This window comes from Typha latifolia, chromosome 12, assembly GCF_019914945.1.
Source record: "Typha latifolia isolate L0001 chromosome 12, TyphaL0001v2, whole genome shotgun sequence".
In the NCBI taxonomy this organism is placed as follows: domain Eukaryota; kingdom Viridiplantae; phylum Streptophyta; class Magnoliopsida; order Poales; family Typhaceae; genus Typha; species Typha latifolia.
In genome coordinates this window covers 1,141,802-1,192,715 of record NC_133097.1, presented here as the reverse complement: position 1 = coordinate 1,192,715, position 50,914 = coordinate 1,141,802, and the positions used below count along the sequence as shown (strand labels likewise).

Below are 50,914 nucleotides of genomic sequence, written 5' to 3'. Positions count from 1 at the left end.
CACTAGAATAGTAACAGTTACAAGACTGACTCACAAAACAACCCGTCGATCCCCACGACTTTGTTTCTCTCAGTCTTGCTCGCTAGAACTCACGATTCACCGCTTCTCGTGATTGATATCCAACCTCAATAGCCATCGAGATTGATCCTTCGTCTAGAAAGCCCTGAAGACGAAAGTTTAATGCCTTGAAGAAGAGACGGACCTTGTTGGTTGAAGAAACAATGTAGCCTCAAGAATTCTCCTTTAATTTGCCTTCACCAACCACCCTAGAGTTAGGGCATCACAATGCTTATATATGTATTTAAGATAGAGCCAAATCCAAGTCATATCCAAACTCACGAAAATCTAAAATTTGCACATTACGTAGGTGCGTTCGAATGTGACCCGAATGTATTTGAACGGCCTAACTTGTTCTCAAGTACGTTCGAACGAGCCCAAATGCATTCGAACGCGGTGGCTTGATTTTCACAGATTGCGTTCGAATGCGCAAAAACACTCCTCTGTATGTGTGAACGTGCTGTGAACGTATGCAGGATGCGTTCGAACGGCCCTTGACTGCATTCAAATGGAAGAAAAGCATTTTCTGTATGTGCGAACTCCTGCACACGCGTTCGAATGGCCCGAACACATTCTCTGTATGTGTGAACGCCTGTGCTTGCATTCGATCGACCCGAACACGTTCTCTATATGTGCGAACGCCTGTATTTGCATTCGAACGACCTGAATGCATTCTCTCTGTATATGTGAACTCCTAAGAGCACGTTCGAACGCGGTGTGAACGCGAAAACCTTTCTCCTTTGATCTTGTAATTCTCAATCCAAATACTTTCTAGACTTGTGCAAATGCTCATATACATGTATAAAAACACTTAGAATATTTTGTACACAATGCCAACACTAAAACCTAACATATGTGTAAAAGGTTTATAATTTGTAAGCATCATTGATTAGAAATCAAAATTCATGCATAAACTAATTTAATGATCTCTTTTAGTCAGTATATGAAGAATAAAGTTGAAAGTTTATTTTTGTCTTTTAGCCTTCTATGTGAAAATAATCACAACTTTTTTGCATAATCTTATTTGGTTAGATGATCATTAATTAAGAAGCTTCTTTCTAAGAATGAGAAGAAAGTATTTTTCCCAAATGCCATAGTTGATGGCCCTACAAAATATCAATCAGATTAGTATGTTATATATGTATATATCTATCTCTATTGATACAATCATACTCACGAAATAAAATAAAAGTCTGTAAGAGCTAACATCCGGAGTTAGAGATTTAAGAGCTTATCTATATTAAAATCATCAATTAGAAGAACCCATTTATAGCAAACGTGAGTATACCATTAACTTAACTCTTACGTTACGGATCACTACATAGATACATCAAGGTTACAAAGTCCCCAATCTAAATGCCGAAAATTGAATTTTGCACACGAGTACTCACTCTACTAGACGCCCAGCTTAGGATACCATACAACAAGACATTATAAAATAAGAACTTTAGCTATAGGGTTTTACTCAGATTCTACCGACAAATTCGTCTATTCCTTCGTCATGGATGGAAATCAAAGGACTTAAGATTATTAGACTAATTAGTTAAGACGAGAAATCACAGTCACCAGTATCACCCAAACCAATTGTCATAAAACCTATCCTGATAAAACCAAACTATACGCCTCTCTCACAGTCCAAAATGATCCAAACAATTTGCAACCTTGAGTCCATTTTGCAAGTTGATTATATCTAGTTGTATACCAACAATATTAATTTACCATTAACATGTTCTTAATAGTTTAAATCTTTCAAATAATGGTTTACTAGAGTTTCTATCAATAGAAGATTCATTCTTACTATCAACGAATTAAGGAAGGAGGCCACACATTTACAATAAAATGTTGACCTCACATTTATAACACCAATTACAGAAGTTCATTTCAATAACGACTTTCAAATAATTTGTATTGTCTACTCTTCAAAATTTTAGTTAATGTCTAGTAAGAATAAATTTGAAATACATATTATGTCATTACCATACTCATCTTTAGGTGATTCAAACTTGTATATATACATATTTCAATTGCTACATTATGGCAACTCTATTTGGTCAATAGCTAGCATCTTCTAATTAATAAAATAAATAGATAATAGTTAGCTCTTCACTAGGAGATGTTCAATTCATATTTCCGTGTATAATAGCAGGTCGAGGTTAACTTCAAATATATATACATATTCATGACCTTATTATTATATTAACAATAATTACTCACTAAAGGTTTAACTATGCACGTAATCCACTAAATTTGTTTTTCCCATTTTACTTCCTTGTAGTCTCTTACTTCAATTATTAGAAGAATAAAAGTACAATAATGTCGTGATGTACTTTAGAAATTTCACCCGGGGTAATGATTAGGATTTAAAATACTTAAAATACTCAGCCACAAGGAGGTTAATTTCATCCACAGATCTATATTAGTCGCGAGTATCATCGGTAGAATTATATAATCCCAATTTAATATTAGACATCTCGAAGACAACTCCTCTAACATTCTTATTAGTAAACAAAGGCAGGTAAATAAAATAAACTTAATTAACATCTAGACATTTTGACAACTAAGGTAATGAACACACACTCGTTAATAGATAGGTCACAGATACACAAGACATGCCTATGCCAAATGATGCGAACTGGATTAGATCGGATCGCTTCATGAAGATATTGGATTCGATGGATCGAGTCTAGTTATCTTATTAATTATGCTTATGTAGTTTAGTTAGAGTCTAAGTAGATTAGAGTTTATTTAATTAGCTAAGTTCGTTAACTTATGTGTAGTTTCAGGAAATTATTCTGTAGATATTCGTTAGTCAATCGAATATTATAAAACCAGTTGGAGAAGATCGAAGACGTCCCAATCTACAACTTTTGTATTCAATATTGCTTCATATTAGTACTCTGTCTGTGGCATAATGAAGAAACATTCTGAGAAGGATAAGTAAGGCTGATTTAGTTAAGTCATGTTTATCTCTAGGTCATGTTTATCTTTAATGTAAACCCTTAAGGCAATCCTAGTTAAGTCATTTAAGCCATTAAGGTAAATTCAATTAAGTCATATAAGCATCTAAGATAAGTTTAATTAAGTTATGTAAGCCTCTAAGACAAATCCTAGTTCGAGCCGTATAAGTTTTTAGGGCTAAATTCAAGTACGACTCATTGTACCCGACCTCTATATATAGAGGGGCTATGTTTTATCCATCCAAGCATCCAAGCATTGAGAATTAATTGAGTTTAGTTTTTTTTATTCTCGTATTTTACTATTTTTATTACAGCCGTTAGATCATCTTTATTTTTCTAAGAGTATATCTAAGTTAGAAACTCAAATTCTACTTCCAACTCATAGCCACCCTACCGTACGACAATCCACCACCACCATCACCCTTGGCCATCCGCCACCCTTCGACGATCGCCGCAATGTCAGATATTTACCATTTTGTCCCGTTCTGACCTTGCTCCACTATTTTAATTATATCTTTTCTTTCAGACATCTGATTGATGTGAAATCAGAGTCATTAGAATCTTATCTTGTGAGGCTAGCACCACTCAAATTTTCATAATTTTTTATGTCTAGACTAGTCCAGATCTGATCCATAATACCAAAATGATTACTAAACATTAATAACTTACTCATAGCCAACATCTAAGCTGATTTGGTAATCATGATGCATGCACTTAGTCACTTGTCATAAAAGCCTAATCCGTGAGAATACACAATATATTTTTTTGAAATAGAAATGAAAGAAAATAACATTGAGGTAGTCAGTCTACCATCTAATTTTCGCTCCGACCAACTCGGCTCACGGCGAATGACTTGCACAACTCCACAAATAAGATACTCACTAAACCTCCAAATAAAGAGCTAAACACATTGAGGTATAATAAGGGTCAATTACTAATGCTGACGAGGACAACTAACATCTCTAACATCAAAACTCAAGAATATGAGTACTAAACTACTCATTGTACCACAATCACTCACTATACTAATGCGAGATAATTTAGATTTGCTTAATTATTAGAATAAACTAAAAATAAAATAGGGTCTAGACCCCATCGAGAAACCCCTAATAATGACACGTATGAAGTTTAGAACATGCAACATTGTCATGCAACTTTGCCTCAATTTCTACATGAGCCATGACACGTGAGGGATAAAAATGTAAAATTTCAACTCTTACTTCCTAGCCCGGTTACACAAATGACTTTCCAAAGATAAAATAATTGGTCAACAATTTACCCAATTTAAATGGCCAACAACACATTACTTATTTACCAACACAATTTTCAGATTCTTATTCAATCAATTTATAGAAATCTTTTTTTTATAATAATTAAGTAATTTAATTTAATTAATTAATTTATTTATTTATTTATTTTTGAAACACAAACCTGAATGTCGCTAATGTCAAACACATCCCTCCATAGTCTCTAAGTTTTCCTACACATCACTTGCATGGATAGTATTTTAGAAAGCTTGCTGGATTATTTGGTAAAATTTGGGCTCTGATACCATATTGTAACACCCACCACCAAACACGTGCCTCTCACATGGGTAAAACTCCCGTGATTACCATGTAACCTGCTGGTCAATATTTTAACACAATATACAAGCGAAAAGATCACATTTTCACAAATAAAATAAATAAAGAAGCCCATAACACTAAGGTCATAACAAGTCTAAAATACATATAGGGCTATCAATTTAAACGATCGGCTCGGGCTTGACTCAGCTGAAGCTCGAGTTCAGCTCGGCTCGGTTAGAGATGAGTCGAGCTCGAGCCATCAAAGCCAGCTTGAAATTAATATCGAGCCAAGCTAGAGCTGGAGCCTGCTCACTCAGGCTCGACTCGATAGGCTCGATATAAAAGGGGTGAGAATTGAAAAACTTTAATCCCCAAATTAAAAGCCACATCCCTGAATCCTCCTCCTCCTTGGCAGTCGGCACTCGTGCTCGTCTCCTCGAGTTTGCTCTCAAAGCTCATTAGAGAGAAGAGCGGCACCATTTAAATCTACATCTTACTTTTGTAGGGGCATTAGCAAATCCTCATATTGTAGTAATGGATCGACAAGAGATGGCTCTTTCTCTTCATATTCGGCAACAAGGAGGAGGAGCGATCTCAACAGTCGGAGATAAATCGACAGCGGATGAGGAAACCTCCTCTTGGAAGCCATGGACTTCGGTGGAGTCGAAGGTGTTGGTGTAACACCCAAACCTTAAACACGTGCATGGCACGAGCCTACACGGCACGTGCATGACACCTGACCATTTAATTAGTTACTGAAAATCAAATAAACTTGTATCAACATCATAAGTTTATCCACAACATCTAAACTAAAATAACTCAAATCTGATTATCAACAGCATACAGATAACTCTATTTGGGCCCCACACAGGCCACAACACATAATTAAGAGCTTTTCATAACTATATATACACAATGAAGGTATATACATAATTATACAAGTACAAAGTCACCTGCTAGAGTATAAGACAAGGATAAAGACACACTTTGAAAGATGTCAACTGATACATCAGATAACATAACTCATCTAGCGCATAACACTAACCACACTCTAATCTTCACCCACTAGCAAAACCTCTAAGGGAGTATCCTGCTCCACTCATTTACCTAGGTTTTTGAAAAGGAGAAAACAAAGAAAGTCACGAGTTAAAGGCTTAGTGAATAGACCTTATTCCGAATCAGTGAAGCCAAATAAGGAGTAAATTAAGTACTGGATAATATGAATAAAAAAGGATCATTATGCTATGAATGAATATATGAATGTATTCTCAATAATATATAAATGAAAAGTAGATAACATGTCATAACTTATAAAAGTATAGAATCATCGACAATGAATAAATAAATCTCCATGTCATACTACCATCATAATTCTCTCTCAAATATGACACACATGATGTATGTCGATCATATCATGATGCCAAATGCAATGGTATATAAATTATGATAATTACTCAATAATCATATGAAATTCTCAGTATCACAATCATCACGGACATCTCGGTATAACACCATCACACTAGACCACTATGCATAGTCAACACCTAGTACCCGGTCTCAACATCATGTTCGAAGGCTCAGAGCATACTCCACCACTCGCAAAAGTATCTCAAATATAACCATACCCTGGCACCCGCTAGGGTATCAACATCCATCTAGACCGGGCACCCTCCTAGCTAATAGAAACCTCGTGAGGATAACTCGCCATATATGCCCTAGCAAACGACATGTGTCCAAATATCTGCTGCGCACACAGACTAACGACCTCGGACGTAAGGCCGACTATATCGAGCGATCAATCATCTCTAGGCATGCCCTAACCCTCGCGCCCACTAGGGTATCCCCATGCTTTCTATCAATTATCCTATCAATTACATTTCATGCTTTCTTTCTAAATGATAGATCATATGCATATATCCTGTACGATAACAAGTCAATGCATAACAAGAATTTAGGTAGAACAGAAAACAAGAGAAAAATAATGCAATGTAGTCTCCAACCAAATAGTCATCACATGCATACCCATGCTAATCTATTACATGCATACTCATGCTACAGATAAACTAGACATAAAATTATAGCAGTATAATCATCTCCAATCATATATCTATTTATCATCATCATATTTATATCCAAGATCAGCTTAATTACATGCATGATAAAAATATGCTCGACTGTAATCATCTCTAGATAAAGTCATATAATTATACTGGAGGCCAAAATATGCATGTACATAATATATAATATAACATAATTTGAGAAAGGCGTCTAGGGGATAAGACTACTTACCACCACTGTAATTACTAAAAACCACTCGTTCCCGCTGCTACGAAAACGATCAAGCCTCGATAGCTAAGTCCACGGGGTCTTAAATAGGGGGGTCGGAATCTGAAATTATTTATAACATATAACATCAGTCCTTCTATTAATTAAAATTAACCCAGCTAAAAGACAATATCTCGTTGTAATCATATACTCTTCATTTCTATATTTGTTTTGTTATTTATTAACCATAATTATAATATTTAATAGTGCATTTAAAACATAATTATCTGCCTATTATTCTCTATGATAATTAAGAAAAATAAGAATTAAGTTACTGTAAATAATTACGCAGGAATATACGTACATAACCCTAATAATTACTATTACCTATCTAGGATTAATATAGTAATTTATGTTGCATGTATTTTGCTAAACATGATATAATTAGATTTATTTACTAACTATGATATAATTAGATTTAATTCATATAAATTAAATACATTAGATTAACTAAACTAATTAAATAAAATTAGTAATCAATAATATGCATATATATATAAACTATACACAGTGTTGGGCTTAGCCTAGCACCCTTGCAGCGTAAGATGCTGGGCCGGCCCAACACCTCTTACATGGTGCAATCCGAGAGGAGGAAAGAAGGGAAGGAGGAGGAGGAGGAGGAGGAGGAGGAGAAGAAGAAGAAGAAGAAGAAGAAGAAGAAGAAGAAGAGGAAGGAGAAAAGGGTAAGAGGGTTGGATCGCAGGGGAGGGGTACGGCCGCTGGTAGCCACTCAGCGGCCGGCCTCTTGCCGGCGGCTCAAACCTCTAGCAGTCCCGAGAGGAAATCGAGAGAGAGAGAGAGAGAGAGAGAGAGAGAGAGAGGCTCACCAGTGGATAGAAGGGCCGACGGTGGCTCTTCCTGATGGTCAAACTAGAGGGGGAGAGAGAGAGAGAGATCGAGAGAATATGGGGAAGAGAGAGAAAGAAAAAAATATTAAAGAGAGAGAGAGAAAAGGTCACGTGGTGGCGGCGGAGTGGCTGGTGGGCTGGGTCCCACCTCCACGCCTCGTCGCGGGCATGGAGAAGAGTGGCTTAGTGGAGGTGCGTGGCACCCCCATCACTGCCATGGCATGCATGGCATGCTGGGCACGAGGGCGGCCACAGTGTGGCCAGTCGTGTCGTGCCCAACAAGTTTTTTTTTAATTTTTTTATCCTACTTGGGTTGTTACAGTCGGGCTAGGGAGAACCCTGTTCTATTACAAAGCCAAGCAGCCACCGCCGCCTCCTTCCATTTCTTCTTTCCTCACTCGTTATAATCACTCCTAGAGTTTTTCTTATATAGTGATGAGACAGAGTAGAGCTGAGTGCTAGAGGTGTATACAAGGTTGACTAGGAGGGAGAAGTTTCTGATGCTCGCCGATAGTGACATGTTGTGGAAGGAATGGCTAAAGGATGGGGATGTCGCCTCGTCCTCCTTCGCCAACCAACCGCCGCGGTGGTGGTCGTAGCATTTGGAGAAGGGGAAGAGGATAAATGGAGGAGGTTTGGGTTCTTCTTCTTCTTCTTGTGGGTTGGCTTGAGCTTGATCTGGATCGGCTTGAATGAGGCTTGATAATAGGCTCATTTTAGGCTCGAGCTCGGCTCGAGTTGAGCTGAGCCAAGCCTAAGCCCAATTTTAAGGGTCAAAATTAATTTCAAGCCGAGCCTGAGCTGGAGCCGGCTCGCTTAGGCTCGACTCATTTACACCCCTAAATACATATCCATAATAGAAATAAGACAAGACCCACGTAGGAGCTACAAGTTATTTAGCTTAATTTATTTGAATAAACTAAGAATAAGAATTAGAAGACTCAAAGTCAGTCTTCGCCAGATCCTCCACGGGCTCGGAGGTCATCTACTAATCTAAAAATAATTCCATCAAATAGTGGTGAGCATAAAGCCTAGCAAGTATTCACTGTTATAGTATAAAAATAATACGATAAAAGATGCAATAATAAGTAAATATGAATATGTGCATCATGATAAATTATAATGCATCAGTACCACATACTCGTCATGCTCATTCAATGCACACATATATTAGCAATCGATAACTTACCATGCATCATCCGGACTATCAAGTCTTCAAACTTGAGCTCACACCGAGCTTTGCCCAAAAGACATGTCAATATTACACCACGTAACGTGCATCCTCTTAGACTACCAAGTTTGTAACTTAGGCTCTTACAGATCTATGCCCATAGGCCACATCATCATCTCACACGCGACCACACACATAGCCTCAAGGGAGGGTAGATCCTAACGGTAGAATTGTCAACCCATCACCCGGCGAATAGCATGACCAATTATTCGCCATCGTAGATTAATAATCTCAGTTGTAAGCCTATCACATAAGTCAATATCGCACATCGATACTACCATCCGAGCCCTCAGCTCCACATCATTGCACCATTGTGCGGTAATTATGAGCCATCGCTCATGAACGTCCTTACCCTACATCATCGGGTACTGCTAAGTCTACGTCATCATACCCTTCTCTCTCTATCTTAAACACCGTAAAGGGTATGACTCTCGTTGATCAACAGTAAATCGCTCATCGCCCAACAATATGGCTACCTGATTGGCTGTGATCAACAGACTAAGACCTCAAGCGTGGGCCCTAATATATATATATATAAGTATAATAATATCTCTCGCCCATAACCCTAGCTGGGGAGATGTCGGGTACTATTGAGACGTAATAGTCACCCCCTTTATAGTCGTGCACATGTGCAAGTGGTATGATATTATATAATACAACAAGCATAATGTAACACCCATTATTATCATATTTTGCGTGCTAACACACATGTTCACACTTAATAAATGTGTAGAAATCATGATACGTGAAATCTTACCAAACAGCAAAATAAAATTACCATGCATGACGTGTAATGATCACAGTAAGGAAAAACGTATGCACATACATGCTATGAATGTGATAATGTTATAAGGTAAGTTATTTCATTCTCTACACTACTCTTAGATTACATAAGTTTTACTTGCCTGAACTGCTTTACTAATACTATAGTCATTATGCCATGGGATCATCCTTATAGGGTATACCTCGATAAAGAAAGTAATAAAAAACACAAGCACAAATACCTCTCACTAATTAATTAAATAACTTACTGACATTCACTATAAGCTTGGGTAAATCTATCAATGAATTTCTATATTTATTAATTAGGTTGAGCTAGCATAGTTGTACTAGCACCTAACACGTTATTAAAAGTAATTTAAAATAAATTACCTCGAATTTCTGTTTCACTAGTTATTATTGTTTAGGTAAATCAGATGGGCAACACTGGGTTAATTTCTTTTGTTAAATAAGACAATCTGCTTACACTAATTTCCCTATAGTAATCTGTATTAATTTTTTAGTAGGAGCAATTAATACAGATACAACTAGATCACCGACTCATTTGCTAAAATTAATTTAACCAAAGTTAATCAACTATGCTAAACACTATCTAGAACTAAATCCCTATAAAGAGCAATTATTAAAATTAACCAAACCACTCTTTGCCGATAATTAGTATTGAGACTCAAGTTGACAAGAATAAACTACTAAGATGACTAGCATAAATTAAATAAATTAAGATGCAACTAATTGGCTTGGACAGCTCAAGGCCGAGCACAAACCCACAAAAAATGAGGCCCAAAGCCCTAAGGGGACTAGGCCTAAAGGCTTTATGGACTGGGCTGTAACCACAATTTGGGCTAGGCTGCCAGCGGCCCAAACCCACCACATGGGTTGGATTGCTTACATCCCAAACCCAACACAAACCTAGGCTGGGTTGCATGCAACCCAATCGCACCCAACCTAGCTCGGCCCATGAATTGGGCCACACCCAACCCGACTAGGCAATCATGACCCAGCTCGAACAGAAACCTAGGCTGGGTTACACCTAGCTCAAACTGGAACTCATGTTAGGCTGCACCTAGCCCGAGCCCGAGACAACCCCCCTTCTCACCTCGATCGAAAGGAGGGAGGAAAGAAGGGTGGCTGTCGGAGGCTACCACCGTTGGTAACCGATGCCAACCGCTTGGCTGATGCCCCGTTGGCGGAGGAAGGCACCCACGATGCCTACCCAATCTATGGGGAACATGGGGACCACCCATCGACAGGCAAGAACCTAATTTTAACCTATCTTTTTAAGAAGGAGAGGAGATGTTTGGTATATCTCACGTGATTTGTGGCGTATCTCATGTGATACGGGGTATTATATCCTATATCTGATGAGAAACACGTCCTGAGTTGTAGTAATATAATCATTTTGTAATGGAAATATAAAATTGAGAGAAACTGCTATATCAAATATTTTGGGTTTATTGGGCAAAACGCTATAAAAAGTGCCCTTAATTTGGAACTAAATAAAGTGAGTAAACAAGTAATTGATGTAAAATGACAATTTTATCCCTAAATTAAGCAAGACTCTTTTTCTGATCTCCACCTCCAAAATACCCATGAAGCCACGACAGTTTTGATTGTTATCAACCCCAAAAAATGGGCGCTTCCGAATCCCTTCTCTCCAAGCAGCAGCAGCAGCAACAACCTCCTCAGGTTCTCCTTCTCCTTCCCCTCTTCTTCTTCTTCTTCTTCTTCTTCTATACTAATTCCTCTAAATCCATTTCTCCTCTTCTATCATCATCTGAAGCTAATCGATGAGATAACCACTGTCTCCGAGAGAATCGAAGGCGTCGATCCCCTCCTCCAACGCATCCAAGCTCTCAAGATCGTGAGACCAAACCCTTTTCCTTTCCTTTCCTTTCCTCTTCATCCTCCAGATTTGACCCGAACCACGCAAAATCTCGTTCCATTGCAGGCTCCGCCGCTGCTCAAGTCGCCGCCTCCGTCGGAGGGCAGCTTGACCGATATCCTCGTACGGAAGCCCAACTCCTCCTCTTCTTCGTCTTCCTCTGTGTCAGGTACAATAACAGCTATTGGTGCTTGGTTTGATTGGTATCTGCTTCTTGGTTGCAATAACTGTCGATTGTATTAAGTTTTCTAGGAAAAGATTGGATTTTTGCCATCTAGGTGTTTCCTTTCTCGTCCAATGTAGTCGTGGAGGGCTCTGATTTGTGAACTGAGTAATATTTGTTGTGTGTTGAGTCTAAAAACTGACTCTCTTTCTATCTCTTCGGATGGAAGTGCTAAACTAATAGAAATTAGGGAGCATCAATGCAAATGTGGTTCCAGCTGCAAATGTAACAGTATTGTGCATTTGAGGTGACAGGAGAGAAGTCTTGTAATGGAGGTGGTCTGATGAACGAGTATTCTAGATGTGTCACAAATCCTTTGAGAAGCTACCAATTTTGCTAATTTAACTCGATAGTATATAACGCACACTAAGTTACTTACAACTGCAGTGTAATTATTTATTTTTGTGCAAACTATTGCACAGGGCAGCTTGCTAGACTGAATAGGTTCTTTATACTTTCCAGGGAAAATATAGGCAGAAACGGGCTTTCTTATAGTGCTGATGGCATGTTAGTTTGTTGTCAGTTTTGGACCTAGAAATAGTCTGTTTTGTTAGTGAGGGCCATGTTAATTTGAATACTTTATTCTGATGTTGATTTATAGTCGTCTAGGCATCCGGCAAAATCTGAATCTGTGTACCTAGTGACTTCAAGATTATCTGATCTTTTGTATGTCAGCATATAGTCTCTGGTCGCTTGAAGATACCTTATATATCTTTTTGGCTGCCTTCCAATATGCTATGCCTGAGTTATTTTGATATTTACTAAGTACTCCTGCTGTAATATTTAAATGAGTAAACGTTTGAGTGTACATCAGGCTACCAACAACAAAACCATATGAAATATTCTTCATTTCAGCCAATTCAATCATTCCTTGGGCACTGAAATTCATTGAGTTCATCAACTTTCTAGATAGGAGTTATAACAGATTTACATGTACTCATACCAAATCTTCAAAAACTATAGAGATGTAGTCATGCTAAGATAGTCCAGGCATATACATAGATTTGTCATGCTTAAGACACACTCATATTCTTCATCTCATAATTCTTATCAAGAAATGAGTTGTTGTCATGTAAAGGCCCCATATCATTCCTAGTAAAGTATAATGCCACCAACACACAGAACCACTGTATTGAAAAGTGGTTATGGCGGCAGCCTTGGTGGGGTGGGACATTGGCAGCCTCGCTAACAAGAACGGTGGCCAGACCGCCTAGGTGAACTTGGCAGGCCACCAAGTCGCATGGCGAGCCGCCAAGTTGCATGGCAGACTGCCAGGCTGAGGATTGTCATTGCCTCATCTCCTATCCTCCTCCTCCTCCTCCTCTTCCTTTTCTTCTTTTTTTTCCTCTCGGCATCAAAACCACCCATTTTCTTTGTCTTTCTTTCTCTGTGCTTTAACAATGGGAAAGAGAGTGTTGGGAAAGATAGATAGGCTACGTGGGAAAGAGAGAGTGGTGAGAAAGAGTTGGGAAATGGAGAGCCACGTGGGGAAGAGAGAGTAGTGGGGAAGAGAGAGGCCATGTGGAAAAGAGAGCCTGGCTCATGTTAACATTGGAAATCACCAATGACACCATCTATTAATGCATTTCAAACCACCAACTAATGCATTATAAACTACCAACTAATGTATTTAATTTTAGATCATGATAATTTATTATTAAGATGTTAATAAAATATGTACACATATTTGTAAATTATAAATTTATAGTCTATTATTTTTATGGTTGTGAATTGCACAGTAAAATTTTATAAATACTATATTAATATATATATATATATATGTATATATATATTATATATCATATACAATTGTTTTTTATTTTTTATATATTAAATTGTTAGACTGCCTTGGCGCTCGCTTTCCTCCTAGACGCTAGGCAGTGGGGTGACCGCCTGCAATCCACGGCCGCCTTTCAATACACTGCATAGAACTAGAATTATGAATTAGTTTCTACTGATTTTAAGTACATATATTTTTCAACAATATTTTCTCTAAAACCAAAGGTCATGGTTACTTCATTGAATTTGAGATATTGCTATCTAGAGGCCTATTTAAGTCCATATTTTGATTTCTTTAGTCTGCATACTAGATATTTTTTTACCTTTATGTGAAAATCTTTTAGGTTGATCCACATAAACTTCTTCATCAAGATCATCATTGAGAAAGGCTATTTTTACATCCATCTGATGTAGCTCTAGGTCAAAATAAGTTACTAATGCCATGATTATTCTGAATGAGTCCTTTTGAGAGACTGGAGGGAAGATCTCATTATAATCAATGCTTTTATTTGAGTGAATTTTTTTTCTACAAGTCTGATTTTATGTCTCTCTATATTCCTTTAGAGTCTCTTTTGGTCTTATAGACCTATTTGCACTCTATGGGTTGAACTCCTTCAAACAATTCAACAAGTTCCCAGATATTGTTCTTTTGCATGGAATTCATCCTCCAACATGGCAGTGTACCACTCAGATGAATATTTACTATTTATGGCTTGTGAAAAAGTTATGGAATCTTTTAATTTGTGGCCCGCAGGTAGATACACTAGGTCTTCATCTGATATAGCAGGTTTTCTATCTCTTGAGGATCTTCTTAATGTCATTTGACTTTCATCCTGACTAACAAGAGGAGGATCAATGACTACTTGATCTCCTAATGTCACTGAATTTTCACCCTGACTAAGGGGAGTTAGATTAGTAACTTCTTGATCAGAATTGGTTAAGACTTGTCCTTCATGTATTGGGAGTTAAGTCTCCAAATGTGAAACTATTAAATTATCAAAAGGTACTATTGGTTCCATGATTTCATCAAAAGATATGTTTTGAGGTTCATTACTCCCACTGTCTAAGCCATCCTTAATAAATTTGGCTATATTAGTTTCTGCAAGTCGGATCGGGAGTAAAGGATAATATAATTCAAACCTTTTTTTGGATTTATCTGAATATCCAATAAAATATGCAATCACTATCCTAGGGCCCAACTTCTTCTCATGTGGATTATATAGATTAGCCTCTGCTCCCCCATATGTGAAGATGGTTTAAATTAAGTTTTCTTTCTGTCTATAACTCATAAGGAGTTTTAGGTATATCTTAGAAAGAATCTTGTTTAACAATTAACTAGTAGTCTTTAAGGCTTCGCTTCACATATACAAAGGAAGTAAACAATTACTTATCATACTCTGACATGTCCATTAGGAATCATTTCCTTCTTTCAGCAACATCATTTTGACTTGGTTTGCCAGCCATAGTCTTCTAGGAACTTCCTAAAAGAACCTGTAACTCTACCTACATCGATGTGTTTACCATAACATTCACTACTCTGATCTGATCTGACTACTTTGATCCTTTTACCTAGTCGGATTTCAGCACTCTCTTTAAAAATTTTAAAGGCTCTAAAAGCCTCTGATTTTTTAGGGAGCAAATATATCTAATCATATCTAGAGTAATCATTAGTAAATGTGATGAAATATCTTTCCCCACTTATACAACGAGGAAATATGCTACAAATATCTTTATGAATCAACTTCAATGTTCAATTACTCTGTTTCACACTTTTCTTGAAGGCCTTAGGCTGCTACCACACATGTCCCAAATTAGAGAAGTCAAGATTTCTCTCTTTGACTATCGCTGCATTCTTCCTTCTGGGCCATGTTCTAGTCTTCTATGCCATAGCATGAAAGATTTCTCATTTATTTTTTCACGCTTAGCATTTCTATGTAGGGTTAAATGGGTTTGGTGATAAGAACTATCAAAATGTAATTTATAAAGGCTATCAATCAAAATTCCAGAACCAATAAGTTGAGAATCAAAATGGAAGGTAAACCTACAATTATTGAAACTAAATGAATAACCAACTCGGTCCAATTTGGCAACAAAAATTAGGTTTCTAGAATACTTGGGAATATAATAGGTGTTGCCAAAATCTAAATGAAAGCCAATGTCCAAAATACGTCTAAATGTCCTTACAAACTCCACATGTGAATGCATTCTGTTTCTAGATGTAATGCATCGCTCACTTTCTGTTGGAGTTCTTTGAGACTGCATACTTGTAGAAACATGAATTGTTGCTCCTAAATTAATCCACCAAGAGTAATATAGAACATATACCATATTTAGTTCACACACAAGAGATCCATTGGCTGTATGATTTCTTAATATCACTTTAGGTTCAGTGAAATTTGAACCATTAACATTAGAAATATCGCTATTGATACTAAGGGAAAAGACTAAAAGGAAAATAAACTAAATATCAGATAATCATTATCAACTATAATTAGCTACATACATGTGCAACTTTATTTGTTCATTCTAAAATCCTAGGTCATGTATTAACAAAATTCCAAGGTAACTCCATATATACATAAAAAAAAAAATCTTATTTATTTATATTTGGTGAGTAGCTAGGTGATAATATTATATACCCCTCCTCTGGGACTAAGTCAACCAATATTAAGCTTACTCAACTTGGTGGTATGATTTCACCTGTAGAGACTAGTAACAAATCCCACATCTTTGGCCTGCTCAATTGGTCTACGATAATGATCATGAGTAGGAGGGTGTCGATTTGGTTCAGTCGGTGCCAGTGGAGGAGTCACAAAAGCTGTAGCGATAATTGATTCTTCTGCGAGTGTTGGTGGATCCAGTTCGGTAATTGCATTGGTTCTAGCCTGTGTGCCGCCATGTTGGTTTGTCCTGAAGGTGGTAGTATCATATGTGGGTATGGGAAGGTGACGGTTCATGCCCACTAGAGATGCTTGCATCGTCGTTATTGCCTACGACAATAGTGTTATGGCGTGCGACAGATCGCCATGGTCTTTCGTAGGATCTCGCGGACACGGGGAAGATGGCGATCTTGATGGCGTCGTGTGATCCCCTTCCATGGCTTGCTCCGTTGTTTGAGATGTTTACCTCCACTTGGTTTGTTGCCTTCGATCTAGTTGTAGTTATAATAGTCCAAAGAACGTTGGCTCTAATATCAAGTTGATACATGTCAGTTAAAAAATGAATTAGGGGCTCAATTGATCTAGACTTCAATTTTGAAATTTATGTATTGTTAGGCTAGGGCAAGCCGTAGAATATAAAATCAGTGGCAGATTTGAGATTGCGAGTAGTCTAAATTAAAGTTCCGAAAATCAATATTGGAATTGAGATCGGTCGTTCGGGAAAACGATACATATCAGCCATACCGTATCGATTGCTTGTATTAGATCAAACTATTTTAATTAAATAAAATTCTAAATATTATTTAAAAATATTGAGAAATATTTAAAAATTTAGAAAAAATTACAAAAAATAAAAAAATAATAATTACTCATATATAAAGCCTACAAATCTCTTTCTCTAACTGTTAATCTGTAGTTTCCCCCCTCTCTCTCAGTAGCTTTCTCTCTCCTCTCTCTCCTCTCTCTGATGTGAAACAAATGGATCGTTAGGATTCTAGGAACGATGATGGTGAAAGAAAGAGAAAAAGAATGGGGTTTCACACCTCCATTCTCACTTAGGGTTTCACACCCAAAACTCACATTGGAGATCTCAAAAAAATTTCATTTCTCCATTAACACCGATTGAGTAAAAAGTTGGCCTATATATAGACCTTACAAATGACAATAAGCAAATAACACCCTAAACAATTGTGAAAAAGCAAATATAATCCTAAACACCATAAATAGTAAATGTATAATAAAAATAATTGACTTAGACTAATTTTCTAAATGAGGAACTGCACTAATACATGCGCCTGTGTAATATGTCATTAATGTTCGCATCACTCTCTCTCTCTGTAGCAGCAACTGCTGTAGCGTCGTTTGGTTTCGGCCCAGATTGGGGTCGACAAAACTGGCATATATGGTCTAAATTGATGAGAAAAACGAGAGGAACGCACTGGTGGTGGAGGTTTGGAAATGGATGTAGTTTACTAGATGATAACCTTGGATAAAGGTTACGTGGTAAACTAGGATAGATTGTGTAGGTGATGATAACTTGGTAAAACAAAAGATGAGATGAGGGAGAAGTTAGATCGTTCCTTAGGGGCAAAAGGGGCGATCAGTCGAGGAGGAAGGAAGCAATGGCATTGCTAGATTAAAGTTAGATCGGCCAAAACTTATAGTTAGTCGAACGAGAGAGGAGAGTGAGAGAGATGAAGGTAAAGACAAATAATCATTAAAATAATCAATTCTTAATTAAAAGGGATCACCTAGACACATATTTATAGGGTAGCCCATGTCCTAAAGACTCTAAAGAAACCAAATTTAAAGAAAATATGTCTAAAAATACAAAACAACTCGGCGTCAAGTTTGCTCTTTGTTTTTCTGTAGACCGATCCTGAATTTAGATAAACTTTGAATATGAAAATTATAGACCATGACGTTACCGTTTCATAATATTCGGATGTCGTATGAATATCTTCTGAATATTTTTCTGAAACTGCGCAAAAGTTAATTGAATTGAACTTAGCTAATTAAAAAAACTCTAACCTACTTAGACTCTAACTAAACCATATAAACAGAATAATAAAATAACTAGGCTCGATCTGAGCAGCATAATAAAATAACTAAACCATATAAGCAGAATAATAAAATAGCTAATTGTCATCTCGATATGATCTGAGCTAACTCGGTTCGCATCACAATATGGCTCAAGCTCGGCTCACCGACATTACCGAGTTGGCTTGGCTCGCATTGAATCGAGCTGGCTCAGTTTCAAAATTTATTGCTCAATATTTCTTTAGTAGCTTAATAGTTGGCAAGATTTTGGAGGTGGGCAGATATAAAGATCTTTCCTCTGCTTTAAGTTCAGTGTGGGACTAAATAGCTCAGCAACTCAGATTGAGAAAAGCTAACTTATATATTTACAAATGTAGGGATTGAACTGTAGACACAATTCTTAAAAGTGAGCACTTTAACCATTGAAGCAAATACCGACATATATATAGTATTACTATATAAGAATATCGAGCTAATTCGAGCACAGCTCGAGCTTGGCTTGTTTAACAAACGAGCTAAGTTTTTGAGCCATGCTCAGCTAAAAAACTAGCTGAGTGTGACCTCAAGCTGGGCTCTTAACTAGCCGAGCTCGAGTGGATCGTGAGCCCAATTGATATCCCTTTTGCGTGTCATACCATATGACTGATTTGAGCCCTTTCTGACAGTCTGGTATAATACATGAGAAATCTCACTCCATAGATCAGACACAGATTTTTTGTTATCTTTTGCATCAGATATTACTCGCATATCATCATTGTCAGATAAGTATCAATTTTGAACTCAGTTTAGCCTTTTATCTATTATTTCTGCCTTAAAAGACAAATACAGTTTCTTAAATTGCATGTCTTCTGTTTTTTTACTTTTGTACCATTTCAAGTTAGGGAAACTTAAAGGTTATCCTATGCATCATCTTCATGTTATCAATCTCTCATCAACAATTTTTGTATCTCTTATTATGTTTGCTTTTTCTTTTTGCATAGGTACTTTGAACCCAAAAATTCTATTGGAGCTGTTTTCAATGTACCGTGAATGGCAGGAAGAGAAGGCCAAAAGAATCAGCCAAAGGCAGGTAAAGTTTCTTGCATTCGGTTATCACAAAATTAAGCAGGAGTTCAACTGATAGATAGTATATCCTTTTTTGTATTCTTACAATTATGTTTCCCCATTTACTTCAAGGTTATTCTCTGCGCTGCATAGAAGCCCCTTAGAGATCTATTCCATTTATAAGTGTATGGTGCATATCTATATTCTTATTCGGTTTGTAGGTACTACATATTATCTTCTCTGAATATATGGCACCTCTCTAGCTAAAACTCCTAAAGTGGTTGAATATCCTTGATCTCCATCTATCATGATTACATGCCATACCCCTTATATGGAGAGAGAGTATTGAGAACCACAATGAATATTGGAAGCATATCTCATTATTTAGTCAAATGTGGTTAACGTGGAATTTTAGAATCTTCTCGATGTCACACTAATTAATTCAAATTTTTTGTTATTTAGTTATTTAATCTGTGATACTTCTTCCACCCTGTGCAAGACTATTTTTGATTTGTTAACTTGATAGCTTCTTTGAGCAGTCCAACCTTATACTATTAAAAGATCTTATTTGGTGATTCTTTATTGGCTACTATTCTAACCAACTCATTAGAATCTCATCATGTCACTGCTTATTGCGAAAAGGCCCAACAATTTCATGAAATACAAGCTCAACTGCTACAAAATTAGATCAATTTATAACTCATCAAAGAACCTCCACAGGCTTGCTCTTCTTCCCATACTAACACTGTAAACATACTTGGAAGGTGCACCTGTCTCCAGGAATAACATGTGAATATGCTCAAATGAAAATAGTTCCCTGTTGAGCTGGAGGATAAGAAGGTGAAGATGAAGGTTCAAAGCTTTTATACTAGCTATTAGAATATGGATATTTACCTCTTCGTTTTAGTTTGGAATTGAACCACATGCAAGTAAGATGCTTCTCTTGCGTTATAGTCGTAGATAATAACTGAGATGACCTTCATTAGTGTGAAGAAATTTAAGCTTATTCAAGTTCAGACTCTTATTATGCTTGGAGAACATAATGATGCTTATTAACGTGAACACAAAATTATGCAGGAGGAGGTAGAAAACAAGATAGAAACTGCTGATGCATTGGCTGTAAAGCTTCTTCAGCGATTCAATTACTCCGCGTCAGCTATGAGATCGACGGCGCAGAATCTCGCCGAAGGTAATTACCCAGATATCCCACATAGTATGGTAAAGAAAGTTGATTTGGTAGTAGAAATAGATAAAGGCTACTTTCCTACAACAACTAGTTTCAAGCTCTAAGCAAAACATCATACAGCCTGAAATTGTCTACTGATGTGTGCCTTGTGAAAAAAAAAAATTGCAGTTCATCCATTGCAGGTTGAAGTTGGTGAACTAAAGGGCAAGCTCACTGAAGTAATAAGCAACTGCGACGCACTATGCAAGAGAATTGATCTAGAAGGGCCAGAATCATTTCGATCATCAATCCAACCATTCTCAATCAGCAGAATGAAAGCAGTAGACCTCTCAAATCAGCACAAGCATCAAAGCTCCTGATTCCAAAATGTTTTCTTGAAGTTGGCATATGGAGGGAGAGCCATTTAACCTCGTAGAATCTTTGTATACGACTGAATCATTTTGTAGCATGTGTACAAAGGTAAACTCAAGAAAAGTATAGTGGATGCTCAGTTGGAGCAGAGTTACTGTACACCAACGAGAAATCCATTTACACCAACGTATTCTTTGAGTTTTCCTATATTTACTGGCATACTGCAGCATACTTCGACTATTAAGTTTCCTAGTTTTACTGTTCAAGGACTTGTATAAAAACTCACAGAAATACAAACTTCTGCACATAATACACCTTCAGCAACATCCATAGTTGTACTCTTTTTTAAGTTTTCATATCAAAACACTGCAGTAGTTACACTAACTCCACAAGGGCTTTAACCATTGCGACTGGAAGGAGGACTGGTAGGAGACCATGACCAAAAGCACCACCACCAGCACCGCCACCCCCCACGGCGAGCTACCAGTGCAGTGGACCACCTCCCGGTCTGGCCACGGTAGCCGGAAAACAAACCGGCCATCCCAGAACATACGGCGGACGACGACGACAAGCGCAACAACGAGGAGGACAAGGAGAAACTGCATGCCGATCTCCGCGCGGCGCGCCTGCATCTGGTAGTCGATCTGCCATGAGATCGACAGGAATAGGAGTACAATGAAGAAGATGATGAGGAGTGGTGGAGGAGGGAGGGAGAGGGAGGATAACGTTTGGCCCTTCCACCCTTGCTTCCATTGTGGTCCTCTCCTCTCTCCTATGAACCAAGCCATGCATGCAATATTATTCCTTGTGTTAGTTTATAACTACTTAGCTAGGTAATGTAACATTCATGTATATATATATATATATATTTTTTTTTATATTTATATATACACGCAGGAGATTTGAGTCTTTTGTGGATAAGTCTTGATCAAGGAAGTGGGGATTGATGCTAAAGTTTTGGTATGAGATGCTTATAGAAGGCAAGAAGGAAGGAATTTTGGCTTTGTTCTTTATGGGTGTAAGGAGATGGATCAGTCACAGTGGTGGCAACCCCAGAGAGTGGCACGTTGGGGAAGAGAAAAGGGAGACTGGCACGTTGGGGAAGAGAAATGGGTGCCTAATCAGACATTGCTGTAAAAATTTTAAAATGGGTTGGTTACTTGGTTATGTCATGACTCATGAGGTTTTCTGATTTGTACTTTATTTATCTTTTTATTGTAGGAATTAGTGTAGGTAGAAGGGGGCATTTTGCAGTTTGATTACATTTAATTTTTAATTTAGTATATAAAATTAAGTGTGTATATATATTGTATAATTAAGATATTTTATTATAATAAATTGCACATAATTTATATATATAAGTTAAAAACTTAAATGCAATTAAATTGCAAAAGTCACTAGGTAGATGCTATAGCTTATCTTATTGGGTATTTATTTTCAAAATAGTAATATTAAATTAACTATATTAAGAACATTGTTAACATACCCTTATCAAACCTAAACCCACATTTATGTCAAAAACATTTATCTTCTTTATAACCTAAAATATATAATTATTAAAATGTCAAATAAATGGGACTAATTTAAATTAGATAGAATATTTTTTTTTGTTAATGCCATAAGTCCAAACCTTGTTAGTGTTAACCTAATCCAAGTTCGACAATTGTTACGTAAAATAAAAGATGCAATTTGTAAATATTACAAATAGAAATTGCAATCCATAATAAATATTGAAAAAAAAAGGTAGGGCCTAAGAGATAAAAAATAATTGTAGTTTAATTATCACCCAATGGGCTTAAGCTTTTTGGTAGGATTAAATTCTAATGATTGTGATTATAGCGTTGGATTAACTTATGAAAATTTATTGTGCTAAGGACCGTTCGATTGAAATCAAACGGTCCTAAAACTCTTCGATTCTCACCCAATCACGGATTCTCACATTGGCAATCCCTATCGACCGTTCGATTGAAATCAAAGGGTCCAGGATCCCTGTCTAATAAGAAGAACCCTCTCTGGCTATTTGAACCTCTTCCTCCCTCCCCAGAAAAGTACCCCAAACCTCTCTCTCTCTCTCTCTCTCTCTCTCTCTCTCTCTCTCTCTCCTTCTTTCCTGGAACACTAGCAATGGCCGAGGAAAAGCCAAAGCCCGTGAAGATGGAAGAGGAAGTGGAAGAAGAGGAAGATGGCGACGACGATGCTCCCATTTCCGTATCCATGTCGAATCGTGTGAGGAAGGAAGAGCCCAAGGAGGAGGAGGAGGACGACGACGACGTCCCTCTTTCCCTCTCTAAAGCCAGGAAGAAGAAAGCCAACAAGCCCTCTAAGGTGAAGAAAGAGGAGACGGATCAAGACGAGGAATTTAAGGCCCCAGTGGTTAGTTTTCTCTCTTGTGCCAATTGGGTGGTGTTCTCTTTTGGGTTTTCTGATGATGGCTTTATTGTTTATTTCTTGATGGGTATCGGTTAGATGAAGAGAACAGTTGATGGGAAGAGCAATGTGAAGCTTTATAACTTGAAGAAAGAAGACCCCATAGATTCCGAAGAAGAAGATGATGATTTCAAGGTCTCCTCTCGCTTGGATTTCTTGTTATAATATGGCATTGTGGTGTTTTTTTTTTCATCATGCTGGTTGAGTGGTGGATTGATGGGTTTTTCTGAAGGAGGAGAAGAAGAAGAAGAAGAAAAAGAAGAAGGAAGAGGAGAAGAAGATGGCCGGGAAGGGAGCGAAGGGGTCGGTTGCAAATGGGAAGGAGAAGAAGGTGAAGAAGGTGTATGATTTGCCTGGGCAGAAGCATGATCCTCCTGAGGAAGTATGACCTATCGCATTAACATTTTGTTGTCGTATTATTGCAAAAGTAGGGTTCTTCTTTGAATTCAGGATAATGATTTGCCCTCAAAATTTTGAACATTGCAGAGAGATCCCTTAAGGATCTTCTACGAGACGCTCTATCAACAGGTGCCCAATAGTGAAATGGCTTCATTCTGGTGAGTTATCTTGCCTTTCCTTAAACATAACAAATACGGGGAAATATCTTTGTTAGAATTTGTTCTTATAAGTTGTCTTCTTTGTGATGAAATTCGAGAGACATTTTATTTTGGTTATTGTGAATAATTCTTACAGTTAAGATTAATGGTTTTGTTTTCTTTATAGCAAATGCGGATGTACATATTGGCTGTTGCATTCCATAATTTAATAGTTTATAGCTAGGATAACCAATAGTGTTAAGTGATTTGTTAAGATGAAGAAATCAGTGGTCTAGCTTGAGGTTTGAGCCTTTGAGGAAGGGTGCAAAAAGCTGATAAAGAACTTAGAGAGGGGTATGCTGAGTTCATTGAGAGAATCAAGCTAGGCAGTCAATTACATGAGCAACAGAATGCATGCAAACATTTTCTACATTGATACAGGAGAATGTTGATTCAATCATTGGAGTGGTTTAGGAAGTCATTCTTGTTCCTCCTGATTCAACAAAAGTTTATAATCCACTCAATAATTAAGTAGCCAGCTGGTTGATAGGAGACAAGATGCTCACCTGGAAAAAGGCTATATTGTTGTATTTTGATTGGGGGACAATGGGCATTAAGTACTTTGGGTTAGCTGAAGGTTTATCTAAGAGTTGTGGATGGCGTCAAGCCCGGAATTGCACTGTAGATTATTTTCATTTTTCAATGCCAAATTGTCTTCTACATGTGTAAGAAAAATGGCAAAAGCGATGTAATCACAGAGGAAAAAATAGAGGTAGATAGGATTTGACTAATGTTAAACCCTCCAAAGTCCAACTCCATTCAGGACGGAAGATAATCTCACAGAATCTGGAACTGGAAGAAAGTGGCATACACTGGTTGTTGTCAAGTTTTACCATTGTCCTCTTCTTTTACAACCAAATATTAAAAATCTATTCCATACATCACAAACTTTTCTATAAATACCACATCACATCTCTCCATTTGCACCATTTTCTTTCTCTCACGGCTTGGTCTTCATATTTCAATATTATGATCTTTTTCTCAATAAAGAGAAGGGATAGTCTACTACTATACTATTAATGAATCTTATGTGTCTTTTGGAAAATAGAACTTAAGTTCTAGTTAGAAGAAATATATTCAGAATAATATCCCAGGAAATAAAATAATTAGGTTATTGGACTTTCTCCTAGGGATTACACTTTCACATCTCCATTTGGACCTCTCACAAAAGAGAGTAAGAAATAATAGCTATCAATTGAAAAATTATTCTATGTCCGACATTACTCTTTTCTAATATTTTTCCCTGACACTTTAAATTGAAGTACAGCCTTGAACAACAAAGGAGAAGAATGATTTAGAAGATCAGATGTATCTTGAATTCTTGATCCTATCTTTTGCCTTCTTTTGTAACATCTTTGTTCAAGCTCTCTTCTTTTTTATATCCTTACCTTTTTCTTTTTCAACGATAGGACCTTAGAGTTTCTTCTTTATTGGACTTTCCTTGATTTTCCATATATATGCATCTTATGTATATTATATGCATATATTCCTAGTTTTTCTTGCCCTCTCTTTCTTTCCCAGTTCCTTATAATCCCTGTGATTCTTTATTTTTCTTCTTTGACTAATGATCTACTCAATTGAAATTGGTGTAACAGCTAATTATATGTGCACAAGATATAAAAGCTATTTTATTACAACAAAGCCTTTGATAATATAAATAAGGAATTAAGTTGCCCCTATCAAGCTGAAATATATGCAATGTCAAAAATCTATGTTTCATAGTAACTTGCCTTGACCTCAAGGTTTTCTAGGACAGACTCTCTAAAATTGCTATATGGATACTCTTTTTTTTTGTGGAAATAATTTCAAATTCCTTACTAGTTTCCGGTTCTGCAGGTTAAACTATACCATCTCTACTCTTTGCATGAATAAGAAGGCATCTGCGAAACGTAGTTCTTTATATGACAATTATAGTATGCCCTATATCAAAGAGTATTAGGATGAAATTTAGGTGATACTTGTCCTTTTGCATCAAGAAATTATCTCTTTAGAGACAGTCTTGTATTTGAGTTGTTTCAGAAAAGATCTTCTGAAACAAATCTTGACCTTCTAAAGGGTCTTGTGGTGTATCATTATCTCAGTTTATTTCTCCAGTTTCTAATGGAAATGACTTCAGGGTCAACTACATCTGCAATATCAGTTCATCAATTACATGTTTGTCACTACCCTTTTACAAGTCTTCATTCAACTGCTGGAACAAGTTATCTCTAGCTTCCTCTTGTACTTGATGATGCCCTTTGGCCGTTGCTGTTTTAATATTCTGCTACCATGCATGCTTCTTGGCCATCAATTATGTGCAATTGGACTCCTCTTGAGTCCTGACATACTAGTGCTGCTTAGATAATTTTACAGTAGTTTAGTTAAGCCAAGACATATCTTTAATAAACCATCAAGTAGCTTTACATAAGTGAGCATGATAGCTTCTAGTGAAAGAACATTTGGGTATTGGAAATAATCATTTTGCTTATGCCAACTATTCTTTCATGTATTTTTCTAGCAATGTGTGGGCTTTTGCCTCAATGACTACGGTTTCCATTGTCTTATTCTAACCACAGTCTATTGTCAAGTTGTTAAATATGATAATGTTTTATGTTATTTCTTTGAATATAATAATCAGTGTACATTTTCAATTTACATGCTGGATTTTAATTCAATTCCTAGAGAAGTTTCTTTTTCCATATATGAGCTTGAGCTACAGGTCAGAAAACTAACTTTCTTATCTTCTCTGTCATCATGCCAACTCGTCTTCTCATCATCTATGATCACCAGTGACAACCTTTCACTTCTCATGCCAGCATCCTTGGCTACACTTCAATCACCATTTTACTTTGTCCTTGGAGAACCAAGTGCTTTCCATTTTATGTAATGCCAACTCTCATGCTCCGTGATTCCAGCACCCTTTACTACTCTTTAATCACCATTCTACTTTGTCCTTGGAGAACCAAGTGCTCTTTTATCTCTTGCTTCATCTCCTTTTGTTCCCCTATGAACTAAATTAATTAAAACACTCCAATATTAACTTGCTTGGAACCAAACTGATGCAAAACCTACTTCCACTATCTTGGATAGCAACTTCAACTTAGTTCCGATCCAATGAGGAAAAGCAGGTCATATGTATGTTGTTTTCCCACTAGCAAATGATATAATAGACTTTGTCATTTTCTATTCTGGCATAGTGGATATCCTGAGTTGTTTTTAGTTTTAATACTGGATTGGGCTTGCAAATAGAGCTTCTAGTGATAGTGCTCATCAAATTAAGACCATCAATGCCATTTGATTTAGTGGGTTGCCGATGGTTGAGTGATAGGAGTTAGTTACATCTGAAAGTATCCAAACCTGGACACAACTTCTGTCTGTGGTCACCTTTTTATTGAGTTCTTTTCGCATCTTTTTGACTATGGTCATAAGGGCATTAAGAGTAATGCTTTGAAAACTCTCTCATCACTCTCTTTCCATGTTCATAACTTTCTTTTCATGTCCTTTAGTCATTTTTGGCATACTTACTCAGCAAGTTGACCTACTAATTTTGAATACTAAAATAGTTGATCATCTTTCTATGTAGGATGATGGAATGGGGTTTGCTTCCACTATCTGAAGCTAAGAAGGTTTACGGGAAGAAGCTAAAAAAGAACCAGCAACAGAAGGTCACCTCACCAGTCAAAGTAGTATCTGTTAAGAGAACGTCAGATGTGTTACTTAAAAAAGTCAAGCAGACCATGTCGGCGGAGGTTACCAGGGTACCGAAGAAACGGAAGGCTAGCGACTCAGAATCGGATGATGATGACTTCATTTCTCCAAAAAGAAATGTCAAGAGACAGAAGGCATCTAGCTAGTCAGATCCACCCATTACTTTACCCCCCATCATTTCATGGTGATAATTAAGCTCTCTCAACTCATCGGCGACACAGAGGCCGTTATTACAGAATAGTGGAATATTTTCTAGTGTAGGGTAAATTAAGACAGCTCTTAACACATCCATTGTGCATTGTCATTTATTAAGCACATGTGGTGAAAAATAGTTTTGCTCATTCAGTTCAAAATGCCTTCATGGTGAGGTATAGAAGTGTTGCCACAGTAATGGTGCTCTGTTCTTACGATGAAATAGTTTAAGGAAGCAACCAATATATGCTTTCTTTCCTGTGTTAAATTTTGAAGTTTGTAGGCATTGATTGTGATATTAATGATCTATGGCTTTAATATGTGGTTTTCATAGAAAACTCATCAAAACTGGAGATTTACATGTCCAGTTTGGATTCTCTGGCTTATAATTAGGGATAACAAAGTGATCTGGCTGAGAAAGAACAATACCACCACAAAAACAAAGAAGAAGACTTCAAAAGAGAACAAATAGTATCTTTAACGTAAATAACCAATTGTTCTTTTACATCCTGCTTTGTTTGCGAAATCCAATAGAAATTTCTTTCTAACAGAGGAGTTTTATTTAGTTCTATAATTGGCACACGATGTATAATTGCTCTGGCAAAAGGGATACTTAAATGATGCTTCTTTGGTTGGAGAAGAAATAGAGTTGTTCTTCAAGGAAGTGAACTGTAGAACTGATAATTCATTAACCTGCTCAGGTCATATAAAAGATTCAAGGAATTAACACTAAATGGGGGGAAAAATTTGAGAACAATTTGTTGCTTTCTCCTACACTTTTTACACTGATGTTGAACTGCTGAAACAGATGAAATTGTTTCAGCATTGCAAGACTATGCTCCACCACATTGCAAGACTAGTCATAACGGCGGTTAGGGATGTTGTGACTATAGTAGTAAGCATCCATATGCTACCCCTGGATGCAGCCCACAGGATGGAGATGTGCCCCTTGTCGGATCTCCCCAACTCGCATACACCAACTTGCCTCGATGCACACCTGACAAATGGTACAAGAATTTTGACAACCTTAAAAAAATTGAAAATTTATATTATTCTTGTATGTGGATGACATATTAATTGCAGACTTTAATAAGATGACATTAAGAATCTAAAAGATCAATATGCAAAGACACATGATGAGGAGATAGAGACGACGAAGATTTCATACTCCTTAGCAGTCAATAGCTCGATGCATAATATGGTATGTACAAGACCACATATTATTCATACAGTGGGAGTCGTTAGTAGATATATGAAAAATGTAGGTAGAGAGCATTGAAAAGCAGTGTAGTGGGTTCTAAGATATCTACATAACACAAAAGATATTTCTATCGAGGTTCAAGTTAGAAGGCTTTATTGATTAAAATTTTGTAGAAGATCATGACAAAAGGAAGAGTACTAGTGGGTATTCATTTTATTTATCTTAGGTAGTGGAAAACATCAATTTCTTATAGAAGATCGTCGTTGTATGAAGAATAAAAGCAAATTATGTTGCAACTTTAGAAGCCAGCAAATAAATGCTATAGTTGAAAACTTCTTGAAGGAGTCGGGATTCGAGTAAAAAAATTACAATTTGTATAACAACAGTTAAAGCACTATACACTTGGCGGATAATCCAATATTTCATTCAAGGACAAAACATATTCATATTAAATTTTATTTTCATATGGTAACATTTAGAAAATGGAACCTTAAAATTAGTAAAGATTTATATAAGTCAGACTCCAATTGACATACTTATAAAGGTTGTCATCTTAGAAAACCTGAAAATAAACTCACCCTCTATTTATTTTTTAGATTGAAGAGAGTGTTGAGATCTCGTTAGTGATTGAGCCTAAGTGCATGTTGATGGCTCAATTTCACAAGTCATTCATGAAGTCAAATTCATCTCCAAATAGGAGATTGTAAACCGTGGAGACCAAATCAAACTCAGGTGTTCAAACGACTTTTGGGCATTCGAACATTTTTTTTCTCGATAGCAAGAGTTTGATAATCGTTGCAACAAGTTTTGAATAGAACAACCATAGTGCAACTATTGTTCGAGCATTCAAACATAGCATCGAGTTTTCACTTCTTCAATATTTGAGCGTTCGAACACACCCGAAAATACTTGACAGCTTAGGATAGGTTAAGAGGACTCTCTCGCTTAGTAATCTCTTTTAGTTCTACATAGTGAAATTGGTTGTTTGGGATAGGTTAAGAGGACTTTCTCTCTTTTAGTTCTACATAGTGAAATTGGTAGGACCTTTATAGATGTAACTCTAGTTGGATGAATCCCGTAAATCTATATCTCCTTGCTTGCGTTTAATTCTTTTCTTCTTTCTTTTCACATTTCATCTCCCAACAATCTTCTCTACTCCGTATTTTTTTACTTGGTGGTGTAAATTGAGATAATCAGACTAAAAGTCTCCTTAGACATAAATGATCAATATATTGTTTGTGCTAGTATAATGTAAAAATAATTTACATTATAATTAAATAACATAGCAATTCTAAGGATCCAGTCATCATTGGTACAACCCAACCAAACACCAAAATAAATGAATAACTGCATCACCAATTAGAACATCAAATGATACGTGTGTTTATGATATAGCCGTATCACTTCCTAAGTGCTAGCAGAACACCCCTGAAATTTCTTCAAAAAGGATAAAGTTTCTCAACATATCCTATTAGATGCATCCAAGACCAACTATTTTGTGTTAGAAACAAATAGGTACAGAACAATTTCTAGAAATATGTATAAACCAATGCTTAAAATTTTACTAGATTTAAGGATTCGATAAACAAAACCCAAATAATTACACAAATTAAATCAACAAATTGAAACAACTATAAGTAATGGTTCTTTAATAATAACAAATTACAATGTTCCCCTAAAGTTCTATTGTTACCTTTTTCTTCTCCCTACTATTTTTCAATTCAGTATGTAATCTATTAACCAGCTTGAGTAATGCAACTCTAGAAAAACAAAATTGTTGGGAAAGAATTTATTGTCTCCATGTTGGCATGACATTTGTCATCCGATCTATACCTCATTCACATATTTTGAATTTGCGGCCGCTAGAAAAGCTGCTCCAATTCTAGATCCATCCTTGGTGTGTTCTATTATCACATGCTTTGAATTCCCTAAGCCAAGTAGCTCCTCTATTGCCTCCTTCAAGTACTTCCTATATTGAGGATAATGCTCATAGAGGCCGCCATCCATTGCAACTACTGTCCTTTTCCCAAAGACGAGTCCTTTGGAATCCTCCTCCAGCTTTTGGAGAATGCCCACAATTCCTGCTCCGACCAATCTGCCACCTTGCTTAACTATAGTGTCGCAGATATCTATTACAATCTTCCTTGCTTCAAGAGAAGATCTCTTTACCTGAAGAGAATATTAAGGAAATGTCTCCATGGTTAGAAGGGGCTTTAAGATCTCATTTTTGAAGAACACTGAGAGATTAACAAGGCAGACAGAACTTACACCAATGATGTCACTCAAGATTTCTCCAACTTCTGACAAATCATTTGAGTTGTCCTGCTGCATAGCACAAAGATCTGAAGTCCTGCAAAGAAAAGAGATGGATCTTATCTTTTTTCTTAAATAACAAACTTACAACATCTATGCTAGTGATTATGAGTGTCCCTAATTTTATAATTATTAGTAAAATTTTAATCGATAATTGCAAATATTTACGATCAATCGATACGTGATAGATCTACTTAAATCTTGTAACTATTAAGCTACAATTTTTTTTTTCTAATTTTCTGATCCATGCTGCTGTTCCTAATTCAATTCTATAAGTGATATCCTCTTAAATGAGCTCTCTTGTTAAACGACAGATCTAAGGTGATAAGATTGTTCCTCCGAGCACTTTATCTAATCAAAAACTTTCCAGAAACTATAATTCATTGACAACTAAAATAAAGTGCATGATTCATTCAAATCATAAATATTGAATAACTATGAGTAAGATGCTAAACTAGAACAACTTATCAACAACATGACATATATTTCTTCCCAAACTTTTCGCATGTTATTGAATATCGTAAGTTTCAGAAGAGAGCAATTCTGTAGTTGTCTGACTATATATTTTAAACAAAAATAATTTTTTTTATCTTATAACACAAAAAAATAAGAAAAAAAAATTAAACTTCAACAACTTGACCAGAGCAACAATTACTTGCAGTAGTAACCTCATGCTTTACAAAATTTTAGTCATGATGTCATCTATAATTCTATAATTTTTAGAGATATTAATTCACTACAAATTCTCGATGAATCTAAGAGTTGGAGAACCAACTCATAAAACTAAAGAATAAACTCTAAGAACATGTCTAGAACTAATTATATAGAATGGAACTTCAGTAAATAGTGTCTTGGGTTATCTACTTCTGTTATATTGGATCTAAAGTTCAATAGTTAGATGAGATTGAAAAGGACAATATGCATAGACATAGAGAAGATGGAGAAGTGACACTAAAATATCATGCTCGCTGCTTATAACGCTCAAGCTAAATGAGAAGCTACGAGATGACTATATGACCATTCATGCTATGTAGATCAAAATATTAGGCAACTAAAAACTAGAACATGCAAAAGTTGGGTGACAACAAGATGAGAATATTAAGGTGGATGAATGAGGTTATCAGAAAGAAGAACAAGAAAAATCATATTGCAGACAAGTTACAACAGTAGCATAGATGATCCATTATGCCAAAATCAGTTAAATGATTGGAGTTGTCTGATAGAGATCACTAGTGTACCAACATGGAGGATAAGTTGTGTTCAAATTGAATGTGCCTTCTAAGAATGGGGAAAAGCAATCTACCACTTAGGAACTGTTGGAAAAAAAATCTACGGAACTTGGTTTGGCAAAGAACCTTACCTGAAACTAGCATGAATAGAAGGCAAAGATCAATATGGTCGACCAAGATAAAAGGGACCAAAAGCTTGGTTTTGCTGGCATAATTTACCAGGAATGAACTTTTCAAGTTATTTATAGAAAATCAGATATATGAAAGATCTTAGAAGAAAAGTAGACATCCAGATCAGAATATAAGAAATTACCTCATCAAAAATGGAATGGAAAGATTTTCAGGGACATAATCACCAAACAAAGCAGAAACTTCAGCCATCTTGAGCAATACTCTTCTTACAATTTCACCTAGGTACATACCGGAAATTGTCTTCTTGAATATCTGGTTCATAGGTCAACCAAAACATGACAAATTGGTTATTATTTTGTATATTAATATGAGTTCAGAAAATTCAATGGAGGTGATGTAACAAGTAATAAACATAGGAATACAAACAGAAAACCATATTTACTTGCTCTCCATGATTTATGCTCTAATTATCCATGTTTTTATCAAACTCTGTCAAGGGAAGGCCATTTGAGAAAGCTCCCCACTCGGTACTGATGATCTGTGGTCAAAAAAAGCTGATCAAATCAAAACATGAAATGGAAGATTGATACTATTTTAATACTTTCTTTTGGAACAAAGATGTTATGATTTGAAGTTATCAGTCCTTTTCATTTAAACAAATTCAGCGAATTATACAGCGCTAAGTGCAACATGACAAAAGTTTAAAAGATGTTTCTTTAATAACTTAGGCTATTTAGCTGTCCTGTCAGAAAATATAGACGAAGTAGGATATATAGATGACGAACCGTTTTTCCAAAACTAGTTGCTAGACCTTGCAACTTATGAATACAGTCCATTTGCTCTATGTAGCATGCATTTGTACCAGTACCCAAAATTATAGCAATCATCACATCATCATCCCAATAGCGTGCCCCAGCTAGAGTACCCACTGCATCATTAACCTGTCGCAAGTGTAGCAATCCATATTTGAAAATTGAACTCCAAATGTATGAAAGATAACTTCAAATATTATTAATGAGCTCACCAAGGCAGATACGTGCATATCTAGCCCTTGCCTCTCCATTACTTCATTTAAGCAAACAACAACATCTCTTCCAGCCTGCATAGATTTACCATTTGTCAGTTATGTTTTCCAAAGTGTTGCATATGATGATTGCTATGGAAATAAAAATAATATGAATTTGTAGCTATTCAATACTATGAAACCAATGAGGCATATCCTTTGCATTCTTTGTTCATTCATAACAAAGAAAATACAAAAGCATCAGGTGGTAAAAGAAGATAAGGACAACAGTTTGGCATTTCAATAGTATCAATAGTAGTCTCTCAAAACCACTCCTTAGGCTAGTTGAAAATATTTCTGCCCCTTCAGATCTTCTTTATCCCTCTAAGAACTTTCTTGAATAGTTAAACATGAAGGAAGTTGATCTGTTTATATATTTTCTTTTCTTCTTCCTATAAAACCAGAATAAGTATATAGCAATATAAAAAAGTTACCTTTTTTTCTTGAATTATGGATGTAAAAATGAAGAAATTGAATTAGAACTTTAGAATGTCTAAAATACAATTGTAATATCTCATTAGGTAGGACAATTATCTAGCCCCTTAAATCTCTTCACAATCCCTGATTTGTAAATCTTGATGCGTTCAGGAAAACACCGTTGAAGATGGTCAGAGCTCATGAAGATGATCAGAAACTCATGGAGATGATTAAATTTCATGTTTGAAGAGGTTAGAACAAAATCTCTAAATCAGCACTGAAAGAAATAAAGAAAAGCACCTCTCAATTAGCTTCTAAGCCAACTGTTCTCTTTCTTTGACTGCATTATTCTTTCAACCCAAGGTCGTGAATTTGTTTTAGACATTTAACCAATATGACTTCTTCCCTATGATGACAATATAGGTTCATGACTTAAAACAAAAGAGAAAATGAACATGAAAAATAAAGAAGCCCTTGTTCGGGTTCTAACTGGCTAACAATTTTTTTGAACCTCAATTTCGGAGCTATTGGATCTATCGAACTATACTTGATGTCCAAGATTATGAACCTGCATCCAATTAATCTATCTTTAAGTCATACTTAGTTCAAAATAAAGGTAACAAGGCTGCATTCTGCTACATCAATATGCAATGAACAGTACAAGGTATCAAACACTAAGACATGAGCTCCAGGAGCTACAACCTTACTGAAACAACCTTAGGCTCTTGTTAGTCCAAAAATAATTCCAAGCATGAGAATTATTTATGAAATATGACCTTCATATCTTTAAAAAGCCTTCCCAGAATATCTAGTTATGCTGAATTCAGATGCTTGAATTGAATTTATGTCCTCTACAAACTTTCTAGCTAGCTGCAGCATGTACCGGGTTATCAGCATTTTATTTCATCGACTTGCTAAATCACAAAGTTATAATCACAATAATAACTGACATTCATGTAACTCTTGTGAATGAGGAAAATAAAGTAATAAGTGCTGGGTAAACTTGGTTATCAATGCAGAGATGAAGTATAGAAGGCCAAACCTTGTGTCGTTCTAAATTCTAGCTATTATACTTACTCAAAAAGTCAAAATTCTACTAAATCAACCCTTAAATAATTCCTCATATCACGAGGGAAGTTACTCAAATATCAAAAATAAAAGGTATAATTCCAAATAAATCTATGAAAGAAGAAGAAGAAAACCCTACCATCCCAGGAGACGTGAAACCCTTTGTCCACTTGATCAAGATGCCAGAATCTATGGAAGTCTGTTTCATTGGAAAAGAGAATGTGAAACCAATCTCCCTCTTTGTTCCTTGGGGAAAATGTATCTTGGTACTCTCTTTTGCAACAAAACTTGCAAGCCCAGATGCAATAAAGTCAAATAACTCCTGTTACCAAGTACACATGATTAGACCAATGCCATCACAAATCTTGAACAGCAACTCAAATTACAGATTGAGAATGAAATTAGCAAACCTCAGAAGTACCATGCATAAGCTCTTGGGGTATCAATACTTGTTTGAACTTTGTATCGACAACACGGTTGTCTTTACCTCCCAATTGCACTCTCAAAACTCGAAAATTAGTGCCTCCAAGATCCAACGCGTAGAATAGACCCTTCTCGTTCCTTCAATGATAAAGAACCATCAAACATCTCTGATGAATAACTCAATGACACACATAGAAAACCACATAGCACTCATATCCATCACAAAGATTTCATCTTTTGAATGCTAAACAGAAAAGAGTAACAATTATCTCACTAAAACTAATCTTCAAACATGACAATCAACAATATATATCCAACATAGTGATTTCTTCTTTTGATTCGGAGATACGAAAAAGATATTTAAACCTCAAAATTAGACAAGAGATTTGCGCAATGAACATGCAAAAGATCATCTTTTCCATACAAACAAAAGGAAAGTTCGTAAAATGAGACCAAATTTAGAATAAAATCGCAAAGAAGAGGAAAGATAGATAGAATACTAGTAAAGGAGCTTGAAGATTACCCTGTGGGGGAGGGAGTCGACGTAGCTCAGGATCATCTTAAGATCGCCCGTGCCATCAGCGGTGAGTCTAGCGCGCATGTCGGCAGACACGGCGTCGGCCACATGGTAGAGGATTGGGAGAGGGGTGGCGCACCATAGCTAGAGATCGCGAAGGATGGGCACCGAGCACCGGACGGAGGATCTTCGTCGCCTCCCCTGCGAGGGTTGCACGATCGCCGAGAAGGATCCAAGGGCTGTAGAAGAAGTCATCTCAGAGATCCAAGAAAGCGAAACAAAGCAGAGAGTAAAGAGCAGCAGGATTTCTCGCGAATCTTTGTTTTTGTTTTTGGTTTTTTTAAGTGGAGTTGTATTCAGATAGATGCCATCTGACCATTTAACTGTCTAGAGCAATTGAAATGCAAATGGTTACATAGATCTGGGGGTAGGGGGTCGTCCAGTCCTAACATGACCGTGGACGCCGCATACGGTACATGTTCAGTCTGCCACCTAGTTAGTTTCTCTAAACACAAGCATAATTTTCCATTCATAGAAGCCCCCATGAAGACTCCAACACTCCTCTATTATGTTCATAATACGCCACTGGCAACTTGCCTCCCGACGAAGAATCTAGACCAATTCCTTGGAGTCCGTTTCAATCATTAGTCTACCCCTTTTGTTTATCATTTTTAGGCCCAATCTCATAGCCCATGTCTCTACCCATAGATTAGAGCCTTTCGGACAAGGCTCCCAGGTGATCTATGCAAGCTTGCCTACTGCATCACCCTGATACATGATAGCAACAGTGCACCCGTCCGTGTTGACATTTAGCCACCCCTCATTTGGGGTAGCCCAACTGCCGTATGTGACTAGGCTTTTTTTTATCATTTTGAGCATACTCTACAGCTAGGTGGATGGCCTTTCTGACCACCACCTTCGGACTTAACCTATATCCTCCAAACACCATCGAATTCCTTTGCTTTCACATTTGCCACATTGTTGCTGCAATAGTGGCCTTGACATTCTTATTTACCGTCTCTTTGCCTTCTAGGTTCTAGTAATCCAGTCTTCTTGGACCTAGTGCTTTAGCAGCTCTCTAGCTCATACCAACATTCAAGCTATACCAGCATGCAAAGAAGAGGTGGCTAGTTGTTTCTCAATGTAGTCCACACAGAGCACACGAAACATCTTGTCCGATATGAAGCCCATGGAGGTACTCCTTGGTTGGCAACTATTAGTTCTCGCGAATCGCTTCCTTGAAGACAGACAGATTTACTGCATCCATAGTTGTATAAAACAATTCAAAACTGTCACATAGCAAGAGATGAGTGGTTACCAAAGGATCAAAACCACGTAAAGAGAAGTTGGAATCGATTTTGCCTTCGATTTTGACGGGGAACAGCTTGCTTTTTTTTTTTTTTTTGAAATTAGCAATATTTATGCTAATTTATTTTACCTCAAAATAGATATCTTTTGTCTATACAAATTGGTCATTTATCATTGGGGGAAGATAGTTCGTGGTCTGAATTTTGGTTATGTAGGAAGATGTATCATACATGTCAATGGATTCTGATTTGATGTCCTTTATAGAAATATTGAATATTTTGAAAATTTTAAATTGTTCTAAAACTAAGGTGTATTACAAGTTGTCTTATATTAACTTGAATAGTGGATTAGGAGAAATTACTATTGACAATGATGCTCTAGTCAAGTTTGGCATGCATGCTGGGTTAGAGGAGGTACTATTGTAAATAGATTATCCAATAAAACATATAGAGGCTGTATATGAATCACCTAAGCTAGCAGAAGAACTTACTAAGCCAGAAATGTTAGTAATTTCAAAATTTTAATTAAATTTAAAATTAGTAATTAAAGAAATTTAAAACTCGAACATTACAAGAATTTTAAAAGTTTTTGTGACGGTCGTAACGATCATTTTAAAATAATTAATGGGCTGAATTTATTTGGAGGTCACAAGTTTCCAAAATGCCTCAAATACTTATAAATACCCTTTTATTCATGAGAAAAGAAATATAATAACAACATAAAATTCCAAGTCAAATAGAAAGCTTTGGCTACTTTTATCTTTCAATTTTTCTCTTATATATTATTTTATTCAAATTGGAGGAGTACGGTTCTCAAAGATAAGCGTCGAATGACTATGCTATCCGGCGATGTAAGAACGAGGTTCTTCTAAAGAAAAATGAGTGCACGAAAACACAAGGTGGAGAAGAAAGAGAATTGTGAAAAAAACCAAAGAATAATAAGAAGCTTGCATAAACATCTTAATGTACCCATGGGAGCCAAGACGAGGGAGCAAGGTGGGAGACAACATGTTTTGGGAACTCAAAAGTCGGCTGCAAAGAAATAACAACTATCTTTGTTTGAATGTGTTGGATGTTTAGGATAATGTTGAATGTGTTAGATGTTTCGGATAATACTGAATGCGTTGGATGTTTAGGACAATATCTTATATATTATTTAGATGTGTCAAAACAATGATTTATGTTGATACTGACTGGATATTCTAGATGTGTTTTAGATGTTAATATAATGACAATCTGAGTTGGACATGTTGTTTTGAATATGTTTTTTACTATTTTTACATGTTATTTGCATGCTTATGTTGATATTGACTAGATGTTCTAGACATTGTTTGTATGTTTAAGTAGTTCTAGGTTGGACATGTTCTAGACATGTTGTTACAAAATTGAGCAGGTTGAGTGCTCACAAAGTTCTGGACATGTTACACAGGAGTGCATGAAAAAGTGCTTACAAATTTCGTATTTGTAGTATTTGATTGCTTTCTAATCAAAGTAGGTAAAGATTTGCTGTACTTGACTACTTAGAAAGGTTTACAGTATGTGATTGCTTACAAATACAAATAAGTAAATATAAAATAATAATCATACAACAACTAAAGAAATAAACTCTCATGACAGCAACTAAAAATAAGTAGAAGAATGAAAGCAACTAAAAATAAGTAATAAAACAACAGCTGAAAATAAATTAAAACAGCAGCTGAAATTAAATTAAAAAAATAGCAGCTGCAAATAATTTAAGAAAATAATAGTTAAAAATAAGTGAAAAAAAACAGCAGCTGCAAATAAGTTATACTCACTTTGAAATTGATATATCCCAAAAACTTCATTCTAGGATTATTATTTGTAAATGAAGTTTTTAGAGCAGCTTTGATTCCGCAATGGCATCTAACATCTATTATACGATGAGTTTGGTAGCTATTGATATTATTATCACTAGAAGCCATTATAGAAAAACAATTTGTGTTGGCTGTGGAAGAAGAATGATTTGATATTTGATTTAGATTGGGTTGAGGAAAAAGAGCTTAGGTTTAGATTGGGTTGATAAAGAAGAGCCTTTTGGGTTTAGGAAAGGGTTGGAGGAAGAAGGGTTGGAGGAGGAAGAACTGTTGGAGAAGGAAGAAGAAGATTTCGAATAGGGTGGAAGAGAAAAGAAAATAAAGAAAAATAAGTTATACTTTTGGGTAGCAAAAGGTATTTTTGTCCTAATATAAAAGAGTTAAATAATCTAAGGGCATATTTATCACAAATCAGTCACATAAATCACACCTGACTATTTTCATTCAAAAATTTGGAAGCAGATATAATGAAAGAGCAACACTGCAATGCTTGATTAGTTTAGGGAGTCTGATTATAGTGTTTTAAATGGTCAATATTACCCTATAGTACAGGGGATGTTTTTGTAATTAAATCTATTTTTTATACCGACTTTTTTGCTTAGCTGGTTCAAGTTGATTGCTCGACAATGATGGATATTCTTGCATGCTGATTAGGTACTTACAATTCAAGTTCGAATCTTAAAAAAACATCATTAAAAAATACTTGAATTATTATTGTTTAGACGGCCACATTTTAGAATCTAGAGACAGTATGTAAAAATTCATAAAATCTTTACCCTGGGTTTGGTTTGAAGCTAAATCTGAACTTGATTAGCTAATCTTATTTGTTTTTTAAAGTTAGGTACTTTATACTAGGATTAGAAATTGCTTGGTTGTAAACTAAGCCAAATTATAATTATTACTTTTAATGTGATGTAAAAAATATATTGATTTTAAAGGAAATAAGTAAAATATAAAATCAATAGACCAAAATACCCTTTGACTTTAATTATAAAATTTAAAAATATTAATTTTATGATGTCGTAGACTATAAGTCTATGCGGCATTTCAAGATTGGATAGGCTTTCTTTCAAAATCTAAGTGCAGTAACATTAAAAGAGAGGATAGAGGACAAGGGAAGTGAAATTATTTTTTAGTTTGTAATTTGAAAAGGTGGTCTAAATACTTGTAACTACAAGAAGTCATATTAGGTACTAAACGTTGGCACCTCTTATAGAATTTGTGATGAAACTAGGTGTGTATACCTATGTACCAAAATGGTTGATGTTAAAGTTTATTTGCCTAACTAAGATGCCATGTTGGAGGTGCCCACATAAATTGTTATTGGAGTTATTTGTCTCTTTCTTCTTCCTCTCTATTTCCTTTTTCTTTAACACTACATTCACTCCCCCTTCTTGCTATAGTCACTCCAAGACTGTCGGCTCCACCCTTACCTCTCATTGTCATCGTTTTTGCCTAGTCGCCACCTCTCTTAGTCCTCTATTCTAAGTTGTTAGTGGCCAACCAACATGGTGGTGGCATAGGGGATGGAGTTTGCCTCCGCCTCCCTTAGATGCTGCAGGTCATCTTCGACTCAGCCTCTTGTTGGTCGTAACTTTTTTTCATTGTTCGTTTTGTTCTCGCTGCCACAACCTTGCTGCACTTGCGACCTTTGTGAGATTAACTTTCCTCTACTCCGGTGGAGGTTGACATCAAAAGGTGGCTTTGGTATCTGGCCAATAGTATATGTGTGTTTTGGGTGTTGTCTTATTTACATCTTGTATGCCATTTGATCTTGATGATTGTATCTTGATACTGTGCTAAGTACTCAAAACTTTTTAAAATATCTCCCATTTTTATGTGTATGAAGCTTGTAAAGTTTTATTGGAATTAATTAAATTATCAGCCTACAAGCTTTCCAAAAAAATAAAAAAATAATAACAAATTAGTAGGTTGATTAGTATGACGATGTACATAAATAATTTTAAATTAATCGCCAAGGGACCGCTTGGCTACATTTATTTAGAAAAAAAATAATGTAAAATTTAATTTTTAATTTATAAAACTTATGAAATATTCTTTTCAGTGCCTAGGGTGGGCTCACATATAGTAGTATCTTAGTAAGTGGATGTAAAAATATATTCTCTCAATCTTTAATTGAAAGAGACTTTGTTTACATTGATTTTTCTAACACTATAGATATTGTATCCTAAAACACATGAAACCAAACTGCTCACAAATTGCTTAAAGATGTGCAGCATGGTCCATGAATGATGTGAATAGTTCTAACACCTTGAGTATAGATCTTTTTTTCTCATTTCTATTTCCCACCTCATTCTAAAAATTTCTCACAATTCTACTTCCAATATTTCAAGTTAAGTACACTAATATGTCTATGACATAACCAATGGGATAGAACTACATTATTGCAATTTTACTCCATCATATGCCACTCTACAAATATTATATGAGAAATTGAACCCATAGTAATGCTTTGCTACTGGAATATCATATTTAAATATACCAAAACTATATTAGTGTTTTATATATAATCAAGTTATTATGACATAGCGAGAAGGATGAGTAATTATCTACATTGGAAATGAGAGAAGGCTGTTGGGATTTCTTCCTTTGTTTCCCTACTGTAAAATATATATAATTTAGTTATTTATTAATTATGCTATTGATTTTAATAATTATATTATAAGTTATTTAATGAGTATGGTAATTAAGTTTACTATCCATTATCCGGAGAGATAAAAATAAGAGATAATTATACTTAGCCCCTTAAACTATCATAGTTTTTCACGCATATCCTTTAAACTTTTTAATTATTCATATAAAAATTATAATAAGAAAAATATTTATGTAGACCCTTCAACTAAGAAAAAAAAAACTATATGAACCCTAGAAACTAAGAATTTTCTAGATCAGAGGTTGTAAAGAAAAAGGTTTAGATATAGTGTACATCGAAAAAGAGTAATAGTTTACCAGAAAAAAAATAATAGTTTACTACGGCTAAGTGTAATTAACACTAAATATATCCATTTTCACCCCCTATCAATAACTCAAGTGGACTTATTAAGGTCTAAATTTATAAGTTGAATAAGATCAAATCCCAATTGGACTGAAGGTGATCCATCTCTTTCCCTCCGAGATTATGGTCCATTTGTTCGTTCCAATCTTGGACAGTTCACCCAAAAGAAAGTGACATTCCTACCAATTAACAGAATACCAGTGAAGTGGCCGCGAAGTAATGAAGCCACTATCATTTATCTTATTCCCTTAAGCAAATCCAATTCCAACCTCCACTTCCCCCTCTCCTTCTCTAACCTCCCTATTCTGTCTCTCTCTCTCTACTTATCCAATATAAATATAAATAGATAGATAGATAGATGATCATATTTATTGCATGCATTGCTGTAGAAGGTGACATAGATATGGAAGGTGAACCTAATGATGCTGTAGTCGTGGGAAGGGCAGAGATCGACACCACCGCGCCTTTCCGGTCGGTGAAGGAGGCCGTCGTGCTCTTCGGCGAGAGAGTCTTGGTCGGCGAGGTCTATGCCAATCGGTTTAATCAGGTATTATTATATCTCTCTAAATTAAGTTCACCGTTCTCTAGCGGCTTAAGCTTTTGAAATAAAAAATTTAAAAATTTAAATGATGAAGGTACCTCTTCCAAATGGATTTACATACTTCACTATTGCTACTTTGATTATAATATGTCTTTCCTTTTAAACAGATAAGAGTCACGGCAGCGAGCCACAATGAGAATGGCGGCTCCTCACAGATTGAGTCAGTAATGGCAGAGCTAGAAGAAGCGCAACACAACCTTAAGAAGGAACGAGAAGAAAACCTCAAGATGGCAAGCCATCTCACTGCACTTCGAGATGAGCTCCAGAAGACAAAGCTGGAGCTCACACAACTGATCAGAGAAAGAGAACCTTTGAATAAAGTCATAGACTTTGAGGTTGAGGGCTTCAAGTCCGTCCAGAAGAAGAGGTATGTCACCTTCGCCGACCCGCCGTCGCTGGTTCGAGTTATAAACGTAGAAGATGAGAAGCTAGAGAGGCAGTTCTCTTTGAATGATGGCACTCAAGCTAAGAAGAAGAAGAAGAAGAAGACGAAGCAGCTACTGGTTCCTATCATAGGAGCAATCTTCATGTTCAAGAAGAAGGATGCTGCATGACCTACACCTCTTAGTCCTTAGAAACATAGTGTGCATGGTTGTGTAGTATTAATTGTTATGTGAAAGAAAAATAATCAGAAGAGATGTATGGCTTCTTTTTATCGATCTTTCTTCAGGCTTCTTTGGTGAATCTCTCTTAACATACTTTTTGTTGGTTTTTAATGCTATGTTGAAAATTAGTGCTACACTTGCTTATATTCTTAATACTGATCTTATTTAGTTATGTAATTAAGCAAGTTAGTGTGTGCAAAATGATTGCATTGTGAGTGAGAGCTTTTAGATTATTTTCTTTTTCATTGGTGTCGTCTTAGAGAGCAAGAGAATAAAAGTGAATCCAATCTTAGATCCAATCTTTCAAGAGTTTGTCCTAGATAAGATATATAAGTGGCCTTCTAAAATACTTGTTTCTTTCTTTTAAGGTGTATTGTTTTGTTATATTACTTTCCTGTAGTCTTAGACTAGTATGAATTTATTATGTTTCTCATCCAAACTTAATAAAAAAAGGTACCAAAAGTTTTCAAAAAGAAATTCTTGAAATTTTTCCCCCCATAGCAGACATTAAAATGTCAGAATTGTTCTTCTCCATCTATTAATTTCCTCACTATATTCAATTTTCAAACTTAAAATAAAATACATTTCCTCCCTCTTCTATTCTCTGCAATCTAAGATTATAAACTTCAAATCTTGGTTATCATCTCCCTATCACTATGTACTTCCTTTGGAATCGATAATCACGACATAAAATATCTCAAAGAATATATACCTGTGGTAGCATGAATTAAACAGTTGTTATGAGGCCTTCAAGAATACCAAACTCCTCATCAAACAATGTCATAGAATTGGCCAGTAACTCTTCTCATTTACTCCAGCAACAAATAGCACCACCCTATAGGGAAAGTAATGAGATATCAGAGGTCAAGATGTAAATGAAAACAGATTTCTAGACTGAATAAAATTTCGCTAACTCAAACATCAGATAAGGCAGACCTTCAAGTGCGCTGAAGATTTATCATTTGTCGTAAAGCTACTGGAAAGATTCAATGGCATAATCTGCATTTCTGCTCCAAGTTCATCACTCTGAGGGATCTCCGCTGGATCCCTGATTCAGAAATAAGTTCACTTCTAATCTACAAAACATTTTTGTTGAATAGCATAACTCTCCTTCAATACAATAAATTATACACTTACATGTGATATTCGGTCTAACAATAAATAGAATATTCGCAGGAAAAAGGAAGAGTTTTTATTTTTATTTTAGAAATCATCCTACAGCATAAAAATATTACATGAAGTAAAACAACTAAGAGATTTGAAAATAGATGGTACAGTAAATGAGATGAAGTAATTAAACTTATCCAACTCAAAATTGACAAAATCAGACAAATGACACCGAGGTAGCAATCAAATGATTAGATAGATCACTTCGTTTTCTTACCATGTACTTGCATCAATAAAAGGATCATTCATAGTTACAACTTCAATATCATCTCTACTTCTCTACTTCTAGCAATGCGCAAAATGAGCCTACCGATCCGCCCAAAACCTGAAAGACATTATGCTCCAGAAAATTAAAAGGCAATCGATCATATCTTAAAAATGGAGTTTATGATGTATAAATAGTGGCACTGATAGAAAGATATGGAAGTACACTGTGCAAGAGATAAACTAAACTAGTTACTAATGCATTGTATACTTGTTATGTCTTACATAAGGATGCTATGTTGTTCTGTCCTGCATCAAACAATTAATAAGTCAGACAGGTCAAGGATGGCTCAAATTCAGCTTGATTCCAGGCTCAATCAGCCTTGGTTTGGTACTAAAAAAGACAAGCATGTTCTTTGCATTCCATCTTAGCATTGATCACAACCAAGCCTGAATCTAACATATATATCTGATCAAGCTCGGATTGTCCTGATTGCATCCATATTCAACTTGATTCCAGTCTCGATTAGGATCAATATGATATTTGCCAATAGGAACTAGTAATAGTGTAAGCTAATCCTCCATATCCGTAACACAAATTACTTCCTCATCCATTTCCTCTTGTCACTTGACAATGGAAAAGCATCAGGTAAAACACTCATGTTACATGTATTGTTTACTTTATCAGAAAACAGAGGAACATCAGAGCACCAAAAGACCATTAGCATAATAACTTGAAAGGAAAACCATTTGAAATTTAATCTTAACTCATCTATATTGTAACTAAAAACAAACTTATTCAAGGATATTAAATTTATTTTGCACCTAAAACATCTTATTCAAGGGTATTAAATTCATTTTGCACCTATTGTTATCTTTAACTAGTCTATATGATAACTAACGTTTAACAAATGTTAAACTAACGGCAAGATATTTTTGAGGCATTTTTGACAAAATGCAGGGGTCGAATAATAAATATCCGTATGATACGATGCAAATGATAATAAAAGAAAAAGACAGGACATTTTTGATAGATTTCTCTTAATTCAAGGTTTGATCCAAATGTAGGAATGGCAAACTCATCTTCAGCTTGCACCAAAGAAAAGAACCTTCAAATTACGAAACCCAACTCAGCTGGCATTGGACTAGCCTTCACTTTGCCTTCACTATGAATTCAAAGAGTAGGTGGATGTCTTCAATGCTTGAAGTGTCTCACATTGGTGAAGAGAAGAGACACTCCATACTTTTTGCGATAGTCAACAGCATCACTATCTCTGATACTCCCTCCTGGTTTGGCGATGACACTGACGCCATTCTGGCATTGCATCGTTCCAAGCTGCCGATTATAACAAGATTACTAGAGCATAACCAATTCATACTAAAAGGTGAATCTTACACTACAACTGAGACAAGAAGGGTAATACGAAAATCAAAGCATGAACAGATGAACCAAATGAAGGGCAGGCACTTTTTAGTAGTTTTAAGAACAAAACCATAAAACCACATGAATGTAATAACCCAGGGCTGCATTTGCTTTTTTCTTTTGGAAAGAAGATTACAAATAGATTCCAGTTGCTCTCTGGTTCAGTGGCTTGAAGACTTGGTGTGGAGAGTATGCTGGGCCAAATTATGAGCATATTGATCGTTGCTCCTACTAGTATACCCTAGTTTGCTCCATGGATTTTTAGAGAGAATGGACTTGCAGTCAAGGATACCTCAGGCAACTGCCAAGGAAAATAGATTTGGCAAAAGGGGGAGAGGCGTCTGTGTAAGATAGCTCTAACAGGTACTAGGGAACGCCAAAGAAAAGTTTTAACTCTTGGAAGCAAGGTCTTAGAACGCCAGATTAGGGACTATAGCTTTCATAATGCAGGGCTGTTGACACTTGAGTTTGTTAACTTAAAGAGGTAGAGTCTCATAACACTACATATGTCATTATCCACGCATAGAAAAACTTGCATAGCTTGAATTCAATAAGCTTTTCTATAGCATCGGAAAAAAAGAGGTTCTGTTGAAGTGTGGATAACAATCAACTGTGTGGATCCTTCTGTGCTTTTCACTATGGCATGCAAAATAAGTGGAATAAACATCAGAAAATGATTCAATTCTCAAAACCCATTGAAGTGGCCAGTGTTGCAGATGTAGAAATAATAGCTTCAGCTAATAAGCAGTATGTACCAAGTGGTGTAACTAAAGAAACAGTTTGTAACAAAAAAATCTTACCAAATGAGAAAAAGGCATCACTAGCAAGAGCAGCTCCCTTTGCATCTTCTCCTGCTTTTCTAAAAGTAACTCTTAGGCTCTTCAATCTGTCTGGTTGCCCACTCCCCATTCCCAGCATGCAGTTATTCTAAACATGTACAACATTATGTCACTTGAACAAGCATAAGATAAATAGAGAATTACTATATTAACGTTATAAAATAGAAAAAAAAAAACGTACAAGAAAGCTAGAGCTAAGTGAAAATGTCAGATAGGATCTGAACTACACCACAGAGGTTAGCATGAAGAACAATAGTAAGGTCTGGTGAGTACTTGTATGCCACCAAATTAGTTCCCTAGTATTAACTTATTAAGTCTTCAATTTATTTAGCATTTTTTCAGTAGTCAGCAGTTATGAACTCAGATAAAAGGATCCATAATATCTATCTCTAAGCTTGAGCCCAGTATGAAGGCCCAAGCAAGTGAGTACTGCAGGTGAAATGAGTCTACGTTAATAGTGGAACTTCTTTTAATCCACCATAAATTTATTGTTGGAGAAAATAAAAAAGTGAAGATGAATGAAATCAAATGGCTAGGCTCTTGAACGGTCAGGCGAAAGTAAATCTATCCCTTAAACAAATATGTCGTCAACTTATTGGGATTGAAAATTACAAAGGCAATTTGTTCTCGGGATACAAGACCGTCACGAATCAAGGTGCAACTCATAAAATTGAACCTTGATCTGAACAAGAGTTAATTATAACAAAGCAAGCACTAGTGCCTTTTAAAATTATCTAAAATAATAGTACAATCTTCTATTTATAGAAAATGAAAAGACATCAACTAAAAATGCTAGTAGTTAGATAACTAAAAGATAGTTATGGTAGTTAAATAACTAAAAAGTAGTTAGATAACTAAAAAGTAGTTATAGTAGTTAAATAACTAACAAATAGTTATAACCATGAAAAGGTGTCTAATCTAAATATCTACTCACAAAATTATATATTTTAAAATAACACCATAAAAATATTAATATTTCTAGCAATTCCCCACTTATTTAAAAAAAATTTAACAATAACTTTGATTTTAAGTATGCTTGTTGTTACACAAAGATATTGATACATAGGTGAAAATAACATATAGTTTGAATTTTCAAGTAGTGTAAAATTCTCAAAGTTGTATCATAATGTTAATAAACATAAAGTCCTTGAATTAACAAACTTTATGACACAACCGGAGAATTCACACATCTTTATCAGAATCTTAGTGTTCTTCCCAGCCACGCATTAATGGCCATGCGCTGATCTCGATTTCATGAGTGTGCTCGGAGTTGACCAAACTCTGACATAAGTGGCCTAACTTCGCACACACATAAATAGAGTTATTTTAGGTGCTCCTATAAATTAAACACACATATTATACGAACATATTAAGAGTTTAACTAAACCTCACTTGTTCATTACAGGAACATAGCACTTACCAAATAATTTCTGAGTAGGTCCAAATAGCGTGCTACATCATCACCCACCAGATTTGTTTTTGTAACAACTTGCCCTTAAAAAAAAATTTGGGCATGACGTGGCCGGCCACACTGTGACCAGCCTCATGCGTATGCAAGCTACATGAGCAGCTTGCATGGTGAGGCGCCACACACCCACCGCCACTACTGCAGCCAACCGGCTATGGCCAGCTGGCTGCAGTAGGCCCCAGCGCCGCTGCTCCTTCCCCTCCACCGCCTTTTTTTTTCTCCCTCTATATCTCTCTCTCTCGCTCTCTTTCTCAGTCTCTCTCTCTCTCTTTCTCGGTCTCTCTCTCTCTCTCACTCTCCTCTCTCTCTCAAACTCTCTTCCTTTCTCTCTCTCTAACTACTACTGCCGCTGCCCCGTCGAACTGTCGGCCGGCGCTACCTCCCCTAGAACTGCCCCCGCCACCAGTTCCGAACCCCTTATGTGAGGCCCTATGGACCCTGTTAGGACGAGTTGTTGCTCGGTTACCGGATGTGAGGGATACATGAGTTGTGTCTTCTAATCAGAGGCGAGTAGTCTTATCCCCTAGACGCCTTTCTCAAATTATGATATATTATATATTATGTACATGCATATTTTGGCCTCCAGCATGATTATATGACTTTATATAGAGATGATTTCAGTCAAGCATATTTTATCATATATTTGATTAGACTAATCTGGGATATGAGTACATTGGTGATATATAGAGATGATTGGAGATGATTATACTGTTATGACTTTGTGTCGGGATGATCTCTAGCATGAGTATGCATGTGTTAGACTAGCAGGGATATACATGTGTTAGTTATATGGTTGGAGACTACATTGCATTATTTTTCTCTTAACTTCCTTACCACCTAAATTCCTAATATGCATGACTTGTTATAGTACTGGATATATGCACGTGATCTATCATATAGAAGGAAATGCATAAATCTTATTGATAGGAAAGTTGATAGAAAAAGCATGAGGGTACCTGAGTAGGCGGTAGGGTTAGGGGTGCTTGGAGTGATGATTATGGTCGCTGATATGCAATATCTCGTGGCCCATGTCCGAGGTCAGTGAGTCTTGTGCGCATAGACAATTAGACACCTATTGTTCGCTAGGGCATGCGTGTGGTGAGTTACCCTCATGTGATTTCTATTAACTGGTGGGGTACCCGATCTAGATGGATTTTGATATACCCTTAGCGTATGGTAGGGTATGTTATGACTGAAATACCCTTAATGTATGGCAGGGTATGCTTTGAGCCTATGGGCAGGATGTTGAGATCAAGTACCGGGTGTTGACTGTGCACAGTGGTCTTGTATGATGATATTATACCGAGATATCGATGATGATCGTGATGTTGAGAAATGCATATGATTTAATTATCATTTGTTATACCTGATTATCGAATGGTCAATATGCATTATAGGTGGTTGCATTTGATATCATAACATGATCACGATCGGCATGCATCATATGTGTTATATTTGAGAGAGAGTTATGATGATGGTATAGCATGGATATTTATTTATACATTATCGAGAATTATATATTTTATTAGTTATGACATGACATGTTATCTATTTTTCATTTATGTATTATTGAGGAACATTCATATACTCATTCATGACATGATACTCTTTCTGATTCATATTATTCAGTACATTATTTACTCTCTATTTAGATTCACTGATTCGAGGTAAGGTCTATTCACTAAGCCTTTTACTCATGACTCTCTTTATTTCTTTTCTAACCCTCTCAGATATGTGGTACGTGACAGTGACTTGAGATATCCCGAGAAGATATTTTAGATTGATGACATGAGCTATAGGTGTGAGACGGTAAAAATGATGGTTTGTATAGAAATTGAGTTGTATCGTTATTTGTTATATTTGTACTTTATTGTATTAAACGATAATTTGTATAGTATATGTCAGATTATAGTGTACTCGTATATTAGTTGTTTAATTGTATCTTGATAGTTTGTCGTGACCTATGTGGGTCCTGTCAGATTATGTAGTGGTCTAGGGTATATTATGGACTTGGGTATTCATATGTTAACGAGTTTATTTGGTTGATAATATGATTTATTTGGTGCTGGATTATGGGAGCATGAATATGTTAGCAGGTATTATTTGATGATGTCACGATTATATGTGCACATGAGTATATCTATACGTGACGGGCCCTGCCCGACCTATCGCGTGCACTGCGTGTGTCGTGTGGGCGCGTGGGCATGCATGTGCCCGTGCTAGGCGGGGGGCTTTAAATTTTTTTCCCTTTGAACC

General features: G+C 36.1%; 4 protein-coding genes across 4 annotated transcripts; 3 read left to right on the top strand and 1 right to left on the bottom strand.

The window, feature by feature from the left end:
- The first annotated feature begins 11,316 nt into the window (after window positions 1-11,316).
- On the top strand, window positions 11,317-21,254 carry LOC140798463 (uncharacterized). Its single transcript, XM_073152297.1, has 6 exons — window positions 11,317-11,449; window positions 11,544-11,624; window positions 11,712-11,814; window positions 19,328-19,416; window positions 20,469-20,580; window positions 20,746-21,254. Exons 1-6 carry the CDS (start codon window positions 11,393-11,395, stop codon window positions 20,934-20,936), a joined length of 633 nt encoding a protein of 210 aa, XP_073008398.1. The 5' UTR covers window positions 11,317-11,392; the 3' UTR covers window positions 20,937-21,254.
- Window positions 21,255-22,977: 1,723 nt separating this feature from the next.
- On the top strand, window positions 22,978-28,098 carry LOC140798847 (uncharacterized). The gene is made up of 5 exons (XM_073152930.1): window positions 22,978-23,301; window positions 23,395-23,490; window positions 23,588-23,737; window positions 23,842-23,912; window positions 27,514-28,098. Exons 1-5 carry the CDS (start codon window positions 23,053-23,055, stop codon window positions 27,782-27,784), a joined length of 837 nt encoding a protein of 278 aa, XP_073009031.1. The 5' UTR covers window positions 22,978-23,052; the 3' UTR covers window positions 27,785-28,098.
- A 2,760-nt stretch (window positions 28,099-30,858) lies between these two features.
- Window positions 30,859-36,738, bottom strand: LOC140798900 (hexokinase-2, chloroplastic-like). The gene is given in 11 exon segments (XM_073152985.1): window positions 30,859-31,200; window positions 31,300-31,381; window positions 32,887-33,017; window positions 33,148-33,243; window positions 33,491-33,646; window positions 33,730-33,804; window positions 35,393-35,575; window positions 35,664-35,814; window positions 36,200-36,207; window positions 36,209-36,337; window positions 36,649-36,738. Coding segments are annotated over 11 exon segments (1,443 nt in total).
- A 5,887-nt stretch (window positions 36,739-42,625) lies between these two features.
- Window positions 42,626-43,613, top strand: LOC140799115 (WEB family protein At1g75720-like). Its single transcript, XM_073153266.1, has 2 exons — window positions 42,626-42,898; window positions 43,060-43,613. The coding sequence occupies exons 1-2, from the start codon at window positions 42,710-42,712 to the stop codon at window positions 43,504-43,506; spliced, it is 636 nt and encodes a 211-aa protein (XP_073009367.1). The 5' UTR covers window positions 42,626-42,709; the 3' UTR covers window positions 43,507-43,613.
- Window positions 43,614-50,914: the final 7,301 nt, after the last annotated feature.

Coding starts and splice junctions, on each gene's coding strand:
- LOC140798463 (XM_073152297.1), top strand. CDS start 11,393: ATGGGCGCTTCCGAATCCCTTCTCTCCAAGCAGCAGCAGCAGCAACAA. Junction 11,450..11,543: donor AGCAGCAACAACCTCCTCAG/GTTCTCCTTCTC, acceptor CATCATCTGAAG/CTAATCGATGAGATAACCAC. Junction 11,815..19,327: donor TTCGTCTTCCTCTGTGTCAG/GTACAATAACAG, acceptor CTTTTTGCATAG/GTACTTTGAACCCAAAAATT.
- LOC140799115 (XM_073153266.1), top strand. CDS start 42,710: ATGATCATATTTATTGCATGCATTGCTGTAGAAGGTGACATAGATATG. Junction 42,899..43,059: donor ATGCCAATCGGTTTAATCAG/GTATTATTATAT, acceptor CCTTTTAAACAG/ATAAGAGTCACGGCAGCGAG.
- LOC140798847 (XM_073152930.1), top strand. CDS start 23,053: ATGGCCGAGGAAAAGCCAAAGCCCGTGAAGATGGAAGAGGAAGTGGAA. Junction 23,302..23,394: donor AGGAATTTAAGGCCCCAGTG/GTTAGTTTTCTC, acceptor GGTATCGGTTAG/ATGAAGAGAACAGTTGATGG. Junction 23,491..23,587: donor AAGAAGATGATGATTTCAAG/GTCTCCTCTCGC, acceptor GTTTTTCTGAAG/GAGGAGAAGAAGAAGAAGAA.